The sequence below is a fragment of the Rousettus aegyptiacus genome, unplaced genomic scaffold (genome assembly GCF_014176215.1).
Source record: "Rousettus aegyptiacus isolate mRouAeg1 unplaced genomic scaffold, mRouAeg1.p scaffold_m13_p_10, whole genome shotgun sequence".
Lineage (NCBI taxonomy): Eukaryota > Metazoa > Chordata > Mammalia > Chiroptera > Pteropodidae > Rousettus > Rousettus aegyptiacus.
In genome coordinates this window covers 37,728,373-37,800,461 of record NW_023416285.1, presented here as the reverse complement: position 1 = coordinate 37,800,461, position 72,089 = coordinate 37,728,373, and the positions used below count along the sequence as shown (strand labels likewise).

The 72,089-nt window shown below is 32.3% G+C and overlaps 1 protein-coding gene and 2 pseudogenes across 5 annotated transcripts in view; 2 read left to right on the top strand and 1 right to left on the bottom strand.

The window, feature by feature from the left end:
• CCSER1 (coiled-coil serine rich protein 1) overlaps window positions 1–24,838 on the top strand; it is a 1,108,427-nt gene extending 1,083,589 nt beyond the window's left edge. For 3 of the 5 annotated variants that reach the window (XM_016161106.2, XM_036226729.1, XM_036226731.1), the window contains exon 11: window positions 23,541–24,838. In XM_016161106.2, the coding sequence (XP_016016592.2) occupies window positions 23,541–24,026 (486 nt within the window). In that variant the 3' untranslated portion in view covers window positions 24,027–24,838. Of the gene's footprint in view, window positions 1–18,330; window positions 18,541–23,540 lie in introns of those variants that run through there. The other 2 variants (XM_036226734.1, XM_036226735.1) reach the window with 2 other exon arrangements.
• On the top strand, window positions 721–8,274 carry LOC107518951 (annotated as a pseudogene).
• A 17,972-nt stretch (window positions 24,839–42,810) lies between the features above and the next one.
• On the bottom strand, window positions 42,811–42,929 carry LOC118609004 (annotated as a pseudogene).
• Window positions 42,930–72,089: the final 29,160 nt, after the last annotated feature.

Below are 72,089 nucleotides of genomic sequence, written 5' to 3'. Positions count from 1 at the left end.
ACTCTTGGGGATGTTTGAATATTGCATTTCATTCATAATGCCGAAAGAGTCCCTAAGCAATGAAGCAGCAGATACTGCTGTCTTTCATTTTAGGAATATATTGCTTTCAATCACTGTGCCATAAAAACAAAACTTTGCATGAATTAAATAATTATATTTTATTTCTTATCATGTGCACTCATTTTGCTCTTTTGATAAAAACATTTGTCTAAAGTAAAAATATGTATTAGTAACTATAGATGGTTCTTTAAAAAAAAACTGCTGGACTTCTGCATTAATGTTTAAAATGCCACTAATAATAAAAACTGCAAGTAGGGCAGGTTTAGTAATAGCCCCTTTTAAAATATCGGGCTTATTCAACTATGATCCAAATCTACTTTATGCAGTATCTACCTTGGCTGCTTTGCATGACCTGCCTGGGGACTAGGGTGCAAGGCGAACTAATGTGCATATCAAGCTTATGCTGCCTCTGTACCATAAGTAATCTTGACCCTTAATTCAGATGTTTCTGCCAGAATCCATGAAACTGTGGTAGATCAGCTTTGTAGCTTGTAAGCTGAGTAAAATCTCAAATCCTTACAGTTCTTGATGTGTGTTATTATTTTCAATATTATTTTTGAAAAACAAATCTAAAACAATTTTATTAAGTGTAACTACTCAGAAAATATTTACTTAATAAATATATCAGATTGCTGAAAGCTTTTTTAAAAGCAGCAGATTTAATAATTCACATTTTCCGAAAAGTGTCTAATTTTAACTAGTATCCCAAGTGATGTTTAGACTACACAGTAGTTTGAAAATCACTGATTATCAATAGATATAAATATAAATAGATGGCTAGCATACCTCTTAGGTTGTCATGTAAACTGAGGTATAATAGTTCTATGAGAAACACTTCATCCTGTTGGTTAAATTTTGGTTAATAAATTCTGGAATATTATCTCTCACAATTTGGGGGAATATTATTTTCTTCATGTTCTCTGTAAAATGTCTTTTATCCCTCATTATGTTAACAAAATAGATTATTCAGCATCTGGCAATACTTATGTAGGTTAGTAGAAACCTAAAGATAATATGAAAACGTATGTATGTTTTGTTATGTTTTTGATATGCTAATAAGTTATATATACAGAAATACCCACTAGTATTCGATATGTTAATAAGGTATATATACAGAAATTTCCACTGTGTATGCATGATTATATCTATCTATTTGTTCATCTGTGAGTATCTGTATCTATACAATTTAGTAATATACATTTGATAAATTATTAAATGCTTCATGTTTGGTTAATAACTAAATTATAAAGATCTGTCTAAGATATTTCCTACAACTCAGTTACCCACCTTAATATATGCTTTCTTTATTGCATCATCCTTTTCAGATTTTTTTCTTCCAAATACATAGAGAATGTCTAGCTCTCTACTAGTGGTTTGGAATACATATAAAAAATAAGGACTAACCCTTGCCCTCAGCTAACTCATGATATGAAATACTCACTATAGGATAAAAATATAATAAAGGCATATTTAACTCAGCATCATGAATAGATGTTAACTGGAAAAAGAGGGCATATTTCCTTGAAAAAGGGTTTCTCAAGGAATGTATTAGAATAGACTAAAGTGGCCCTGGAAAGAAGGCATTAGTAAATCATTTTGTGCAGTAAGGCTAATAATTGTATTAAGAGAACAAAATAGTTTCCACTTTCCTAAACACTTTCCTAAATGACAGAACAACTGTAATATCTTTTCTTCAATGGCTGATACTACAAACACAAAAGATGAAATGTATATACAGGCTTAACCATGACAAGGGAATATCATGTTCATGAAAAGCTGAATTTCAAAAGCTGTTTTTCTTTTCCTTTGTAAATTATAACACAATATAACTTGAATCTCAACCTATAATAAATGGAAAGAAAAAAATCAAAGTTCTTAAATTTTCTTATTTAATAGAGAAATGACACTTTACCTTTGCTTCGAAGTAATGTGATGAGTTCCAAGCTTCATAGTGACATAGTGCTGAGGGATAGAAGTAATAACTTGGGCCAAACTTGCTGGATATATTTGCACATTGGGAATAATAGAAAAAGCTTCTTATTATAGGAAGACTGTTATCAGCTTGAGGAAAGCAGTGATTTCCTACAAGTTACTGCAAGGCAAGGTGAAGAGAAATTCAGTGATTTCCTTTAAAATGTTGCATATTTAATCAATCATTCATATTTTTGACAGTTATTCTTTATTAGTAGTAAGATTAACACATTTATGAAATTTTTGTTCTGATGAAATATTACATATTTTTATTTGGGTTTCAAACATGTTCCTCTTTACAATACTGATATTCTTATATACAATCACCATCATCCTAATATTTACTATATGCCAAGCATTGTTCTAAGCACATTACATATAGTATCTGATTTGATTCTTTAATCTCCTCTAAGAGAAAGGTATTTTGTTGTACCACATTGTATTTGTTGAGATGGGCCTAACAAAAGCCTGATGTCTGAGTATGATGAGAGATGTTGTGGCTGGAAAAATTGACCTGTAATTCAAATAGTCGTATTGTGAAAAACCAGGAATAGCCTCAAGTGTCTTGCATCAATTATTTGTGTTTGATGAATAGACAGGCACAAACCCTGAATCATCGAAACAGTGAAGTAAGGGACTGCATGAAAATACACATGGGAATGGTAAAGTCAAGATTCTAGCACCTCATTTGAGAGTCATAGAGACTGGAAAGCCTGCATCCTGGGTGCGCTATGCTGTTGTTTCTCACTTTGAAAAATTGTCTACTGAACAACTGAGTTTCACATTCTTGTCATTACAGATGCTTTATTGTTTGTTCACATCTTTCATCAATGACATCATCATCCTTTTATGACACCATATACCCTCGCTTTAGAGATGAGGAAAATTTAGAGATGTGAAAGAATTTACCAATATTATACAGCCTTTAGGTGACTAAGATAGGATACAGTCTAAGAACTATGTTGGAGCTGATTCTTAACTAGTATGCTTTATCACTTAAAATTATTTTTTAGCCACAGAGAAACTTTACACATATAAGGACTTCACCAGCAGACCTCCTGGACAATTGTATGAAAGCTAATAGAACGTTGCTACTTAAACACATCTAGCCACATAATTATATTGACGTTAATAAGTGAGAAACAAAGGGAAATTTAGAATGTTAAGTTTTTCTAATTTGTTCCTTTTCAATCACTTTCATCTCTGGTGGCAAAGACCAGTCTCTGGCTCTTTCCCATAGCAGCGTTCTACTTTTACATGCACTCTTCCTTGCTTTGTGTCTTTGGTGTAGCATATTTTGCCAGAAAGGCAGCCTTAGTTGATCAATAGGAGCAGATTCAGGTTGTTCGAAAAAAAAATAGTAGTGATGCTTCAGGAGTAGCCAAAAATCAATAAGGAAGAGTGCTTCTTAACAGAGTGAAATGAAGAACAATTACTTACTGCAGCTAAATGACATCCTGTGTTGGATCAGTGTCTGTACTGGAGGCTGATGGGCACCAAACCAAGGCTGTGAGATAAGTTGACATGTTACAAATGGAATATATCAAAGAGGTGATTTAACCTGAATTGGTAAATCAGATCTATAGAATCAGGAAAATGTTTGTTTCATTCTTGAATTCTTGAGTATATTCAAGAAAATATTAGAAGGAAAAACAGTTTTAATTAATGACAAGGTTTCTCAGCCTTGGTAATATTGACTATTGACATTTTGGACTAGATAATTTTTGTGATGAGGGACTGATCTCCATCCTCTATACACTAATAGTGCCTCCACCCCTCATTGTGAACATAAAATATGTCCCTGACAAGCAAAATCGTCCCATTGGAGAATCACCGACATCAAATCAAAATTTTTACCTGACTCATAACATGTTCATATGTTATTTTTTCCTGGTATAATTTTTAGATACCCAAAGAAGCAAAGTAATATCTAATTTAGGAGTAAGTCTCAAAATACTTGGAATTCCTCTCTACTGTTGTCTTTCGAATAGACATGTTAGGTTCATTTGAGTATTACATGACAGTAATTAGCAGTCTTGTTCTTTTTGGAAAATGTTAGTGCATGCAGGAAAGAATATGTTTGTGCAGTAACCACCCTTTAAAAGGGAAAATAAAAAGATCACCATGTCTCTGGTCTACCATTCTGGGCTTTCAAATCTTGGCTGAATTGTTGTTGATATTCTTTGTTTATTTCCAATACACTGTACAAAATTGTTTGATTCTAAGTATGTATTATCTAGAAATCATTTCATTCCCCTTAAATGACACTATTTCTATTATGAGAACTCTTCTTGTCTAGTTTCTCTAAGCTGTATTTACTTCCCTGTGATTCTGCAAGAGTTACATCTGAGCTATTGCCATTGAAGGGGCGTTTCCTTCCACTTTTGGCAAGATAGTTCAAATTATTGATGTGATCTGAATTAAAACCAGGTATACCCTTGAGCTAATATATGGATGCCATGGAAAATACCTCTAATCGTTTTTGTTATTGGCAGTAATTTTTTGGATGAGATGAACAGAACTTACTGTTTAATCACATCACATCTATTAGCATATTCTATAGTATACTTTCTGGTCTGCAGTTATTTGGAACATCTGTCAGTCTACATTGTGTGAGGGCACAAAGAAGTTTTGCACAGAGTCCTTTGACTTTTGAAAGAAAAAACATCTTGAATGCCAAGTTAATTGTAATGTTCCACTTGCAAATACCTTGTTGAAAAATAGTTTTACTATTTCACAATTTTTTGTTTTCTAGGTTACACTAAGTAGTCCAAATATTATGCATGTTTTCATACCAGAATTTTACATAGCTTTAAAAATATATTATTGTGATAGACTGCAGTTATCCCTTATGAGATAGATAACAGAAATGTAATACGTATTGCTGCAATTTTATGCAGATCTTCAGCTCTCAGGTATGTACTTGAAAAGGACATGGCCTGGGCGACATGGTGAAAAGACTAAGGAATAATTTACATTAGGATGTTTTGAAACATTCTGGATACTGGAATGCTGTAGAATTTTGTTTGCTTACAAAATGTTCACAGCATGCTTTGTTAGCAATGTCACATTTTTTCAAAATTGAGCTATTGTGTGGTGAAATAAAATCCCTGCACAGCAACAGGAAAGGGAATCTGGTGACCTCTTTCTCCAGTCTTCACTCAATACCTACAAACTCAACAAATAAATGCTAAACACTAGAATCAGAGTTTCCATGATTCCCTTTCACCTATGGAGTTCCAGCTGAGGGGCTAAAGATATAATTCTCTACTACTTATCTCTATGCCCAGTTAATTTATTCTCATCTTTCAGAGAAAAAGATACATTTCAAGAGAAAAAAAATGTAAGGCTCTTTGGATTCTAGATGTATTAAATATGTCCAAGAGGCATGATATCTTAGATACACTTAGATGTGTACAGGAAAATGACCCTCACTAAGATAGCATAAATATTTTTTGGAGGAGTTTATTTTTATATTGACAAGACCTTGAGCAATGTTATCCAGTCAGAAATATGCTAATGTTGTGCAGAACACTACTCTTCTATCAGTAAACTTTCCTAGATAAAAATATCCTATGGAGTATTGTAGACCCAATATTTACTTCAAAATGTTTCATCATTTGCTCATACTACAGGAGAAACCAAGTAGACGTTGTGTTTTTACATAAATTTTGCAAATAAAATATTACCTTTGGTCCTGAAATAGGTAGGTTATAAATTCAGCATGTATAATTATCTCTTACCATGTGTAATCAAAATTCAATTGATGGCCATATATTTTTTTCTTCATGTTTTATCTGTACTTTAACTTTGTGTTTAACCACCAATCAAGTTAGTTATAAATCTTATGGCAAGATTTGCATTCTTTTCAGAGCTTTGAAATTTTTTATTCTTGCCTATTATATGAGACATTTGAAATTCTGATAATGTGTAACTTTAAGTATAACTACTATTTGTGACACATGCCTTCTTTCGTCCATAATGAGTACATGCATTCTGAGTTGCCTTATTTGAGACTGTTTTACAATGCACTGTTTAATTTTTAATTATCTAATTAACCTTCCTATAATACTGCTTTATTATATCATTTACCTCCTTATAAACGTTTAATACATCTTCATTTGAGTTAAAATTCTAAACTCCTTAAATTAGTCATGCAAAGATAGAACATAGACACCTTACATGTATACTGTTCTCTTAATCCATCTCTGTAAACATCCTGCTTCCCCTTAGCAAAAAACCATAATACTAATAGTTCTCAAAATAGACCCTGTAAATATATACTGACTCCCTATTTATAATGCCAGGGATGTCTTCCCGACTTTGCAGTAATTCAAATTATATTCATTCTGGAGGATTTAGTTGAGATCATTTCTCCATATTTGATCTTCTCTCTTTCTTCCATTTTCTCCAATCCTTTCTTCTTTCCATTTATCTTTAGTAAATGTTTATCAAACAGTTACTTTATATCAGGAAGCAAGGCTAGGTTCTAGTAAAAAAGCTATGAACATTTTGATCAATTCTTGCTCTCACAGAACTTAACGGTCTAAATGGGTGATAGGTATTAAATAAACGCACAATAGGATAACTGCTGTAAAGAAAAATATTGGGTGTGTTTGTGTTAACATTATAAAAATATTATAATGATTTAAATTGTGTGATGTGAGAAAGGCTTGTTTCAGAGATTAAACTACAGCCATCAGGCAAAAATGAAGGGAAGAACATTCCAGCAGAGGATACAAGATGAATTACCTAAAGGGCCTAAGGAAGGAGAGAGATTTTAATGTTTAAGAAACTCAAACATGAAAAAGAGGAATAATCCCTGGACCAATCAAAGTCCACGCGCCACTCCATTCCCATGTCCAGTGCCTACATCCCACTGCCATCATAATCATGCCCAAGAGAAAAGCTGAAGGGGTTGCTAAAGGAGATAAAGCCAAGGTGAAGGACAAGCCACAGAGAAGATCTGCAAGGTTATCTTCTAAAGGTTATCTCCTCCAAAGCCAGAGCCCAAGCCTAAAAAGGCCCCTGCAAAAGAGAGAGAGAGGTACCAAAAGGGAAAAAGGGGAAAGCTGATGTTGGCAAGGATGGAAATAATCTTGCAGAAAATGGAGATGCCAAAACAGACCAGCCACAGAAAGCTGAAGGTGCTGGAGATCTCCAGAGAACTGTATGCATTTTTTATAACTGTGTACTTCTGGTGACTGTACAATTTGAAATACTATTTTTTATAAAGTTTTATAAAAGTACAGAAGTTGTTTTTGCTTTTAAAAGAAACTCAGACATGACTATTGTTTCTGGAAACTCAATGATTGAGGGAAAAGTTGTCCAGGAAGAAATTGGAGAGGTAGTTATGGCCAGCTAATTCAGGGTCATGTGGACCATTACAAGATTTTGTATCTTCTTGCAATTCAGTAGGGAGACACTGAAAGAAAATAGGAGGTCAATGGAATGGATAGATTTGCATTTTTCAAAGGATTTCTATAACTCTTTTTCTGGTATGTGTGGGAAAGTATGAAAGAGAAGATGTAGTAACTGTGGTAAGGGGTAATGGTGACTTTATCTAGAGGGACAGAGGTAAAGAGAAGTAATAATGATTGTAGAATCTTTTAATCGTGATGGATTGAATGGTCAATAGTGAGAAAAAGGCAAGTCACAAGGACAATTCCAAATTTTCTGTATGGTCTCCATTTATTTGTTCAACAAATATTACTGAAATTTCTAAGAATAATTGAAAACCAGAATGATGCAATTATAATGAGTTCAGTTAGAAAAAAATATGACTGAAATACCTATAATATAGTTATGGAGATAGATATATGAATACTCTGAAAATAAGTTTAGATTGAAGTATAAGAGTTGTTCACATAAAAATGATATGTAAAGTCATGGAAATCTCCTATGAGATCTTAAATGGTATGTAAAGTCATGAGATCTCCCAGGGAGAGCGAAATGAATCTGGACCAGGCTAAGCAGACCTGAACATTTAGATAGAAAAGTGCCAGCAAAGGAGACTGAATTGTAGGGAACAGAGAAGCAGGAGATATCACAATTACTAAAAGATAATGGAGTTCAAGGTGGGAGTGGTTAACCTATTTAACATTTTTTAATAGTAAAGAATATGTGAACTGACAAGTGTCATTTGACTTAACAACTTAAAAGTCTTCAAGAGGAGCAACAGCTACACTAAGGGGGAAGTGAAAATTTGAAGCAATCAAAGAAAGAAATTCCTTGGAAAGGCCTGTTTTACTCTTAGGAATTATGTTGTTCTAACACTGATTTTTAATTAAATCTCTTCTTAACTTGAGTCACTTTCATATTATTATTTTAGCGATTTTACTTTTTAATTTTAACTACTAGTTTAGTTCTTAAGCAAAAGGAAGTACCTAAATATAGGATTGTATATTGGATTTCTTTGAATGTCCCATTTTATTTATATTAAGTGGGTTCTCCATAAGCGTGAATAGATGAATGAATGAAAGATTAAATAATGATGGTAGAAAGAACTAAAGAGAATGAGAAATATTAATAAAGCTGATATGGGAAATTTACTGTTTCTTTTGTTAGTACTAGCTTTCAATTTTAATATTTCTGAAGTCTCCCCACAGTGAATATAGGGAATTGCTCAGAATATTCAAAACAGCACACACACAATCTATTGAATAGGCTTCTTGGAAAACTTACTTGCTACTTACACAAGCATCTGTCAATCTCTCTTAATGTTAAAATAAGAACCATGATTTTTATGGCCAAGGTATGGACTCACCCCAGACTTATAATTCTAATATATGGACCTTCCAACATAGGCTCTATTGAAATGCAAGAGACATCACCTCTGTAGCCAAGAGTTATTCCTTCTTCCTAGAGATAACTTCAGTCTGAGGAATACAGATAGGTCTACCCTAAGCCAACATCTGATTGTCATGTTTTCTCATGTAACTACAGCCTTATTGTAGCACAACACGACTTGCAAAAATCACTGCATACCTATATAATCTCTATTATTGCATGCTTACCCTTGACCTTCATTTCTCATAATGCAGCACAAAATGCCTTTCTTGAACTACTCTAAGAATTTTTCTATTTATCCATCCTTTTTATCCCACAAACTTAACATATATAACTATATAACCACAGTTCATGAGTGTTGCTGAAATATATCATACTGGCTGGAACATATAATTAAATATTCTAGTACAAATCCTTTTAACCTTCTTTTACTTATGCCAAATGCATATCTTCTATCTATTCATTAAAATGAAAGGTAATGGGTTCTGCATAGAAACATTAAAAGATGCTTTGGGAAATCTGGAATTGGTTGTTGATTACCATTAACAATCTTTATAATTTGAAACAAGTAAGTCACTTATCAACTCTAACTATAGTTTTCTTATAAAATCAAGGGGGTTAAACTGCATTAACTTACAGTTTCTACTTCATTTTGGATTGTTTATTATTAAATCAAAATGAAAATATTAACATTTTCAATGGGTAAAAGGTTATATTAGAAATAAAATTATAAAAATGACATTAATAAATTAGAAATAATTGACCATAATTTATTTAGAACTTAGCAATTTATGTTTTGTCTCATTCTCATTATATTTTGTGTTTTGTTGATTTTTTTATTTAAAAATTAATTTTATAATTTTTAAGGATAGCTAACTTTAAAACTGGTAGCCCATCTGTTTTCTCTTTGTTTGCAGACTTTGAACTACTTTTAGTTTATAAAGAAAATGAATTGCTTTGATAAAACAGCTTTCAAAAGAAAAAAATATAGCCTTAGAATTTCTTTTTATACTTGATAGTAAGTGTTTTTAACACCCATAAACTCATCCTATGTAGGAAAAAAAAAATGACTGGTTATTTGAAAAATTGCTATTATTAAATAAACCTCTTATCCACAAGGTTCAACTTTTTACACAATGAAAGGATATATTTTTGAAATTCCATAGTTCTTTTAAAAATTAATTCTAACTTGTAGTTAATGATATCCTGGCCATAAATTTTCATACCAGAATTCATTATCTACTGTGTCTTATTCTATATTTATAATAATATGAAAGCATTTCAGAAAATCAGATAGATAAAAATGAACATTACTTCATCACAAATCTCAAACCACTCTGCATACTTTGTATTTCCATACACATGTTTATAATATTCTTTTGATGTTGTAAATTCTTTGAAGGACTTCTAAATAGCTTTATGTCACCAAACCATCAAGTATAAAGTATAAATTGTCATTTTTCATATTGCTATCTTGTTTATGTCCCCTGAATTTTCTTAAATAAAAATTGATCTACCTTAAAATGTGCATGTTACTAAAGGAAAATATAGCCAGGGCTAATACTAAATGGCTAGCAACCTAAAAATCACATTTGAAGTACAACTTGAATTTTTTTTTTTTCAATCTGGGTATAACTGAACCAAACTATTTAAATTCAAATAACAAATAGATCAGTGAATCTACGGAGACACTCAAGTGATATGGTGTTCTTGGGCTAGTAGTTCTTTCATGCTAACTACTTTGATAGTTACTCTGGTAGTGGAGAGGAGGGGAAGTGAAGTATACTATTTATCTAAACTTTGTCTACAATCTGCCTCCCTTTTCTTCAACATTATTCTTATCTACTTACATATTACTTCTATCATCTGGATACCTCTACTTCCCATGATTCCTTTCAAACACTTTTCAAACCAACATTTAAATGACTAATAACTTAAAATGTTATTTTGCAAGTTATCTGAAAGCAATCCCCTCATGGAACCTCAGAATATTTTGTGTTAAACTAAATCCGTAATTAATGACCCAATATTTAATACACTCACAGGAGCTGACACAAAAGTGAGATTTTAGTATCAACAAAATAATGTGGAGAAAAATATTTAATCTTTTGACAGACAAAGAGATAGCATCGTATTTACGATTTGGAATTCAAAGACCTTATATTACTACCTGAGTCATCTTGAGTAAGCCAATTATTATTAATAGCCTTAATTTTTCATCTGTAAAATGGAACTAAAGTATTTGGAGTGAATCTTACTGTATATTTACAAGAATAAATTAGGGTAGTTTATATAAAAATAATTTATTTAAAGTACATTTAAAGTACATGATAGATAACATTCGATAATTGTATTTCTTTACAGTTTCTCCCAAGTTATAACATGTATTTGATTATATATTGTCTTTATTCAGTGGGTCAAACATTTCTAGAAGTGGCTTGCCTTACATTATACTGACATAAAACAAGTAAGCACTAGAAAACCACTGTATTTTTATTTGACTTCTTTCTCAGGTTATTTTGTTAATTAGATAAATAATGTCTTACTTTTGAAGTCTCCCAGCAGAGGTAATAGGTTAAAACTAGTCAAAGATAGAAGCATTTAAGCAAAGAATTCAGGACTCGCATTATTTAATCATGTTACTAAGTACTAGAAAACAAGAGGAATAAACAATAGGCTTGATTCCTAATCAACTTTATATGTATTTTTTTCAAGTACTGGATACAACAAATATTTCTATCTTATAAAGCCAGAGCAATTGACTATAAAGACTAAATTATTCACATAGAAGACATTATGTGAATATGAGGATTTTTGTGATTATTTTTCATTCAAGAAACATTGCACCATCTAATATGTGCTAGGTAGATATTGGGAATCTGGGTGTCTAGACTAGAGACTCATTTTTCATGTTGCTGCTGTAGTAAACCACTGAAATTGTCCATTATTGTGCATTACTACATAAACACATAAGAATTATTACCTATTCATTTCCTTTAGGCATATAAATTTAGATTAATCCCTTACTTATCCTTTCCATTTAGAAATCACACTTTTCTGGAATATCAGTTGTACAGAATTATACTTAGGTTTCTTCTGAATTGAATCTTTAATTATATACCCTCATTGCTATTATAAGCAGTAATTGTCAGAAATTCTCATTTAAATCACCATTTAACTAAGGAGAATTATTCACACAGAGTGGGTAACCACACACACACAGTTTTAAAAACAACTATTATTGTTCTTCGCTATTAGTCCTGTCCAGAATTCATATACTCTAGTTATAATCTGAATAGGCAAGCATATGCCTAGTGGTTTATGGGAAAACTGTTATATATTCGACTTTTCTTGTGAGGTAGGAGGTGCATGGCTTTTCTCTTTTGGGAATTCTGACTTTTGCTGAACTTATTAACATTCACCTTGCTTATCTTGTGCAGGTCCTCTAACCCTGGTTGAATCCTAAGTGCTCACTAGGAGGATTTAGTATCCCCTAGAGAATTCAGGAGTGATGTTGAGCCAGAAGAAGTAATTTAACTCTAGACAATTTTCTCTTGGTAATACATGCAATATGAAAAAAATAGGTCTTGTCTGCCAGAACCTTTGAATGTTTCTTTTTGGTTATTACTTGAACTTATTATAAGGCTTCCTGCTTGCAAAGCAGTAATAACTTTTGTATACAATCTCTCTGTGGTAGAGTATTTCTTAACACCTTTAACAATATTCTTCTTTATCACTAAAAACAGATTCCACACCTAAGAATACAAACAGATGCAGCAATGTGCCAAATCTGCAAAGAAATGTCCAGATATTTATAACTTCTTTGGAAATCCTGTTCTTCAGTGATAATAGGAAAAGGACAGTCTGTAATATTTAATAAATGTGGTTTGAGTTTATACTGACATTTCAATGACTGTCTTTGAGAAAGAGGCACATTTTAGGTCTCCCAATTTACTTCACACCAATATATTAGGTAGCAAAATATCAAAAGAGGCATTTGTTTTTTAAGTAGTTCATGACACTCCATTAATATTCCTCCATTTCGTATACGTGCTGGGAATGATATTTTTTTAAGATCTCTGTTAGAGCACTGAGTGAAGTGCTATTTAATTAAATGTATCAGAACTCTGATGCTTCCTTGGTTAACCTGAATGAAGAAACCCTTACATTTTATGCACTATACTGTATATGATTTTTATTGCTGTTGTTGAGGAAGATTTGTTTATAAATGCTTCCAATATTAGTGCATTGCCTTGGTTCAGTAAATGAGCTAATATTTTAAAATTAATAATTGTAAGGGCTCAGAAGAATGTCTGGCCTACAGTAAGCATATATGTGTTTTTAAAATAAAATTTATAAAAGCTTAATTTTGCTCTCCTAATGGCTATAAATTTTTAAAAGGATAGAAGTTTATGTATATAGCCTCTTTTTGTTGTTTTTAAGGAGGTACTACATTGGTCTCTGTCTTATTTAGGTCACTGATGCTCAACTGGACAATTTTTCCCTCCAGGAGACATTTGGAAATATGTGAAGACACTTTTAGTTGTCATAACTAGGTTTAAGTGTTATTGGCACCATAAATAGAGGCAAGGGATGCTGCTAAGCATCCTGCAATGCACAAGTCAGCCCCCTACAGCAAGAAATTATATAATCTCAAATGAAAATAGGCTGAGGTTAAAAAACCCATGGCTTAGAGCTTGAGTTCTGAAATCCAAATGTTTGAGCTTCAGTTCGCATTCTGCTATCCACTGACCCTGGAATCCTAGTAAATACTTAAGTGTAAGGGTTTCTGTTCCATTATCATTGAAATGGGTATAATAAAATCATATCATAGGGATTAAAAGTAATGACACATAAAACATAGCACATATCTTGACACATTATATTCAGTAATTTTAGCTATTATTATAAATAAAATCAAACATTAAGTGAGTTGTCTGCTTTCTAATCATTTTTCTAAGGTTCTAAAATTACACATCATATGCTCTCTTGATTTTAGCATATTTAAGAATCCTTTCTCACTCTAGATCTTTTTGCCATTAGGTATCAGATAGACAATAGGTTTTGAAAGCACTCATCACCACTGTATTATTTTTTTTTATTCTTGTACATCAGTTTCTTTTGGTATTGTCCAATTCAAGCCTTGTTTGAAATTTTATAAAGGCAAAAAAACTTTCTCAAGAATATAAATCCTACTATTATCTTTTCCTTCACATAATTTTATATTACTTGATATAAAACTAAATTAGTTGATAGGTTTATGGTTAAATAAACTATGGACTGCCTTAAAATTAGATTAGAAACTAGTGTGATGGAGTTTTACAAGCAAAGATCTTTATGCCTCCTCCAATAGTAGATTAGTACAGCATTTGTTTGGAACGCTATAGAACCCATCCTCTAAAAGTAGGACAAGAGAGGTTCCTTTAAGGAGTGTGCTTGAATGGAAAAGGGACTATGTGCAGAAAACTTCTGTTTAATTCTTGTTTAAAATGTATCACAGTGCTAATTTAACCTTTAAGAGAATTTACAAAGGTCATTAGAGAAGGAATATTAAGAGAGACCCTTATAACATCTCCAGGGCTAACTGATAAAAATAAAATAGTAAATAAATGGAAAGATAGTCCATGTTCATAGATTGGAAGAATTAATATTGTTAAAATGTATATACTACCCAAAGCAATCTACAGATTCACAGCAATTCCTATCAAAATTCCAATGGCATTTTTCAAAGAAATAGAACAATTCTAAAATTTGTATGGAACCATAAAGATTTTGAACAGCCAAAGCAATTTTGAGAAAAAACAAAGCTAGAGATATCATGCTCCTGGATTTCAAACTGTGCTACAAAGCTACAGTAATTAAAACAGTATGATATTGGCATAAAAACAGACACAGAGATCAATTGAGAGCCCAGGATTCAGAGCCCCAAAATAAACCTACACATATATAGACAATTGATTTATGATAAAACAGCCAGGAACATACAATGGAGAACAGATAGTCTTTTCAATAAATGATATTGAGAAAACTGGAGAGCCACATGCAAAAAAAAAAAAAAAAAAAGAAGGTAGACCATTATTGTACACCATATACGAAAATTAACCCAATATGAACAAAAGACTTAAAGGTAAGACTTGAAACCATAAAATTCCTAGAAGAAAACATAGGCATTAATCTTCTTGACATGGATTTTAGCAATGTTTTTGTGGATCTTATTCCAAAGGCAAAGGAAACATAAGCAAAAATAAACAAATGGGATTACATCAAAACAAAAAGCTGCTGCACAGTTAAGGCAACCAACATCAAAATGGAAAGGCAACCCACTGAAAGGCAGAAGGTATTTTCAAATTGTATATTCAATAAGGGATTAATATCCAAAACATATAAAGAACTCATATAACTCAATAACCAATAAACAACCTTATTAAAAAATGAGAATATCTGAATAGACATTTTTCCAAAGAAGATGTATGAATGGCCAAAAGGCACATGAAAAGATGTTCAACGTCACTAGTTACTAGAGAAATGCAAATCAAAACTGCAATGAGATATCATCTCACACCTGTTAGAATTATCACAAAGACAAGAAATAACAAGTGTTAGAGAGGATGAAGAAAAACAGGAAATGCTGTGCACTGTTAGTGGGAATGTAAATTGGTGCAGCTACCATGGAAACAGTACGGATGTTCTTCAAAAAATTAAGAATAGAACTACCATATGATCCAGCTATTCCACTTCTGGGTATTTATCTGAAGAATACAGGAACAGTAATTTGAAAAGATATACGCTTAGTAGCATTATTTTAGAATAGTCAAGATATGGAAGCAACTTGACTCTCCATCAATGGATGAATAAATAAAGATGTGGTACACACATACGCACACAGTGGAACACTACTCAACTATAAGAAAAGAATGAAATCCTGCCATTTACAGCAACATGGTTGGACCTTGAGGATATTTTGCTAATTGAAATAAGTCAGATGGAAAAATATCAATACCATATGACTTCGCTCACATGTGGAATCTAAAAAAAAAAAAAAAAAAAAACAGACAAAAATAAACTCAGTTACAGAGAACAGATTGGTGGTTGCCAGAGGGGAAGGGGTTTAAGAAGTGGGTAAAATGAGTAAAGGAGATCAATTGTGTGGTGATGGATGGTAACTAAAGTTTTGGTGGTGATCATTTTATTGTGTATACAGATGGCTAATTATAATGTTGTACACCTGAAACTTATATTGTCCTATACCTCAATTAAAGAGAATATGGAAATAATTATTTTTAATATTTATTTACATATTTTAATATTTTTTTCAGTAAGATTATTTGTACATGACTTTATTCAGAGCGCTTTTCACATATTTACTAATATTTAACAGTTCATAGAGATGGCTTTGACATCACAGTATTGAAAGTTTTTATTATTCTGCCTTCAGATTTATGTATTGATGTATTTATAATAATTAATATATGTATTATAGAACTTGTTCTGTCATTTATTTATTGTACTGCCTCAACTGATACTTTCATCATTTATGTTCCGCACTAGTAAAGTGACCTACTCAATCTTCAGGATACTAGGCCAGTATCAAAGGGGTCGACATTATTTGAGTGTATATGTTAAGTAATATGTTGCTACTATTGCTAAACACTAAAAATTATTTTCTTATAGAGAAGATTCTGACCACTTTGTTTGCATTTATGAATCTAAAATGTTTATATAAGTAGAAGGTATAGGAGTTAACCACATTTTAATGGGAGTATTTTCATATTCCTGGTTTTGGCCAAAAAAGTGTATATCTATATCATGTTGACATAGAGGAAAAAGGAGATTAAGAACTGCTACTTAACCATAACTCCCTTTCAATTAATTTTTTCACAGTACTGATTAATGCATGTACAGAGATCTTTTTTTCAGTTGCTTTGATATCTAATGCTATAGATATAATGTCATATTGCTTTGGTGGTTTGAAAGGTTTGTTATTTCCTCCCAAGTATATACTGTAGTTACACAATAACTCTTGTTCCTTTATTGGGGAAAGTACAACTAAGGGGGAGTTGAGATACAAAAATATCCCTGAAAAGTTGACATATCTCTTGGAAAAAAGTCATTCTTATTGCTTTAAAGAAAAGAAGCAAAATATACATGTCCACTGTTTGCTAGTTTAAGATCTAGGTAACATATCGATCTATATAGATCAAAATAATCAACTCATCAATGAGAAAAATATCAAGGGAAATAACATATTAGATAAGCTATGTCAGTAAGGAAAGGGACCATAGTAGGAGATTCTTTTTGGAATGTATAAGCATTAAGGAGATTCTGGAATGTATAAGCATTACGGAGTTACTAGTAAATGCACCGTTAGAAGCAGTAGATTCAGCATTAAACAACACAGACCAAGTTTTTGCCCTTATGAACCTTATGTTTTAGTTTGCTTGGGTATGGAATGGGTGTCAATGAGGTCAAAGTGTCTACTCTTGAAAATATACAGTATTCAGAATTGTGTATCTTACTTATTTGATCTTGAGGACTTAGTAAAAAACCATGACCTTGTTCAGGAGGCTTGCTTCTCAGTGTGAAATATCATCCAAATGTTACTACATAGCTTCTCCTGCTATAAGAACCCTGACCAATGATGATACTGGTTCACTTTAACATAATTTCATATTTATCTCTTATTTGAATACAAATTATAATGTTATTTTCAATAATCTTTATGATTAAAAAAGTACTATTTAACATTAGCCATTTTCTAATGTAATATCATTTTTTTCTAGCTATTAGGAATTGTTTCAAGTGTTTTGATTCCATTAGGAACAATTCTAATTGTAATACAAGACTATTTTTTTTGTTAATTGAAGAACATTTGAAGATAAATGTATTTTAAAATCAAATAAAATGATCAATCATGTGCTAAATTCTAATCTATTCAAGAAACCATCACAGAAAGTTGTTGCCTGATAACATTTGGGCAACTGTCTATAGTTCATAAAAAAGAAAGACTTCAAGAAAAAAATATGAAACTCATTAATCAGTGTTTGAAATAACATTCCTGCCCCCCATTAATTCTATCACCATACTCTAATAAAAATTTGGCTATGCCCATTGGCATGATTACTGTACTTCTATTTTGCGTCAGTTATAAGACAACTTTTTAATAATAAAACCCATAAAATCAGAATGAATCTCACAATCGATGTTTTCAACCAAGGTTGTAGTTGTAACGAATTTACATTGCTGTATATGTAGATTTTATCATACCTTCATATTGTCCTTTTTTCAACTAATATGCAAAGTGGATACTGCATGTATTTGTAATCATTTAAGAACATTTTCAAAAGTTTTTACTATGATATGGAATTATAACAAGTTATTTTATATATGAAAAGCCAAAGAAAGTAAAAGGGTATAACTTCAATATTAGTGGAAAAAATTATTTGTAATTGGCTTGCCTTAATTCTATACTCTCTTCTAAAATGAAAAACAAATGCTTCATGAAATCTAAAGAGAGAATATACCCACATGTAAATGAAGTTGTATCATACAGACAAATGTGAAAGAACTACGAAACCTGGGAAAGGAAACTGAAGAAGGAAGAAAACTGCAATGAGAGGCTGGTGAGACTGATTACTGGATCATAGAGATTGTAATAAGGGAACAGAACATGATATTTCTTTTAATAAGAATTATAGTTGCTGTATTTGTTTTTATTTTCTTAGTGGCACATAAAATATGTTTAAAATCAACTATCTTAGATAAAGAATTTACTATAATCTTCACACTTGATTGATAAATTACTAATTTGCCATGCTTTTTTTCATCCTCTAATATAAACTCTAAGAACATGTAGTAAAATAGCTGTTTGACAATTAAACGATCTAAAACTAATACAATTATATCTTTGGGGAAATTTAATTCCAGTTTTGAGAAAGATGTAGCTAGGTATATGTCCTGAAAATTCCATTTGGAGATTAGATCCCAAGAGCTTCTGAAGGAATTAATATCAATTAGCAGCATTACGAGGAAATGCTGCTAATTGATATTTATTTCCCTCTAGGCCGGGACAATCAAATACAAATATATATGCATCCAAATATATTTTTATACTTTGAATCAAGAGAATCTTTTCTATACTTGTCTAAATATGTTCCAAAACATGTAGAATAAAATATGTATTATAAATTTAGAATTTTATAACTTAAAGGCAAATGAATGAGTATTAGAGTTTCTCCCAGATCTAATTTTTATCTTCTATTTTCATCATCTGTCAATTGGCTCAGAAAATGAAGCCCAGAAAAATTAATTTATTTATCGTAGATGATGCTGTTTGATAGCAGCACAGTCAAGATTAGAATTTTTGGCTCAAGGTTCTCTGTTCTTTCCATTATACCAAATTGTCCTATAATATATTAAATATCTATATAGGATAATGAGTAGAGGATGCCATGGTGTTCTTCCCAATTCTTTCTCCTTCCTCCCCAAACACACACACACACACACACACACACACACACACACACACACACTTTCACAACTAGGGCCTCCAGTTGCTGAAAATGTTGGCAGCTAACTGCATTCAAGTAAGTGCCTCTTTGAGAATTTCACTCTACCCCTCCCCCCCTCCAATAAAAAGCCTACTCACTAAAGGTTACACCTCCTTCTCAGAGCCTGCCAATGCCTAATACCGCCTTGATGCAATAGTATAAGGCCTCCGACCACTTGCCTAAATCGGAGACAACTCTGAAGAGTCATTCCAGCTTTATATCTTCCTGTGTGATCATCTGAGACAGTTTAATTGCACAGAGTTTGAGTTTAAATTCTTCCTTTGCCAGACCCTGTGTTCTTCATTCCCCCATTGACATTAGCTTGAGAATACTCTCCAATAAACTTTTTCTTTATTGTCTCAAACATATTTATCTCAGAGTCTGTTCTGGGAGATCAAAGTACAAAAACAAATACAAAATTACTTGAATATTCTGGAGTAAATTACTTTGCTTTTTTAAATCTCTATTGAAGTTTTCAAAGTGGTTTAGCTTCTAAAGGATGAATTGTGCATCAAAGTAATTTCTAGGTATATTGGTCACTTTATTACTGTAATTATTTTTATTGTTGCTGTCATCAAGATAACTATGTTCCAGATATAATTTTAGGCATTTTATATACAGCAGTTTATCAAATCTTAACAATAATCCTGTATGTAGATACAGGTATGATTATAAATCTTCCTTTCACAGTTGAGGAAATTGGTGACTTAGCACAGGTAAATAACTTGCCAAGCTCACCTAGCTAGAAAGTGTCTGATTCTAGTTGATTCCTTCATTAGACTTTAAGCTGCCTGAAGGCATGAGCCAGTTCTTTTATGAACAGTACTGTTTTCCATCATATAATATAGCGCTTTGACCTCTAGTGGTCAGTAAATATGTATTAAATGAAGAAATCAATCCACATATGTCTGACCCGAAACCATGTGCCCTGTACTATACAATCTCACATATATATGATGAGCTCTGGGACTTAATGCTGAACATCACAAAGAACTAAGAAAAAAAAAAAGTCTAAGATGTCAAAAGCAGTCTATGCCAAATAAACAGGAATGGGTAATATAGGCATTTTTCTTTAAAAAATTGAGAGTGAGATTCTTCATTTTTCTTCTTTTTATGGTAGATTCACATGTACCCTATAGGTATCAGATACTATACAAGAGAAGGAGCATTGAGGCTGCCTGTGAATTGAATTATTTGATTCCTTTAATATACCTATATTAAGTGAACGCAGGCATATTCCTTTAATATGCTTATATTAAAACTGTATATTCAATTTAATGTAATATTCCAGGAGGGTTAAAATGATCACATAAAGAAAATAATGACTATTTCCCCAAAAGAAATGTAATGGAAATGAATCTCCACCCACCTCCTCTACTTTCCTAGGCAGCCTCTATAGAAATAGAAATGAAAAAGAAACTTTACCACTGGTAATTATGGTGATGAATTTACTAATGTATCTTTTGTCCTGAAATAACTTTTTTTTTCAGAATTCTTTACAAATAGCACCCATTATGTGTATAACATTTACATGCAGATATTAAGCACAGTGTTGATCTGTAGTCTATCAGTAAATGATTCAATAATTAAGTAAGCATTTTACAGAAGTGAAGTCACAAAGATGAAGAGAAAATAAAAGCTCACATTTCTAAGTAGGGCCAAATACCTAGAGTATTGGAAAATAATTAAGAAGGAATAAGCTAGAAAAGTTCCTAAACAATGAAAATTGAATCAAAATAATTTATTCTTTTTACTTCCAAGGAAGTCCCTGAAACATCTGTAAGTCATGGGAATCCTTCCTTTATAAACTAGCTAGCCAGCCTGACTACCTCTACTCCAAATCTAATTTTTCATTCTAAGTCTTCCAGAGAAGTAGTAGAGTATCTTCTATAAGCACATAGAAACTAGAATGACCATTTCAAAATTAAGACAATTAAAAAAAAAAAAAAGAAAGTAAAGGCATGACTAGTAAAATAACTCAATCTGAAATCACTGAGTATATGGACATCCCAAAGAAACCCCCAATAGACCTTAGTTTTGCAGGAAATCAGAGGGAGTCATCTTACTAACGATAATCTTGAAGCATACATTTAAATTACAATATTATCCTGCATATAATTTATTTTTTAAAAAATTGTGATACATTTCAGAAATATTCCCATGGGTATATTGAGAGGCAGAATTAACTGATGGTTAATCAAGCAGACTGCCTACCCTATATTAGCTATAGGGTACAAGTGAACTCACCATTTTACAGTTTTCTAGTCTGTTTAATAAGGATAATAGAAACTACTTCGAAAGACTCTTGTAAGGATTAAATATATTAAGGCATTAGAAGAATTCTTGGCATATAATACATACTCAATAAATAGTATATATTATTATCTCTAACATAAACTTTATTCAGCAAATATTTATTAAATGCTTAATATGTGCCCGAGAATTGGGTCAGGAGGATAAACTGGATATAAGAGAAGTGGACAGTCAACTTGAGATTGCATTTTTGTAGTATATCAGCAAGGACTTGATTTAAAGGGGTGAAAGGAAAAGAGAGGAAGAAAGGATAATTTTCCTTGTTGGCCTTATAGTGCTGCCATCTGAGAAGGAGGCTCTCTGGGGAGAAGAGGTTTGAGTCAAAATCAAAGTTTGATTTTGTTGTTTTATTTTATGTCAGATTAGTGATATTAATTAAAGTAATGATGACTGGATAGGCAAATTGTGGTTTGAAATAGATATCAGGTTTGGAGAAAGGATTTTCTAGAGAACAATGAAAAGATAGGCATTTAATACTATATCATTTATATAACAAGTATGCAGAAATTTTCATTGGCTTCTTCCACATGTTTGCACTAGCTGACTATCATATACTCTACTCTCTCCTTTCTTTTTTTCCTCCTCCTTCTTAGTATTAATAATAAATCCTCCACTTTTGCCACCAGAACAATAAGTCAGCTAGTCCGTTTCTAGATCAATGTGTTTTTCTAAACCCAGAGAGAGCTCTCTTCAAGAGGAATTCTGGTGCCAGCTTATAATCTTTGCTACCCTCACAGCATGATTTAATGAGCTCTGTCTTGTTACTATCATTACAGTATAAACTTCTTGTGAGAAAGAGGGTGGCATATGTTTGTGGATCAAATTTGGATTAATGAAGTGCATCCAAAAGACTAAATGAAATACATGTTGAAATTTCTCAAGTGCTCTACTATTCTTAGTTATTGTTGTGATTTTGTTTTAGTTCCTTAAATTTCTAGGTTACCACTTTGCTGATATGAATAATGGTATTGGTAATTCTAAAACTCTCAGTATATACTTAAGTAAATAATAGCATATTAAGTCCAACAAAAAAAAATTAATAACCTCATACATTAGCTATTAAGATAATCTGTATTCTCAGATAAAGGTATAGATTTCAAATTTACAAAATTAGATAAATTTCAAATGCCTTTTATTTCAATGATAAAAAGAAATAAGCTATCGATCCATAAAAAGACATAAAGGAAACGAAAGCACATTACTAAGTGAAAGAAGCCAATCTGAAAAGTATGATTCCAACTATACAACATTCTGAAAAAGATATAATTATAGAGACATAAAAAGATCAGTGGGTGCCAGGGGTAGAAGGAGTAGGGAAGAGATAAATAAGCAGAGCACAGGGAACATTTTTAGGGCACTGAAAATATGATATTATAATAATGAATAAATGCCATTATAATTTTGTCTAAACTTATGGAATGTACAGCTCAAACAGTGAACCCTGATGTAAAATATGGATTTGGGTGATTATGATGTCTCAATGTAGGTTCATCCTTGGTAAAAAAAAAAAAAAAAAAAAGAAAAAAAGAAAAGTACCACTCTGGGGCATGATGTTAATAAAGGGGGAGATTACATGTGTGTGGGGTCAAGTGGTATGTGGGAAATTTCTACCTTCCTCTTGATTTCATTGTAAACCTAAAACTGCTCTTAAAAAATGTAGTTAAAAATAATGCCTTTTGGAGTCACTTAACTGTTAAACCACTATTGGTAGTAGTGAAAAATTTACTCTCATGGAAAATTGATTTAAGCCTTGTTGAAAATGGAGGAATTTGCACAGAAATTGGGAAAATATAACTGTATTCTATGTGTGCTATGATTATATTTTTTGAAGACATCATTTTCTTTCTGTCTTTACCATAGGCTACATATCGAAATCGAATTGTGAGCCAAAGTCTCAGCACAAGGGACAGAAAAGCAATGCATACTCCCACCGAGGACCGTTTTAGATACTCATTGGCTGACCAGACGAGCCCCTACAAAAGCAAGACCTGTCAACTGTCAAGTCTATGTTTAAGTAATTTCTTGAAGGACAAAGAACTAGTAGAAGTTATTAAACATTCAAGAGGCACTTATGAAACCCTCACTTCAGAGGTCACCCAGAACCTGCGGGCCACTGTTGGGCAGAACTCTCTAAAGCCAACAGCTAAGACCGAAGGGCTCCCTGCATTCTCAGAGAAACCAAAGGATCAGGCTGCTGTAGCCAGACAGCATTCAACCTTCACAGGCAGATTCGGACAGCCACCAAGAGGGCCAATCTCTTTACACATGTACAGCAGAAAGAATGTTTTTCTCCACCATAATTTACACACCACTGAGCTGCAGACTCTTGGCCAGCAGGATGGATAATTAAGACACCCAATTCTTGTCTCTGGGTTGGATAAAGATGGTTAGCGTTTCTCGTACATAGCTCATATTTAAATTGTCATGTACTTATTACTTTTCATTTTTAGTTATAAACAAAGAACTGTGCACTTTTTTTTTAGAATGAGGATTCAAGCATGTTAAATGAATTAGGTTTGATAGCCTTGAAGATTTTATTCTATATATGTATAATAAATGGGACCATCTTGCTGGTTTATATAGTCCATAATATATTTATCTTTTATCTATATCAGTCACTGATATACATTGAAGTTCCAGAAAGTAATATCAAATAGCACTCTGTTCACTTAATGGTGTTACTGTGAAGATAGATGTGAGGAATAGGTAGATAAAGAGATTGTAAAGAATTTTAAATTACATAGTTAATAGAAGGAAAAAAGAAGAGGGATTTTAAAGTCTTATATTTGATGGTGTACTTATTGAAGAATGAAGTTTGCTTGCATGTAACCTAGAGATACATGTGTCTCTATTACATACATGCAAGCTTATCTTGCCATACTGTTAAGGAGGGAAAGGCTATTTCTTTTATCCTCTAAATGTTTAATTCACACTAGTTCACAAAGGATTTCAGACTGAGTAATTGCTAGCCAAATAGAGAATGACAGCTCTGATCTTCAAAAAATTTTTCTTTTAGTTTTTGCTACTGATGTTGAAGTACTATGACATGACACAGTGAGGTGGTTAAGTTGGCTTAATTTTGTCAAATGATGTATAAATCATGACTTGCTTGCTCTGAGTCATGGTAGTATCAGCATATATATATTTTTTTAATTCAAAGGATGAAACATGAAAATTATTTTACTTCACTTTCTTTGTATTTTTTAAATTGTTGTTTTTTTTATGTATGTTCAATTTTACCCTATATACATCAACCCATACATGATAAATTGAGGAACAGAAAGTCATTTTCTTGGTAGCCCAGTATAAACTATTCTGACTCTTCAGCCATCTATATTTGAGGGAAAATTAAAATACATGTGAACTTTGGCAATTTGATCTTAGAAATAAATCCCTAACAGAAGTACTTAAAACTCATTTGATGGCAAATATTTTTCTTTAACAAATAAGGACTATTATGTTTTATATTTAAGTGCACATGAGAATGGTCAATAAATCTAAATAAAATAATTTCTTCGTTTAATGACAGAACTATATGCAGCTGTAGAAATAAATAAATAAATAATAATTTAAAACAAATAGTAGGAATCAGGGCTGCAGTTTTCTTACACAAAGATAAAAGCTAGTAACTATACACATTAGGCAAAATCCATGAAAAATGAAATCGTCATACCTACTGCATGTTCTATTTCCCTTGCATTCTCTAACAGATAGAATCCATCAGTGTGTGCAAATGAAATGAATAAAGGGAAATTGAGATAGCATTTTTTAGCATGGCATCTGACTAACCTGCTTAAATTAAAGCTATGTGTGAAATGCAACCTCTAAGACAAAAATGTATTTGAGCTCTATGCTTTGGGGAAAAGCCATTAGATTTCCTCCTGTAGCTTTAACCATTAAACTTTGGTCAAATTTTCAAACCTTGATTAGAATTAGTAAGAGTAAAGAATCTAGTGGATATGTTATGCTTGTAATTTTGGTTTTCTAAAGGAGGACACATGTGCATCAAGACAAATGGTTGCCAAATGTTTTCTTTCTTTGATGTGCTTGTAATTTTGCTAGAAGAGAACAATACACACTGCAATTTGCTCAGCTTAATGAGACTGCTATCTAAAATCCCCTCTATACTTTAGAAGCTATAATACATTTTAGGCTGGGCAATATTTAAGACATGATAGAAAAATAGAAAAATTATGATTATTGTGGAAGTTGCTTCATTTGTCCTGAAAGTTGGTGTGTGTTGCTAGAGTATTTGAATTCTGTAAATAAATTAGCATGGTAAAATGGTCAAGGATTTTTTTCCCAGGATATGGAAGAACTATGTATCACAAATAATGTTTTTGATTTGGACTTTTGGAGTTTATAGTTTTGTTTTCCTGGAAGACAAACTTTTGAATTATACTTTGTAAAAAAAAATCTATTTAAGAATATCTGTCATTTAATAGACATTTTAAGAGACATTTTAAACACTAGTATTTTCTTGGAAAACCTTTTTTAAAGCTGAAACATTCTAAAAGAAAACCTGAATTAAACAGTTCAATTTTAAATGGAAGGATATTTTTTGGAAATATCATCTTAAAGCTGTTTTGTATCAGTATTTTCAGCATTGTTATAATATTATTTGTAATACTAAGTGTAACTCAGGCCTGGAGAAGGTGTAAGCCCCCTGTGCTAATGCACATCGGTAACTGTGAAACAGGGGTCCTTTGTAAGTTCCTCTTGTGTATATACAGTAACTCATAACAATGGCATGTGGGCATTCTTTCAGCAAATCGATTTCTTTGTACTAAAATCTCTAGTTTTCTAAGACAGTTCCATGTATAAAAATGATTTATACATTTCTCCAAGGCAGTACATATCCAAAGACAGGACACCAGGGGGAAAAAGTGCTTGTTTTTCTGATGGAAGCAGTTGTCATCTTTTCTTTCTCTTTATTTCTTCTGTGCATGTATGTGTGTAGTTAAGCCTAAGTAACCCTGTAAAATTTTTGCTGCAAATCATCTCTTCTGAATTTAGAATGTGTTTTAAAGGAAACTTAAGAAGAGAGATTCCTTGAGGAAAAGCTGTTTCCACCTGAAATAAACTGTTCTCATTTTTGTAATTGTTGAAACATGAAACTGTATTTCTATGAACTCAGTGATTTTTTCAATTAATTAATTTTATATGCTAACAGAGTCACAGTGAAATTATGAATTATCTCGCAAAGTATTTTTGCTTCTTTGGAGCACCACAGTTTGTGCAAATCATACCATGAAACTAGCTGCGATACTAAAGTTGTAAATCTACAAGTATCAATAAGCTCAGGGTAAGAACCTAGGGCCACACGTTATTCAAGTAGTTTCTGTTATTTATTGATATAAATAGCAAGGCACCAGTCAATATTGATATTTGTGGGCATGCCCATATTTATCAAACTTAAAATGTTTACAGAGATTTTCATGATTAATCTGGATTTATGACCTGTGTTTTACCTCTTATATTTCCCAAGATTTAATCCCAGCCCATTGTTACTATTTTCTATGTTAAAGAATTCAAAGAAATTCATTGAATTCAAAGGAAATTTCACATTTCGTTTTACCTTGTGTGTGTTTAATAGAGACAATACCTCCCCCAAAAAGAGTTAAGATTTTTTTAAATTATCATGTATTTAAGGACCACATTCCCAAGATAAATGATCACACTCCACTAGTCCTCCCAAGGACTTTTTTAGTAACTTAGTTGTCAGTGGAACAATAGGAGCAGTTTATTGAACTGCAAGTACATTATGCACACTCATTATCCACATTCATTATCACCTTTCTCAAGAGTAAGTGGGTAACTTGATGTGAGTAAGTTACCCATTACAGTGGGTAACTTGAAATACTGGATATAATTTTATAATTTAAATTTTATAATCTAAATTTTGTCCCACTTTTTCACTTTCAGAATTTTAAATTCCAAATACCTATAGAAGTAGAGAGTGCTTCTAAACAGCCCTTACAACTCCATTAAGCCATGTGTAGATCAAAATGGAAAAAGAAAGGGAGATGACTGTAAAGGTGCTGTTTTTGATTTGCCATCCATATGACTGAAGCACACTCTCCATGGCCAGAGGCTTTTGCTGTGGCGACACATCTGTTTAAATGCAACATTTGATTCATTCATACCGGGATGTTTATTGCATTCTTGACTCTAGGCATTATTATTAGGTCTTTTATGCATTTTCATTTTCTTTTTGTGCAATAAGTAGTTTAATCATATATAATATTTGGGAGGAATTTACTCCTCTTGGAATTTAAACATTTTTCTTGTTCTTTTCTTATGTGCTTAATTTGTCATGCCAACTCTAGGCTATAAATAAACACATGGAAGGAATGATAGAAAATATAAGCTAGTTTGCGTTCTTATAAAAAGCTGAATTGTACCATAGTGTGAGAGCAAATAAATAGCCAACTACCAACCAACCAAACAAAGATGCCCACTTTTCTAACAAAATACATTATCATTGCCAAATTTTTATTTTTTTTTCAAATCTTAATCTGTGCCAAGTTCTCTCACCAATAGTTGGGACCACAAACCTATCTATAAACTATTTACAATAAATCTGATCATGCTCAAAACCAAGTTATATTTCTAAGTGGTATAACCCAAGAACAAAAGTCAAAGATATCACTTTCTGGGAGTGGAAAAGATTAAAGGCAATTCACCCTATTTTAGACCTGGAGTTCCCACAAAAATTATGACACAATAAAAATTCTTCATTAAATCAGAGTGGCTTTCTTCCACCTGAATAACTGATCCAGGATGTGAGATAGTGTGGTTCTTTCTAGAAATTCTCCATTGTAGCCTCATTAAATTCATCACTTTAACAGTTTTTCCTCTTGAACATACAATTCAAAAAAAGGAGACTTCTACATCTTATCATTTTTCTAAGCATTATTTCCTTGCTTTAGTAAGTTCAGGTTGCTATAACAAAATGCCATAGATTGCATGGTTTAAACAATAGATTTTTATTTCCCATGGTTCGGAAAGGTGAGACTCTAAGGCCACATACAGTTGTGTCCTTTTCACTGTGTTCTTACATGGCAGAGATTGAACCAGCTGTGGTTTATTACTCTTCTTATAAAGTCACTAATCGCATCACCTCATGACCTCCTCTAAACCTCATTTACTTCCTAAAGGCTCCACCTCCTAATACCATCATACTGGAGTTCAGGCATCAGCATATTAATTTTGGAGAAACACAAACATCCAGTCCGTAGCATTAATTTTTAGCTTACAACAACTTAGTAAGTTTGCGATTGTTTTACTCACATCATAAATGAGATAAGAAAGATTAGGTAATTTGCCGAGGGCAACACAACATGCATGTTTAATTAAACTGGATTCCATAACCCTTGCTCTTTCCATTTATTCTATGTTAACCTCCAAAGTAGGCTCCCTCCTAAGGCGGCAGTGATTCAAGCAAATATGTGCTGCCTGAATCTTCTTTATTCTTAAAATTCCATTGATATTGCTAGGGGAAAAATCTGAGCAATGATCTATTTTAGCAAACCAAAATACTATTCATTCAAAAGCATCTTTAGAGCAATTATTGATGTTTAGATCAACAGTTATAGAATCCTGAGAGGAAAGCAGTTATTCTATTTGAAATTCACCTCCAAAAAGAATCTGACATCCTAATTTTCTTTCATTAAAAACAATTGGGAAAAATATTGAGAAATAATTATTATATTTTTTTAAACAAAAGAGCCAATAAACTGTATAGCATAAGGAAAACATGCAACAGATGAAAAATAACCTAGTTATCAGATTATCTTATTATTTCTTTTATTTTCTGAAGATATTGATATAGACATCATTGAATTTGATATGCTTGGGTTGCCTTAAATACGTTTGAAAAACAAGATCTTTACAAAATTTGCTTAAATATTTCTATCTAGGGACAAAAATTACAGCTGACTTAAGTTTCTTAAATATTCAGGAGTTGAAATTAAAAGACCAATATGTTATTTGTCTTAAATTTTTAAATAAAATGTATTTTATTTTGTAGTTAATCACTCCTAAATAATGTCTGAATAAGATGTAATCCCATAAATCGTCTCTTCCAAAATCTTTTTTCAGGAATGCTAGAGATTTGAATATTAACTTAGCTATACCCTATTTTTAGGGGGAAAAAAAACTCTGATTTATTCTAATACTACGGATTTGAGGTTATTAAAGCATAACAATATTTTCTCTAAAAATTTAGTGAGAAAGATAATAAATAGCAAATAATTCTGGAATTATAATTTAAGTAATATTGAATGCCATAGTATAATTTCTTTTGTGGCTCTTGATTTCTCAATAAGAACAATGATTTTATTCAATGGAAATTTCACCTTTTGACTAATTCTGAAAAAAAATTGATACACTTAAGCATGACAATTAGAAAAAATATGCATAATTCCTCTGCAAAATAAATTTTAAAACAAATACTTTGTGTGGTACCTGACTATTTTCATTACATTAATTTGTTCTGAATCTGTCTTGGCAATAGATTGGTTCATGCATGTATTCAAACTGGACATAAAGAAATGTAATTTATTTCTAGGTTCTTAAAAGTTGTGATGATCGAGAAGGATACCAGCTACTTATTTCTGTCAGCCAATTGACATGACTTCTAATTCCACTTCCATTGCTGCCGGGCTTTTCTTAATTTCTGATATGCAGTAATAAAGTGCAATATCTCAGGAACCATTAGGGGAACATGATACTATCATTTCAATATATGTGTGAAATTTTATTCTCGGCTACACTCTAACTCCATTTTTTTACAACTGCTCATAATTTAAAGTATATCTTACAATGTTTTGACTTTATAGTTTATGAAACTTTTTTTTACAAATTCTATGTTTTGGACTAGCACAAAATATACAAAATTTTTCTAAATTCTCTCTCTTTCTCTCTCTCTCTCTCTCTCTCTCTCTCTCTCTCTCTCTCTCTCTCTCTCACACACACACACACACACACACACACACACACACAGAGTTTTCTAAGATGGCTGGAAGATAGATGATTCAAAACAGCTAGTAAAGTGTTTGAAATGGTGCATGAATATGTATCCATTTGGCATCCATACCAGCCAATGTGAAAGACGATACACTTAAAATGCTGTGGCAATACCTTGAAAGCATACTCCAACATTACATATTTAAATTCATTAGGTGTTCCCTACAGCCTCACAACTTCAGAGTAAATGGTGCTCCTCTGTTCTTTACTTTTATACATGATTTCAAAAAACTGAAATGAACCAATGATACATTTTATAATTAATATGTAATATGCTATGATTTAAGATTTAATTCGTTTTTCTGACCACAGTGTTCTCTTTGATTCTGAACTCTATTTTCTGTAAAGAAGGTCAAGAAGCACTGTTGAGTTTTTAATTAATTAAGGTTTTAAATTTTAGAGATTATTTTGGAGACTTTGAGACTTTATAAACTCTACTTCTAAATTCTACTGGTAATAATTTACAAACTTTTGATTATAATTATAATCAATCAACACTTTCTGTGGATGGATTATATAAATATTTCTCATTTAAATTTTAATTGTAAAATAACCATTTAAAAATATTTAAATGAAATATTGATGTATATAGTGCTTATTATTTATACAGTCAAATATTTTTATTTTTAATATTATTTTAAGTAGATCTTATATATCTCATTTTATTTTATCGTTCTTATTTCTCTAATATAATAAATGCTTTGACATTTGTAGAGATATTGGTAGAATAAGCATCACAGCATTAAATGTACAGAGTGACAACGAATGAACGCCATGGTTTAGGGGAGATTCAAAAATCTAATCACATTTCAGAAGATGACTGTGAAAAGTAGAACCAAATTTTACACAGATAGTTATTTTGAAATAATAATTTAGTCAAGTACTAAGATTAGTCTCATTTGTAGGTCTGCACTCAGAATTTCACAATAGGAAAGAGCATTGGTTCATTTAAAAGCGTTATTTATAATACACTGGTAATCATATGACAAAAGCAAAAAAACAAAAACAAAACAACATTAGAAGATGCTTTGGATGCTGTGATTTACTAGTAGGGTTTGGGTTAATTTCATTTGTTTTTTCCTTCCTGGGTTCTTATACATGAAAAAAGGAAATTTTTGAATAAAAGTTACCTTTTAACTAGAAATCATATTGAAGGTATTTTTTTTTTAATCTTTCATACAAAAGTTTGGGCTCTACATTATATATTTCCTATTAAAGGAGAGTTAGAAGAAAGACTATACATATAAACCCAGCATTTAATTTTAGTAAACAATGAAATATAATCACATCCCAGATATTTGAGCTGGGGCCATGTTTCAACTAAATAGCTGATTTTAAAGAGTCTATACTAGATATATTAGGTCAGAGACTGATAAAAGTTTCATCTTCAAACAGGATACCTGGCTAAAGAGTATGCCCTGACAGCCTTTATACTCAAATATCACTTAAGATAAATTTAATAAAATTGTAGCACTCTTTTGTATTTAAGTTCTAAAATGAGGATATTTATTGGTAAAGAAAATATGGCTAAGCTGCAAGGACTTGCATGTTGCTAACAACTGCAAATTTAAAGATTTTATACAATATATTGAAGGATTACCTTGAGTATGGAAACTAAAATAAAGGCTTGAGACAAACCAACATCTGATTATTCAATGAGAGTTACATCAATCCCTACTTTCAGAAACAAAGGTGTCCAGAAGACCAAGGTGCCTGAATACAGAGGTGTCCAGAAGAATCTTTCATATTGAAGCCTAGGAAACAATACAGCCATTCACATCAATCTATTCACATGATAGGTAAGCCCATTACATAAATTTGCATAATCATAATATTGCCTTAAACACAAAATTAAAATCATTGGAAATATGCAATGCTTACACTTATCTTTCAAATGAGATTGTACAAATACTTAGAACAGAATTATTCACATTATTAGGAATAAAGGTTCAAATGTTTATACTCTTAACTGCTCAACTGTAGGAGGTGATCAAACACTTTCCCAATAATTTGATGAAGTATAACACACTTGGAAAAATGGTCAAAAGATAAGTGTTTCATATCATTGTACTTAAAAGCAAAGAAATAAATTGAAGAATATCTAGTCAAAAATGTGCCCTTAAACCAGTAATATATCCATCTCTGCTAGTTTTAAAACATGTTGGACAAATGATACTGAACCTGTGAATAGAGCAGGAAAAGACCACTTAATGCCTGAGTGTAATACCCAGGCCTGACGGCTTTTTGCTTTGTGCCCTTGGGGCAATTTATACTTCAGTTTTTCTATCTGTAGAATGAGATAATAATAGGACTCATCTCATGTGGTTTTTAGGAGGATGAGATAAGTTAATATTTATAGAGCACTAGAAAATAGTGCTTGGCACAGAAAAAGAGCTGCATAGGTATTTTATCAAGTAATCAATTAATCCTTCGTCCTTCTTATTAGATGAGAATACCTTGTAGTATTTGGCTTATACAAGTCTATCAACCCATGAGCACTACTGATGATAATGATGATGATAATAATGATGATCATGACAGAGCAATAACATCTGTTCCTCTTTGAGAGAAGTTCCTAGCAAAGTATCATCAGAAATTTTATAATCTCTGGAATTTTCATATTCTTTATTGAAGTTTTGTATTTTTTTAAGATTCCATGATCTAAACATTGTTTTGATAATGGAGGAATTTATACAATAACTTTGAAATTCCTGGATTCTTAAAAAAAATTCAAAGGAAATTTTATCTTCAGTGTCACATTCTTAGGCTACTATATAAAGTTTTACCTATTCTTATCTTGCTAAAGATTTTATCCAAACATGTTGAGTTAACCTCATGTTTAAAAACAAATTTTTCAACCTTTCAATTTCAGAGCTACTAATTTTTTACTGTATTTTGGTTCACATACGCACAAACACATGCCTTCTGTGTTGTGCTACTTCATTATCTAATAAAAACAAAATTTATTGAAATAGTTGCTGGAAGTTCAAAAATGTATTGACTTTCAATACTAGTATTTAAGATAAACAGAAACTACTGCCTCTTACCAGTATTTGTAACAGAGTATCGATGCTATACTTAGCTGACATGTTTAACATTTGAGAAGTATATAAAGGAGAGGGATATAGGAAAGAACCTATCACAAAAACTCACATATATCATTTAAAATCCTTCTAATTCATTTTGTCTTCTGTATTTGTCCTACAAAATCTACATGGATTCTTGGGAAATTAGAAAAACACTGGGTTTCTTTATATATTTGGAATATCACCACTAGAAATAAATGTGCAAGCTTTTCATGGTATTCTCAAACCAACTCCTGGAAGTAATTAAGTTATTTCTTAGGATATTTACTTAAGATATAATTCACAAAAGTGATAGGAGGGAGGGAATTAGGCTATAGTCACTGGACCAATTCACTTACAATCAAAATTTACAGACTAGGATTAAAAGAGTGCAAATTCCTACCAAACTTGGAAGGAACAGTTAATTCTCAAATTATATGATTATTCTACAAATTTTAAAAAATGCAACACTACCAAGCACCATTTATAAGATTATAATAAGCCTGTTTCAAAATTAGGTATGAACAATACAGACCAATTTTACTTATAAACAAAAATAAAATTATAAACACATTTTATTTACATAGAAAAATTCCAAATAAAATATTAGACAACTGAACACTTTACTAGAAATATATTCTATCTGTGGGAAAGGTGTTTCTCCCACTCCAGTTTCCTCTAGGCTTTATGACTTGCTTAATAGGTAGGGAAAAGCTAAGAAACTCTTGTGAAGATCACAGTCCAGAGACAAATGTCTGAGATTTCATCATAAGATTAGAGAAGACTTCCCTTCTCCCATGATTTCCCACTACATCAACAGGGCTCTAATATAAGAATGGATTATGAAAATTCTGCAAGATGAGGACTCTCTGAAGAAAAAATATATATATTTACAGGAATCAAAGTCAAAAAATGAGACAAAAATAAGAACACTAGAGAAATTTGAAGCCTTTGACACCTACAGCTATAGAAAACAATAGATACAGGCTAAACTTAAATCAGGTTAACATAAAACCTCACACTATCTTAATTTTTATTATCCAATACATTATATTTGGTGTCTTAGTGTGAACTGCTATAACAGAACACCACAATTTAGTTGGCTTATTGATGACAGAAATTAATTTTTCAAAGTTCTGGAGTCTGGAAGTCTGAGATCATCATGTCAGCATGGTAAGGTTATGGTGAGAACTCTCTTCTTACTTGCACATGGCTGACTTCTACAGCAGAAAGAGCAGGAGAGCTCTCTGATGTTTCTTTATAAAGACACTAATCCTATTCATGAGGGCTCCACCTTTATGACCTAATCACTTCCCACCCACACCTCTCCAAATACCACTATACTGGGGATTAGGATTTCAACATATGAATTGAGAGGGAGCACAAATATTCCGGCTATAATGTTTGGCTTTCAACAAAAATAAATTACAAGGAATTCTAACAAGCAAGAAAAAATGTCTGGAGAGACAAAGAAAGACTAGATATATAACAGGGTTTGGAATGATCAGACAAGAACTTTAAAGTAACTATGATTAATACCTTATGTACTACAATGGCATAAGTAGGTAACCTTCAAGAACAGATAGATAATGCAAGCTGAGATATGGAAGCTCCAAAAATATTCAAAAGGAAATGCTAAAAATAAAAACTGATGGAGTTTTTATTTTTGACAACACTGGTCATTCCTGACTTTGCTGCCCTCACAAGAACTAACAACTATTCTTGTATACCACTGACAGATTCTTAGATCTTGGAAAAGAAGTTGAGGCACTTCTCTGCATCCAGAAACCTAGACGGACAGTGTTAGAAGGGTCAGAGAAAGGGCTACACACTGACCATATTGCCTCTCGCCTAGTATAGCACCACATAGAGAGGTTTCCCCTGAGCTTATGATCCATCTAGTGGTAAGAGAGAATCTAGGGGTAACATTCAGCCCTCTCAGTGTTATGAGTCATTTTATGGGAGCCCCTATCCTAGTTTTTCCACACTGGGATCACAGGGGAATCTGCAACGCTCATTCACTGTGAGTCTAATTGAGATATAGAAGAGGGGAAGGGTTTCGAATGACCATCACTTGGGTCTTGGCGAACCAGGTTCCTACCTGTAGAGCCCAAGTGGTAGTCCCAATTAGTGGTTTTATCCCTCTGTAAGACTAAGTCAGTGGCACAGTCTGACCTGTGAATTTGGCAGGATGTCAGCCTAATTCAGGTCTGCCAGTGAGGAGCTCTGCTGGCCTTGGAGTCTGTTCTGCCCATGCCCAGGCAGAAAAGCTAAGCCATAGTCCCACCCACTGCAGACCATGGCTTCTGACCCCTCCAGACCAGAAATCCTGCTCCGGAAAATTTGGCAAGTTGCCTGAAATGGGCCCTTCCATTTCCACTCAGACAAGAGCCTGAATCATAGACTCAACTATGAGGGAGGCTGGACCCCAGCTCCCACTGACAGGGAGGGCTGTCAAGAACTCCTGGAAGCTGCATAACCCAGCAACTCATGGACTGAGAGGTGGGTGGGTAGAACTGATCGCCCAGAGCAAAGCTGGTGGTCCTGTTTGTCCGTGAAACATGGGGCACATGTTGGCTTGAGTCAAGACCGCAAAGGCTATGAGTAGCCTTGGAGCTACTTCTCCCACCAAGCCTGGGCTGGGAAACTAATTCACAGCCCCACCTGTTTCTGAATACAGTCTGCTGTGCTGCCTGACCTGAGGAGGGAGTGATTGACTTATAATACACCAGGTTGGCCTGGTGCCCTGTCACAGGTCACTCAGTGGACCTGCTATAGCCTGAAGAGCCATGGTCAGCCTGCCTGTCTGCACACTACTAAGAAAATGTGTCTTGCTCCTCATATCTCTTCTCCAACCTTCAGTGGCTGCTTGATGCCATTTGTGACAAATCAACACCACCAGTGTTAAATGATTCTGAATTCAAGGTGTGGCATCTTTGTTATCTGAAGCATGAGTGAGAAGTTGGCAATGATGTGGTGGCAGTTTAAATGCAGTATTGGCCAAGTCCAAGTTGTCAACTTCAAGAGTCTATTTACTAAAGACAGGGAACAGAGGCCCAAGCATGTTTGATCATCTTCTTCCTTCTGCTGTGACCTTTGGGGCCAGTCTAGGGTACCATTTGAAACTTGTCCAGTCTGTGGGGCTGCACAGGGAAAGCACTGGTTTTGTATGTCTCTTGTGGTATTAGAAAAATAAACCTGTACAACCTGCAAAAAAAAAAAAAAAAAAAAAAAAAAAGGCAACCTTACCAGAGCACACAGGAAGCTGCATAGCTCATCCCATAGCCCTATTTACAGTACCACTTGAACAGAAAGCACAACTCATAATTTTCTCTACCTACAAAGCAAACCTTGTGGTTTTCACTGACTAGAATATTCAGTGCATACTTCTACGTGATTCAGGTCCCCAGTCAACAATCCATGTAAACCATAGGTCCCAACTTGCTACTCCACAAGAACAAGAAAACTAATTTATAGCCTCACCTACTGATGAGTATGGTACCCATTCCTGACAACCGATTAAGCCTGACTAGAGAGTCCTGGCAACCACAAAACCCACTCTACAGCCTCACTTGTACAGGAAGCCAAGCCAACACTCCTATTCAGCTATTTTCAGCCAGAGGTAAACTCTCCTTACCTGACCTCACAGTTTAAACAGTTGCCTTGCCTAGACCCTAGTATGAGCTCCACCTGCCCAAGGAAGTTCCCAGCATACATGTCCAGAAACTCAAACTGAGCTGACTGGTGAAGAACTGTTTCTGCCAAAGTGAACCTGCAAAGTCTGGAGGAGAAAGTCACTTACTCAGATGCACCAATACCCATGTAAGAAATCAAGAATCATAAAAAAATCATGTAAATATGACATTGCCGAAGGAAACTAATATAGTTCTAGTAACTGGCTGTAAAGAAATGGAGACTGTCAGACGATTAATATAAAATAATTTTCTTTAAAGAAGTTTAGTAAACTATAAGAACACAGGGACAACTAAATGAAAATAAAAAAACAATGAATGAACAAAATGAAAAGTTTGTTCAGAAAAAGAATCAGAAACCCCCCAAAACTCTCAAAATTCTCGAGCTGAAAAATACAATAACTGAATTGAAGAATTGTGCTCCAAAAGAAGACTCAACCATACAGATGAAAGAATCAGTGACCTGTTATATAGGACATTAAAATCATCTTAAGCCAGTGGAGCAAATATAAACAAACAAACAAATACTTATGAGAGTAATGGGACACAATGAAAAGAGATATTTGTATTATGGGAATTATAGAAGTAGAAGAGAAAGAAAGGGCTTAAACATATATTTAACGCAATAATGGCTGAAAACTTCCCAATCCTAGGGAGAGAAATAAACATCCAGATTTAGGAGGCCAGAGACTTCTAGACAGGTTGAATCTCACTAGTGCTAAACTGAGACACATTGTAATTAAATTGTCAAAAGTCAAAGACAAAGAATTTTAAAGCAGGAAGAGAAAGAGAGAAGTTAACCACAAGGGAATCACCGTAAAACTAGGAGATTTCTCAACAGAAACTTTTCAGGCCAGAAGAGATTGGTATTCAAAATATCAAAGTAGAAAACCATCAACCAGAATTAAAGGAGGGATAGAGACTTCCCCAAACAAACAAAAGCTGAGGGAATTCATTATCACTAGACCTGCCTTATATGACATGCTAACCAGAGGTCTTAGAGTGAAAATAAAAGGAAACTAATTAACATCATATATGCATAAGAAGGCAGTGTAAAAATCACTGATAACAGTAAATATGTAGTCAAAATTGTATTCTAAAATAGGGTAACTATGGTATATAATTCATTTACAACTCTAGTATAAAAGTTAAAAATATAGTAAAAGTAAGCATGTTTATCATAATCTGTTATTAACTACACAATATGACAAAAAAAACATATGAATTGTAACCTCAATAGCCTAAAATGTGAGTGGGAAGAGAAACAAAAATATAAATTTGAGAAATTCTAATGAATTGAAGTTGTTAGTTTAAAATGTTATAATTTTAAGATATTTTATATAAGCATCATGGTAATCACAAGAGAAAGGCCTGTAGTAATTATACAAATGAATGTGACAAAGAAGTTAAAACATACTGATAACATAAGACATCAAAACACAAAAAAGATAGCAGGGTAAGAAATAAATAATGAGGATCTGCAAGACGACCAGAAAACAAAAGAATGGCAATAACAAGTCCTTGTTTATCAATGATTATTTTAAACATAAACAAATTAAGTTCTCCTATCAAAAACATAAAATGGCTGGATTGATAAAAAAAGAATGATTCAATGCACGTAAGAGACTCACTTTAGTGTTTAAGACACACATATAATAAGAATGAAGAGATAGAAAAATGATCATTATATGAGAGAGAAAGGTCATTATATAATGATAGAAAGGACAATATATCAAGGAGATATGTGTCCAAATTCAGACACTGAAATACATAAAGTAAACAGAGCTAAAAGAAATAAACGGCAGTACAATAATAGTTGAGGATTTTAATAATTCACTCTCAATATTAGATAGATCATTGAGACAGAGAGACACAGCAAGGTAACAACAGATATTAACACTATAGATTAAATACACCTTAAAGACTTGTAAGGAACATTCTATCTGCCTACAGCAGAATACACATTCTTCTCAAACACATATAGAAATTTTTTTAGGATAGGCCATATAAAGACCACAAAACAAGTGTTAGCAAATTCAAGAGTGAAATTATATCAAGTATCTTATCTGACCACAATAATATGAAACTGGAAATAAATAATAAGTGGAAAACTTGAAAATGCATGAATATATGAAAATTAAATATTACTTTTCTGAATAACCAGTGGATCAAAGAAGAAATTAAGGGGAAAATTAAAAAGTATCTTGAGAAAAACTAATATGGGAACACAACATACCAAAATTTATGGGATGTATCAAAAGCAGCTCTAAGAAGTAAGTTTATAGCAATAAATGTCTACATTAAGAAGAAAGATACCAAATAAACCACCTAATCCTGTGCCTTAAGAAACCAGAAAAAGAAGAACAAACTGAATCCAAAGTTAGCAGAAAGGAAAAAATAGAGATTAGAGCAGAAACAAATAAAATGGAGAACAGAGAAACAATAGAAAAATTTAACCAAACTAAGAATTAGATCTTTGGACAAAATTGACAAACTGTTAGATAAAATAAGGAATAAAAGAGAATTCAAATCAACAAAATTATAAATTAAAATTACAACTGATACCAAAAAATATAAAGAATCATAAGAGGCTACTATAAACGACTATATGGCAACAAACTAGATAATTTAGAAAAATGGAAAAATTCTTAAAAACATATAAATTGCCAGGACTGAATTAAAAAAATAAAAAGTTCTGAATAGACTAATGACTAGAAAGAGAAATAATTATTAATGAAAATCTTTGGATAAAGACTAGGATTAGATGGCTTCAGTAATGAAGTTACCAAACATTCAAAAAAGAATTAACATAAATCTTTCTCAAATATTCCAAAATATTGAAGAATAGGCAACACTCCCTAACTCATTTTATGAAGCCAAAAAAGATACTACCAGAAAACTATAGATTAATATCCCTGATAAATGTAAATGCAAATTGTTAAAATAAAATACTAGCAAATAAAATTCAGCAACATATTAAAAGGATTTGTCACCATGATCAAATAGGATTTATACCTGCTGTTAAGGATGGCTCAACATACGCAAATCAGTTAACATGATATAACACATTAACGGAATGAAAGAAAAAATCATAGGAGCATCTCAATAGATAAGGGAAAAACATTTGACAAAATTTAACATCTGTTCATTATAAAAAGTCGTACTAAATTAGGTATAGAAGGAATGCACCTTAATATAATAATGGTCATATAAGATAAACCCACAGCTAATATTATACTCAATGGTGAAAAATTAAAAGATCTTCCTCTATGACCAGGAACAAGACAAGGACATCCACTGTCACCGCTTCTGTTCAACATAGTTCTGAAAATCCTTACCAGAGCAATCAGGCAAAACAAACAACGACAACAACAAAAAACTATATATGTATATTTCCAATTAGTGTCTCTTGAAGAACCCCTACTGACACATCACAGAACTCTACAGTTCAACAAAACCCTGGTTGAGTGGCAGAGAAATGTAGTAGATTGATGTTCTTTGCCAGGATCTCTTTACATATGTAGAAGATGTTCTTTGCTGTCCTCTTTTTGTGACTGATTTTCTAAGCTCGCTTTCCCATTGCTGTCACTGTCAATTTTCTGGACAATTTACTCCTCTGTCCTCCAGTTCTGTAAAAAATGTCTAAAATGATTGCTTCAACAGTTGAGATGAGGAACATAATCTGGACTTGGTGCCACTTTAGAAATTCTTGATAATTAGTAACATTAAGAGAATTGTAAATGCTTAAAGATATTCTGTGGCAATGGGAGAATGCGATGCACAATTATCATAACAGTTCTTTAATCACTTGTCATATTAGAATGTATCCATGTTCAACAATGACATTATGATTAGATTGAGAGACTGTAAGTATTAGAAATTCACTCATTCACCTAATAGATATTTATGGAGTACCTACTTTGTGGCAGACAGTATTTTAAGCCTTGGGATTTATACATAATAAATGGAAGCCTACTCTCAAATTCCCTTCTCCCAAATAGTTTTCATCCCAAAATTGCAGAGTACTTTCCTTTATAGAGAAGGCCCTTTCTTAGGCCCCAAATCATGTTTTCCTTTCTTTCTTAGAGAAGCCTACATGGTCTTATTGTTTTCCTCCCTCTTATTAGTTATAACAACCCTTCTACCTCATTCTAGTCAATCTAGTTGCAAAACAAATAAAACAAATTAAAAAAAAAACGTTATATATCCAGTATTACTTTTCTTGTGTCCTGAATTTAAATATTCTATACTCTTTTAAGTTTTGGAATTTTGATTATATTTCATATGGAGGCAGTAATCATGGTTAATTACTAATTAGTAACCCCAGTCTGACAAAAAAGGAAAGAATATGGAGCATCCCTTATAGGAGGTTTTCATGGCTCAATTTCGAGAGTTCAGCACATAAATATGTGCTCATATCCCATTATCTAGAACTTAGTGTGTGGCCATGCCTGCTTGCAAGAGTCTGGGAAATATAATTTACATATATGTCCATGAAAAAGAGAAAAACGCATTATCTAACGAGATAGCATAGCCATTCTCTGCTGTAAATGATGAGGATTCTAGGATTCTGGAACTTTTCTAAGACTACTTATAGTAGTTGGTTGATTATAACGGCTTTTAAATCTCTATAGCTATGAATTTACTTAAAATATCCATGAGGTCAGTGATTTTGTCTGTCTTCTTATACAACATAAAGGTACTCCGTGAATGAATGAATAAGTATATAAAGAATGAATAAAATTATCTTCGACTTCAAGTAAACAATTGGCTCTTCTGATATTTGACACTCAATTCAATAGGACTCTGAATCATACTATAGTTAGTTGTCTATTCTCCCACTTATTCTGAGAATAAAACAATTGGGAAAATAATAAAGTGAAAAAATAAACCTTATATATAGATCTACTTACCAGAGTATATTACACCTTGTTCTTTTCTTAACCTGCTCTACTTAAGTGACAAAGGAGCAAGAGTAACTCCAATGCAATTATACAATCATTACACAGCATTTGAACATATCCCTTGTTTCAAGAGAACCAAAATATGGTCTCCAACAGCTAGGAGAAGCTCCTATAGTTAGTTGTTGCAGTTATTTATACCAAGTTTGGTCCAGCATAGCTGTGACTCTTACAAAAGGCTATAGATGTAGATCTAGTTATCATGTGCTATTTTCTATCACCCCAAAACTGTGGACCCATTTTGGATCTTAATGTCTTTCTTTCTTCTTTTTTTTTTTTTTTTTATTAATATTTTTAGGTGAGGCAACCCTTGGTTGCCTTGGTTGACCTCACAGATTGCAAGAACCTTGTCAACTTACAATTCTTTATTTTTTATTTCTTAGGCCTACAGCTCCTGGTCTTTGTAGGTGGTCTCCCATCCAAGTACTAACCAAGCCCAGCCCTGCTTAGCTTCCGAGATCAAACAGGATTGGGCTTGTTCAGGGTGGCATGGCCACAGACTGGATCTTAATTTCTAATCAGTGCATTACAATGTAATTCACAGTCACATATTCTCGACACTGTCAAATATCTAGCTCACCAGGGACATAGCTCTTAGCAACGTGTACATAACTAGAAGATAAACACATATATCAAGGATTATAACATGATATGATGAGTGCTGTAGTGGAGGCATATACAAACTTTACTGGTTCAGCAGGGGAGAGAATAACAAACTTTGTTGGGAATTGAGAAAGCCTTTTCAGAGAAACTGCCCTTTGAGCTGAAATTTGCCTATGAACCAAAAGCAGGAGGCAAATGGTTATCAAGACTGCTTACGAAGGTTTAAAAGATGAAAGGAAACAGTATATGTAGTCGGAGTATGGAGTAAGAGTTTGTAGGAGAAAAAAAAATAGGAAGAAGTTTGAGTAAAATGCTGGAGGGTCTTTCATATAATGTTAAAATTGTTATACATTTTGTTTATTAGCAGGGATAAAAGATGATAATTTGGAAGGGCCAAACTAATTACAGATGTTTTGACACAAAAGATGTTTTTATATGTCAAATTTAAAAGATTTTTTAACTTTTACAATCAAATAATAGGAGCAACAGACATTGCTGGCTTTTACTATCTCTCTGATTTCTATCACCAGGGTATACTGGAAATATAGTAAGCCTTAGAGATGGGATAAGGAGTTAAAGTTTAAGAGTAATGATAAAGAGTATTTAACTCCGGGATGGTGTAGGATGTCTGCTCTGCACATTTCCTGTTTAAAAACAAAGACATCTAAGAAGGCAAAACAACTTGAACTCTAATGGTACAGGTTTTTTAGGGGGTCATGTCAAATGTCCCTGAGTAAAAATGTCAAGGGCCCTGTGTTAAAATAGCTTTAACCATTTTGTGCCTTAAAGGCAATATGAATTTTTTTAAAATGTTTTCTTAAGCAAAGAACAGAATGTATTTAATAAATAACTGAAAATAGAAAATAATTTTCTAATAGCTTAGACTACTTTTAAAGATAGTGGGTCTGAAAAATGAAGTTATTTAAACAGAAGCTTAGATGATGCTGTAAAAAAGAATTCTAGTAACATATGAGATGTGAATTATTTATGGCTTCAAAACCCTAGATTGAAAAATTATAATAAAATAACTTCAACTCAAATTCGTAACAAGTATTTCATGACATTTTATACTAAGGCAGAGCCCTTTGTAGAACACAGATTTTTAAATAATGCCAAGATCTCCTACCCACAGTTTGACATTTATTCAAAAATACTTTTTGGGTACCTATTATGTGCCAGTCATTGATTATCAACAGTGATGATATTTTTTGGACTAAGATCAATAAAATTCCACAAAGGAATTGTGTTTTATTGAAAGATATAAACAATGAACAAATAAACAAATACATATAAATATGCCAGGTTACAATGAGTTCTATTTTTCAAAAAGCAGAGAGAGAGGTACAAAGTGGTGAAATATAATGACTTTTGAAAGAGTGAAAGAATTCTTTGAGGAAATCTGAGCAAAGATCTGAATGAAGCAATGGCACAAACCAAGAAGCGATGTAAAGGGAAAGTGTTTCAAGCAGAAGGTAGAGATAATACACAGGCCTGAAAGAAATAAAGAACTTTATGTGTTTGAAAAGCAGCAATAATACCAGTGAGGGATTTGCAAAATGATTTAGAGGAATAGTTATAGAAGAGAAATTCAAAGAGGAGGTAGGGAAAGATTATGTAGAGCCTTGAGGAACATGGTAAGGAGTTTAGATTTTAATTTATTTGCATAGGGAAGTCTTTGGAGAGTTTGGGCAGAGATATAATATAATCTTATGTGCATATTTTAAAAATAATGTGGCTGATATATAAGCAATAGACTCTAGGAAAAAAGTAAGCAAGTGAGGAAACAGAAGTCTTCAGTATTCCTTACATGATGGTTATCGCTTAAACCAGGGTGGTAGCAGTGTTTAATATTTGGTTTATATTGTGAAGGTAGCTCTTTCAGAATTTTTTTAAGGGGTGGGGGTATGGATGGGCTATGGAGATGTAGGAGAGAGAAAGAATCATAAACAAATCCTGTATTTTTTTTTTTTTTCTGTAAAATCTGGTTAAGGGTGGCAACGTTTACTGAATGAGAAGACCACATGAAGAAGGTTTTTATTTGGCAAGTGTAGCATTATTGAGACTTATTTTTCATATCTGTTAATTTTGAGAAGCTTATTAGACATCCCATTGGAAATGGTGAGAAGGTAGTTGGTTTTATTACTCTGGATCTCAGGAGGATAGTTAGGGCTGTAATCATTAATTTTGGAATCGTTACCATGTCAATTCCATTTAAACCATGCAACTTGATGATATTATCTAGAGTGGCAATTTGGGAAAATACTAAATGCCATGGGAAGAAACACTCATGAAGAAGCCAATAATCAGGAGAAAAAAATGGGAAGTGTATGGCATTTTGAAAGCCAACTGAGGAAATGGTAGAGTACTCACTTTGTTCAATCATACAGAAATATCAAAAAATACGATTAACTTATTTGGCTAGACTGCTCCTAACGTGTGGTCAGAAAATATCTATGCACAATTCAACATGTTCACATTGTTTAACATTACCGAGGACTCTATCATCACTACAACTGTAAAATCTCATAGTGCCCATTTACTCAAAGCTTTGGGTGTTATTAAATATTCAATTATTCAGACTCCCTGATTTCATCTACCTCCTAGTTTCAAAATTCTTAAAATTCATAAGTTTTTATTATAAACATCTATAAAACTCTTATTATAGTTGGCCCTGCCCCAAAACACATTTATGTTTAAAAAATTCCATATTCCTAAATAACAGAATAAAACTGAATCATAACAGATGTGATTCTATAATGAAACATTTAAAAATTGGTTTGGGCCATATTACAAAGGGCTTTGAATTTCAGAATGAGGTTTTAGAATGTTTGTTTTCTATGCAATATTAGCTTCAGATAAATTAATCTGGCAGTAAAGTAAGAGTGAATTTGAAATAAGAGACATTAGAGACTAGACAATAGGTAATTTGGTTCTTCTAGATTTTAAAAACTGAAAAATGTGATTTGGAGTTGAAGAGCAAGCCTAATAGATAGAGGAAGATATACAGGAGGAGTTAAGATTGTAGGACTGTGATTCAGTAGGCTGTTTGAAAATGTAGAAATATATTGGCAACTCCTAGGCAGAAATTGTGGTTGGAATATGAAAGAAAGTAAAAAGAAAGAAGAGAGGAAAAGTAAAGAAATGTGAGTATCAAACTTGATAATGTCTATATTTAGAGGTTAGAGAAGGAAGAGGTGTTATTTAAAAGACTGAGAAGAATGGGAACAATAATCATGAGAGGGAGATCAGGTATTAGCGACAAAGAAAAGAAATCTTTACATTTGATTGTTTGGGGGACAAAAGAAGGCATTATGTGTTTGTAGCCCACGACAGGATGACCCTATCACTTATTGTCTAAACTGGGACACTAATGAAAGGAGATACCAAACAATAGCCATGCTAATTTATCTATAACAGCTATAAAGTAGGATTGTTCCTGGAATGCTAGACATACAGTCTCTACAGATAAGTGGAGTGAGTTGGGGTACAATTATAGACTATATATTGCAAACAAGAGGGTAAACACTTAGTAAATTCAGACAAAAGAAGAGAATAAAATCAAGAGCACAGCAGAATAGTTAGCTATGATAAGAAATGGAGTGTTCTTCCTAAATGGCAATAGTAAAGTCAGTGTAGGCATTTATAAATGGAAAATAGAGCATTGAAGGACTTCCCTTTAGAAAGTCTTAATTACTCATTTCAATTAAGTAGGCCAGAAGGTCAACTAATGAATGCGAAAGGTGGAGTTGGAGATCTGAAGATGGTAGAAAGCTTTTCAAAGGGCCACTCTTGGAAATGGTGCAGGAAGTCATTATACAGTTAATGCAAAAGTCACCAAGCATAATCAAGGTCCCACTAAGATTTTTGATTTGACAGAAAGATAAATTTCTTAATTATAGCTGCCATCTACTGAATACTCCTCTAAATAACTTCATTTTAATCTCATAACAACCCTAGTGAAATAGATTCTATCATTATCCCCATTTTATGAATGAGGATATTGAGGCACAGAGTGTTTACATGAAAACCCACAAAAGATCACACAGCTAAGATTTAAAGAGTCTTGATTCAAATCGAGCCAATCTGACTTCAGAGCCCAGGAACTTGACCACTGAGCACTCTGCCTCAGTGGTCATAAAACAGATTTCAGAGTGATATTGATACATAGAAGTAAAAGGATTCTACAAGATTATGCACATATCTAAGGAAAGCCAAATAGAAAGAATTGCTCAAGGTGATTCTCACTGGTTGCATTTGTTGAAGCTTCCACCATGATCTCAAATGATGCTGTCATTGAAGCCAAGTAGAATGTAGTCAGTCTGTCACAAGAAGGTTTATACTATGTTGCCCTTTAGTTCTACAGATGAAAAGATGATTTTAGTCTGTAGAGTATCATTTACTAGCATGGTATTTTCAGAACTTCAAAGAATATCAATCAGGAATTCCTGAAAGTGGAAATGTGCTTTCATGAAGTGAGCAAGCTGGTATAATAATTCTTAAATCCTTTGTTGTTGTGGAGGAAATTTCTATGAGTTTCATCATAAAAAAAATATTTTATACTACAGCCAGCAAAAAACCATATCAATCTAAGATCTAACATTAGTTTTTTATGGTTTGGTTGCTTGGCAATAAACACTGAAAATGTAGTTTGAGGGGGAAAAATGCCTCAATAAAGAGAATATCCCTCAGGGTGGTATGACAATCTCCACTAATATTTTATATTTAAAAAAAATCAGACATAAGAGTTGCTAAGAAAATTACAAAGTTTACCACAGCTTTCCAGAAAGGTAATTTTTAATATTTTTACATTTCTTTATTCCAGTATTTTGCACAGTGGTTGACCTATAATTTCAATAGATAATTATTGAATAAGTTATATCTGTTTCAATTTTGTAAATTCTAAACTATGTGCACTACCAAATGAAGATGGTATTTGTTATGATGGTATTTTCTTTTAAAAGACCTTCTTTTTCCATTAAAATTGATAAATTTATGTACAGCTGATACAATTATATGTATTTGACTTTTAAATCTGAAAGTATATTTCCATATATAAATACCATTAATTCAGTCGTAAAATGGTCAGGCTGACTTTGATACTTATTAAGTACTTTCTAGAAAAGTAATACCTCAAGGCCAATTTTCAAATAAAAAAAAAAACCTATCATTTATAGAATTCAAGAGAACATTATTAAAATGTAGTTTAAAGAACAGAAGTTTTAAAATCGTTTCTACAGGTGCTTGGGGATGACAAATGTGTGAAAGAATGGGTGAGGAATGGGGTAGGTAGCAATGAAGTTTCAAAGGCAAATTTTAGGACAGCCTGTCTTGAGAGAGTGCCTATTACTTGTGTCACTGAATTTTGTCATGAGTGACTATTTTAAGAGGGATTCTAGAAGAGTTGACTTTAATGTGAAATCTTTTGTTGTTTTTTTTTAATGTTTCAACACATTCGGTAACATTTGAAACATTGTACAGCAACAAAAATCTGTGGAGGATCCACAGCCTGGACTGACAGTTACTTCTAAGCAGAGCTCAGAGTCCCTCTATGCTGGGATCACAGCCTTGGCAGGTAAAGGTGTTGAAACTTCCTCCTCAATTTGTCATGCCTTCTTTATACTGGTTGAATACCTTTTTTCATAAAATATTTTTTAAGTTTCCTTATTTGGTTATTACTGTACTTAAGCTATAGTCTGAAAGCTTCTGAAGAGCACAAATAAAGATTGAAGCAGAGTTAAAGGATGAGTTACTATGGTTTTTCTTCTCAAAAAACATGATTAATGCTGTTACACTTCAGAGTTAAAGCTCCTTTCTGGTAGGTGTCCCTGCTATTGGAATATTTTGGGTTAATTAGTATAGTCCCTAATTAGTATAAAAAATAAAGGCCATAAATACCCTGAATGACAATCTTATGGGATTACTATTTACTTTCACTTTTGCAGATAGCCAGATTTCCAACTATTATAATTGCCGGCATATTGATGTTAATAACTCATTTACCTAAAGCCCATGCTCTCTTACTTAAGGCATTGTTAATTGGGGGAAGATCTAATGTAAATGTTCTCAAGTTAATAAAATGAATGGTGCTAAACTTAGTTGTTACACAAACTGACAATGTTAAAAACTAATTCCGCAAACAGTAGAGAAAATATTAAAAGATTACTATTAGAAGTATTAGTTTCTTAAGAAAATGAAAAGACAAGCCAGAATTAGGGAGAAAATCTTTCTAAAACATGTCACATAAAGAGCTTGTAGCCAAAATATTCAAAGAACTCTAAAACTCAAATAAAAGAAAGCAAATAACCCTATGAAAAATGTGGACAAAAGACCTGAAACAGAGACATCACCAAAGAATTCAAATGACAAAATAAATACTTGTTAAGATGTTTACCATCATCTGTCATTAGGAAAATTAAAATTAAAATGAGATACCACTACACACCTGTGAGAATGACAAATATTCAAAACACTGATAACACCATATTGCTAGTGATGATGTAGAGCAGCAAGAACTCTCATCCATTGCTGGCAGGAATGCAAAATGGCACACCCTCTTTGGAAGACAGTTTGGCAGCTTCTTACAACATAAAAAATATTCATACCAAATGATCCAACAATTAAGCTCCTTGGTATTCACACAACTAACTTGAAAACTTTCATCCACTCAAAAACCTGCACATGAATGTTTACAGCAGCTTTGTTCATAATGACCAAAACTTGGAAGCAAAGATATCTTTCAACAGGTGAATAGCTAAACAAAATATGATATATTCAAACACTAGACTATTATTCAGTAATAAGAAGAATGATCTATTAAGTTACAAAAGACATTTTGAGGAAACTTACATATATATATTGCTAAATGAAAGAAGCTAATCTCAAAAAACTAAAGACTATTTGATTCAAACTATATGACATTCTGGAAAAGACAAAACTAGAAGACAGTAAAAAGATCAATGGTGTGGAAGGAGAGAAAGAGAAAAATAGGTGGAGCACGGGGAATTTATAAGGCAGTAAAGTTATTCTCCATGGTACTGTAATGCTGGATGTATTTGTCAAAATCCATAGAACGTGCAACACAAAAATGAACTCCAATGCAAACCATAAATTTAGTTAATAATAATAATAATAATATATAAATATTGACTCATCGATTGTAATAAATATGCCACATTGATAAGGATGTTATTAATTGGGGAAATTGAGAGGAGTATAAAAGGTATAAGGGGATTCTTTGTACTTTTGCCTCAATTTTTCTATAAATCTACAACTGTTTTAAAAAAAATAGACAAAGAAAATGGCTTTCAAGTGAAAACTTTGATCAATTTAGGGAGGAAGTCCTGAAACTGTATATATTTCCATTATATATAAAAGACAATTTTTTTCAGATAAATTTTTTCTTAAATCAAGATTTCATATTTAACAAAATTTTTATTGTTTTTTCGTATAATATTGGATAAATCACACTGTTTGTGGATTTACTTTTAAATTAGAATTAATGAAGACAAAACATACATTCTGAATTCATAAATTTATAGTACACATAACATGATGGATAATATATAGTTATATACTCAGCTGAGACATCTGTATACATATATAAGAAAATAGATGTGCAGGACATGGTGTACTAATATACAGAAACACAGCTAATTGGATTTTTCAATTCTAAGACACACTATTTTCACATTTTAATTTCTCTAAAATTGGAATGTGCCTTAAAATTAACATCAGCTTAAATTAGATGAATTTCAATGACCACTCCGTGAAAAGATTGTGTGTGTGTGATATTTCAGGCTTGAACTCAGTTTAATTGGAACACTTTTGATAATGTAAGTTTCTAATTCTACTTTTAAAAATGTAAGATCAAGAATACAAAGGATATTGTATTTTTCATATGAATGTTAGTGTTTGTACTGAATGAGAGAATGGAGATAGGAAGTACATGTAAGGAAATGAAGAGTGTTTCCCCAATTTTTAGCTAATCATCTGGAACTATCTTTTTTCCTTTCATATATAATTGCTGTATATAAATTGTTACGACCAGGTCTTGGGTTAATTGTTAAACAGGAGTCTGGATTCATATTTTAAAGAAGTCTAGAGTCTACTGACAAAGATAGACCATAGGACATGTTATATAACGTTTGACGACTTCAACAAAATCTCACGTCTTTCCATTTTTTATACAAATGACTGCTAATGTTTGTATTTATTTTGATTGTAGCTTGGTAATATTAACCTCGGGGTCTATATTAGAGGAACGTAGATATGAAACAAAAATTTAAAAATTAAACAGACTGAATTTTGACATTGAGGAAGGCAAACATTTTTCCAGATTGAACAAATGGCTTGTATACTAGAGATACAGTAAACAGATTGTCTTTAAAAATATTTTAAAAATCCAGTCCTCAACTGAGACATTTTATTAACCTATTTACTAAATGCCAAAAAAAAAAAAAAAAATCAACAACCAAAAAGGTATGTCTGTATAAGTCATAGGTTAAATATTTGAGCTATAATTGCATCTCTTATTAGGAAACCAATGATTTATTTTCCCAATACTACCATAGTTCTCAAATAAGCTTACTTATTCACAATGAAATATCTTAAATATTAGAAGCATGATGTTTATGTCTTTCCTCTAGTACCAGCCATTCAAAGTATATCATAAGACTGTTAATTATATTATTGTTGTTATTCATTTTAACACTTTGCTGATTTGCATGTAGCATTTTAAGCAAAAATCCTAATCATATTTTCAAAAAAATAGTTTTTTTTTTTCAAAAGAAACTTCTTTTGAAGTGTGTGAGGTATACCCATATTCAAAGCAATGCAATATTTTAACTTGTAATGCATCTGGAAAAGATTATTTTGTTACAAACTCTTGAACCAAATTGTTTGGTTCAAATTCTGACTCTATCACCTAGTAGCTTAGGCAAAAACACAGCCTCTCTCTGTCTCAGTTTATTCTTTGTCAAATGGCAATTGTAACAGTGTTAATGAGAAAATCTTTGTGAGTTGTGTTGGTCAGGCTATGTGGCAGAAACAAATGAAATTTTTAAGCAAAACTAAAAAATCAATATTAATATACACAGATACCTGAATGGAAAAAATGTTACAATGGTATGTAAATGCAATAAAATTAAATTGTAAGACTTCGATATTGATATACAATTGTTTTTAATAAAAAATTTACCTATAATAGGTAAAATAATTATGTATATAAACTATTAGAAAAATAATGAGAAGGGTTATAGAAAATTAGGATTAGTCAAGAAAGTATTGAGTAGTGAAAAGCTTTAAAATTTAAGATTAGATGTTTCCTTTGATTTGTAAAGTCTGTGTGGGCCTGATGCTATCAACTGATGCAGCTTGGGAGGGCACTGGGAGAGTCAAAAAGATACTAAAGGTTTTTACAGTTTCAAGTACCATTAACATACACAGATGAGATTATATTATAATGTAGGCTTTATCTTGATAACGTAAACTATAAGGGTAAGATATCTAGGTTTTCTAGGTCATACAATAGTGCTTATGACCATGTGCTCAGGCACTCTATATTAAGTAAAGAACATAGCATCTGAAAACTTTCAAATGTCGATGAGATATAAGATGATCAGTACACAGGTTTGAAACCCCATGTGTTTTAACAAATAAACCAACTCTACTTATATGCATTTGATTATACTGTTGGTGAGAAAAATTTGCATATATCTATTTCCAAATAGTATAATTGACAGTTATTTTCCTATTTCAGAAATATAGATCCTTTTCATCAAGCTAATTTGAAAAGATTGACAGCCTTTGGTTAGACTTTGAAATAATCAGGGTTTTTTTTTCTTTGAATTACATAAGAGGGAGACATGGTTTTAATAAAATCATGTGTCCCTTAATTATCAGGGAACCTCTACAAGTAAATTCCTATTCCCAGGATAGGATTTCCCTAGAGGACAGAGGTGATATATCTTCACAGAATAAACCCCATAGCTTAGTTTGCTCTTCCAATACCTACTCAAGTGGGCTGCCTAGCATGTGGGAGCAAGTAGGTTCTATTTAGATTTACTTGGCATCATGTGTATTATGTGGAGCAGTCATCTATTTTACAGCTGCATAAAACATTACATGGATTTTATGATGCAGAAAAGCAGTAGTTTATTCCTCATTTTCCATCATGTAAATTTTTACTGAATAGATTTGCATGAAGAGTCACCTTCCTTAAAAATACAAATGAAAAATGCCATCATATATACTTTCCTCTTCCTAACAATTTCTTTTCCAGGGGCATACACTTTAAGAAGAAGAAAAGACAAAAGGACATTTTTAGAGTGAAACTTCAGGCAAAATTGAAGGTAATGTTAAGTGTTGTAGCAGGATTTAGAGCAGGAATAGAGGAAGATGGTATAGTTTGAAAACAGACTCCATATTCTTTTTAAAAAATGGAGAATATTTCTCTTTCCTTCAAAGAATTATGTATAAATGGTTGGAAAAGCCTCGACTCAAAGAGCTTATACATCCAAATCGAAGGAAACTTCATGACAGAATCAGGAAAAATTTTTCCTCAGAAGCAATACATGGAAGTAATCTGCATTATATCAAAAATATGAGAGGGCAATTTTCATATATAGTAACTAAAATATATAGAAATAATATATAATATATAAATATATATATAATATATAAATGTATTTTTACATTTATTGTCAACTCTAATTATTATTTCAATTCATTTCTGTAATTAGTGTTATTAATAGTAGTATGAGGATAAATCTGGTTTTTAGAAGTATGTTAGACTTTTACACTTTTATTTCCTAGAAGGATGAAATTATAGAATACCTGTAACTAAATAAAACATGTTTTTTTAACCTGTGACTTTGCTTAAAGTTTTGGAAATATATTTTTAAAATAGATATCACACATAAAAGTTTGAATTTTATATACCAACATAGTATGTGATCAGTGCCAAATGATCAAACAAAAAAAAAATGTGTGATTACAGCATGTAGAAGGTAAAATGATCTCAATGGGCTGATGTCTTCAAAGACGACCTCATAAAAAAACTTGTGTTAGACCTTGAATAGATAAGAACGGAAAGATAAGAGACATTCAAAGAAGAGAGCATGCTAAGACTTAAGGTATGAGAGATTCTCAGCCTAGACACTATTAACAGTTTGGACTTAATAATTCTTAAATATGGTGGCTGTCTAATCCTTTATAGGATGTTTAGCTGCATTCCTGTGTTATAACTACTAGATGCCAGTAGCATACTCTGTTCCCTGCAGTGACAACCAAAATTGTCTCCAGATGTTGCTAAATGACTCTGGGGGAGGGAAGAATCACCCCTGGTCGAGAAACCTTGAGTTATGGAAATAGAGTCACATAATGGGGTAAAGGATAAGGAAACCAATATTGATGCACCAAGGTTAAGATAGATAAGATTATTGGAGGGCCTAGACTATCAAGCTATGGAGTTTGCAAATCTTATAAACACTGGGAAACTCTGAAGGTTTCTAATTAATGAACTAACATAATGAACACTAAGCTTTAAGAATATGAAATGTGTACCTGTGTGCATATGGCACATTAGAGAGATAATAGAACAGGCAAATAAAACAGAGTGCAGGTCAGACAGTTCCTAATTAAGAATAGGACCTAAGATAGCAATGAAAATAAAAAAAAAAAAGTGGAGGATAGGGAAGCATTCCAATAAACATATAGATATGTACTACTGTAGAAGTGGAGGAAAATCAAAATGGTATATTACAGAAAAGCCTGGAATTCTATTCTAGATATGTTTGCACTACCTAGGCCATGTGAAATGTTCACTACCTATGCCACTCAAGGATTTTACCTCTCATATATAAAGTTATGAGATCTATTGAAAAATATTTTAAGATTTTTCCAACTTCAAAATCAGGTGACACACCAGTAGTTCCAGATTTGGGGTTTTGTGTAGTACATCTAATTCACTAATTTCAAAAATCAAGGTCAATTATCACTTCATGAGTAAAAAATTACTTTTCATTTCCCTAAGCCTTGAGATCACACACGGAAGTCTCATAATCTGATGGAGAATCCACTGAGCAGAATTAGTCATGCTGGCAGTAACATAGTACAATGTATATACAATTGTGTAATTGTGTCTGCTCAGCCTGCTATAATAAAATACCACAGGCCGGGTGGCTTAGTAATTGGAATTTATTTTCTCACAGTTTTAGAGGCTAGAAGTCCAAGATCAAAGTTCAGGCCCATTTAGTTTCTTGAGAAGCCTCTTTCCTGGCTTGCCACCTTCTGTGTCCTCACTTGGCTTTTACTCAGCAATATGCTAGGAGAGAGTGAGCTCTCTCCTGTCTCTCTTATAAGGACACTAATCCTATTGAGTCAAGGTCCCACCCTATTACCTCATTTAAAGACCCAATCTCTAAATAAAACCACATTGGGAATTAGGGATCTTAATGACATTAAGTCATTGACAGTTTCTATTATTAGATCAAGGACTTAAGATTCTCTATGATATTACTGAACAAGAAAATTAGGATCTCTATAGATAATATAAAGAGTATTAAAAGCGTAAAATTCAAACCACATAAAAAACGAACTCAAAATAGTTCAAATACTTAAATGTAAGAGCTAAAACTACAAAATACTTAAAAAGAATATGTAGACTTACAATCTCTATTATGTTGAAATAGGCAACTTTTTCTTTTTTTAGTCATGTGTTGCTTAATGATGTGGAATATGTTCTGAGAAATACGTCATTAGGCCATTTTGTTGTGCGAACCTAGGTGCTACAGCCTACTTACTACACACCTAAGCCGTATGGAATAGCCTATTGCTCCTAGGCTACAAACATGTACTCATGTAACTGTACTGAATACTATAGGCAACTGTAACCCAATGAAAGTATTTTTGTATCTAAATACAATATAGAAAATGTACAGTAAAAATATAGTATAAAAGATTAAAAATAATATACCTATAGGGCACTTGCCATGAACTGATCTTGCAGGACTGACTAGCAGTTGCTTTAGGTGAGTCAGTGAGTGGTAAGTGAATGTCAAGGTCTAGGACATCACTGTACACTGCTGTAGACTATAAACATTGTACACTTAGGCTACCTAAATTTATTTTAAAAATATGGGGTTTTTTTCTTTAATAACAAATTAACCTTAGCTTATGGTAAAAATTTTGCTTTATAAACTTTTTTAAATTGACTTTCTTGTAATAACACTTAACTTCAAACACAAAAGAACTATATCGCTACACAAAAATATTTTCTTTATATCCTTATTCTGTAAGTTTTCTATTTTTTTAAAATTTTTGTTTTTTTACTTTTTAAACATTTTTGTTAAAAAGAAACAAACACACACGTTAGCCTAGGCCTACACAAATTCAAATCATCAAGTCACTGTCTTCCACTTCAACATCTTGTGTCATTGAAAAGTCTTTAGAGGTATTAACATGCATGAAGCTCTTATCTCCTATGATAATATCCTTCTGGAATACCTCCGGAAGGACCTGCATGGGCTCTTCTTGAGGAGGTGTTAGTCTTTTCAGAATATGTCCATAGTGGTTTGCTTGGTTTGTCTCTTTTTTCCATCACAGATTTTCTTGTAAGCATATAACGCACCATGAACATTCCTTCTATTAGTGAAAAGCTTGCAGTGTTGGGAGTCCATATTTTCAAACTTTTAAAAGACCTCGTTGACATGTACAAAATTTCTGCTAAACCTTGCAATGTGAATTTTCCTGGGATTCTTCTTTTTCTTCTGCAGTTTTCTTTTCTCTGGCCTCTTCTTTCAGCTATAAGTTCCTGCTCCATTTCCAACACTTTTTCATTAGTCAATTTCTTAGGAACCAGCTCATATATTAAATAAGGAAAACAAATCAGCATTCGAATGCAGATGCTGAATAATTAAATGAAGTCTCACTGACTGCTGGAGTAAGCACACTAGTGTAATTTTCATTTGTAAATAACTTTATGGTGTAGATGTTCAGAATCACTCAAAGCGTAAACTTTACATGCTGAAAACACACTCATGCACAGTTTCTACTAAATATGTACCATGATAAAATTTTTGAATAGGTATTAATGACCCCATTTTCTGGTAATAGAATACTTAAAATGGTATTAAGTGTGGTTAATAACTACTCTGGAAAGAGAAAAAATTATTCCCAAGGCTACATCTGTTCCAGAGTCCCGTGGGTGTCCCATATGTATCTCCCACTGGGAATAATTTCCTAACATGATTCCTATTCCTTCTTCAACACTCTGGTTTATCAATAAGATAAGTATTGAACTAGGAAGAGAAAGTATTATGCACTCAAATTAAATATATTAAATTCTGGTTTGGGGTCCAACAGATAGAATTGATATATTTAATATATCTTTTGCAGATTAAGTGTATCCAAGGTCACATTTGATTTCTTTTTTAAGTAGGACAAATAAATTCAGAACTAAATATAAGATTTTGTCAAATACAAACCAATTTTTTCATCATATTGTACTTATAGTTTATTAAATGCTAAAAAACCACCTGCCAAGTCTCATTATATAATCCTATATAAATGAGAAATGAAAGGCAGCTCTTTATATAAAAATAAACAAAAATTTTTAATATAATTTTAAAATGACTAAAGCTCTATTATCCTATTCCAAAGACAAGTTCAGCATGCCATTTGCTTTTTGTTTCACATACCATAAACATGGAGATATATGCACTTCAAAGCAAATACTGTTTTGATTTTATAAATGTGTTACTTCAACACATATTTTATAATTTTGTGCTCCTTCAAAGAACTAGAGATAAATGTCTGGCATTACAAACATAAATATGTAGTATAAATATAGGTAAATCTACATTTTTGAATCCAAGCAAAATTTTGCAATGGTACTTTTCTCTGGCCTTGGATGCAAACAGTACTTAAGTGTTATCCTAAGAAATACTTTTTTGGTTCTTTGCAGTTCCTTACACAAGTCTAGCAGTTATACATTTTCTCTAAATTCATATTATCTTTTAACAAAGCTCACATTTAATAAATGACCTGAATCTATACATATTTGGAGCTAGTAAGCACTAATAATTGTAAATTTGTTCAGCACACCAACACACATTGTAATTAAAATGGTAAAAATTAAAGAGAGAATCTTGAAGGCAGCAGTGGGGGCGGGGGGAATCAATTATGTACAAGGGAAATATCGATAAGGTTATCAGCTGATTTCTTAGCAGAAAGTTTATTGGCCATAGAGAGTGGCAGGACATCTTCAAAATGTTGAAAGGAACCTGCAACCTAGAATAATTTATCTCGCAAGGTTATCATTCAGAAATGAGGGAGAGATTTTCCCAGACAAGCAACAACTCGAGTTCAATGAGCACTAAACTTGCTATACAAGAAATGTTAAAGGATCTTCTTTAAGCAGGAAAGGTCATAACTAGAAATAAGAAAATATGAGAAAGAAAAAAGACCTTGCAGGTAAAGGCAAATATTTAATAACACAGTGAATCAGCTATTTAAAAAGCTATTACTGAAGGTAACTAGCAAACTACGAGATCAAAAAAAGAACTACAAAAGCAACCAAAAAAATAATTAATAAGCAATATGTATATATTTGTCAATAATTCCTTTAAATGTGAATGGGTTATACTCCAATAAAAAGACATAGGGTAGCTGAATGGATTTAAAAACATGATCCATCTATATGCTGTTTACATAATGCTACTGTAAACATAGGAATGCAGATATCTTTTCAAGTCAGTGTTTTTGTTTTACTTGGGTAGATTCCCAGAAGAGAAATTGCTGGATCATATGGTAGCTCTTTTAATTTTTTGAGCAATTACCGCACTGTTATGTGAATTAAAGGACGGGGCACAGTCAATCCACAGTAGATTACTTTGGTTTCTCTATTAAGAGTACATAGGGGTGGCAAGTATAGAACTATGAAGATAAATAATAAGGCTGTTATAGTATTATTATTTTTTTTTTTATGGTATGAGATTATGTTGTTTCCACCAAGTTAATGAAGGTAAGAGGTGTACGAACTGCTCTGAATCTGAATGCATTTCAGTGAAGAAACCAGTAGAAGTTCTTGGCAGTTATTGATTGATAAAGTATGATTTCAAGGGAATAAATTAGAGCAACTAAAAGAACGGAGTTAAAATTTATGAAAGAGAGTGTGCTGTAGGACAAACAGATTTGAAAAGGGAAGTGAAACAGGTAAAGTTGTAGTTTGCTTTTAATATTGAGGTTCCATTAAATACATAACTGAAAATGTCACATAGGCAGCTGAGTATATGAGTTTGAATATCACAAGAGAGGTCAGGGGTATGGATATGAATTTAGAATTTAATGTATAAGATGATTTAGAGAGACACAAAACTAGATGAGATCAACAAGTGGATGAGTATAGAGAAAAATAGTAGAGGGCCATGGATTGACATCTGAAGAATTAATGTTCTACATTAGAATATTATGAACAAGAGAAAGAACAAAGAAGATTGAGAAGAACCAATGAGGTAAGAGAAAAATTAATAAATATGACATTTGAAGCTGAGTAAAGTCTATCAAAAAAGAGGGAGAAACAACTATATTGAGGTAAATGAGGACTCTGATGAAGACATTATACAGCCTCTCAGAAAATGTCTAAAGTGAGCTGAGAGACCAGTACATATAAAGTAAAATGACATGAACTTAAATCAATTGTTTAAAAAGGAAAGAATAGAAAATACACTTTTATTTAAATGTTGCTGGAATATCCTGTCTACAGTGGCACTGTATTAGAGTAGCTTTTACATAGTATTAGATTGAAATAATGAAAAGAAGACATATTCCCGTTAAGGGGAAGAAAACTCTATTTACAACTTTAAAAGTTAAAATAAAAAGCAAAAATTAAACAAAAAACAAAAGAAAATAACTGTGAACCTCTTCCTGCTTTTTTTACCTTCTACCTATCCATCTTCCATTCTATCTTCTTCCAATTATGATTACCAGTTATTAATTTTTCCTGTTTCAATTTACAAAAGAAGTACATGCTAGTTGAATCAGTAAAACAATAATTTCAACACCATTCCACACAATTTACATAAAAAAATATAAATTATATTAAAGTCAGTTTTATAAAAAATATTGACAAAAAAATTGTCCTAATTACTGTGATAGAGAAATATAGATTTGATTCATTCTTTTTAATAGTTTCATTTACAATGACTAATAGGCCTGAAACATAATTGAATCAATCTTTTCTAAACAAATATTTAGTTATGTTCATTTTTTGTCTCTATATATGATATTACAACAACATTCTTGTTCAGATATCTCAATACACAATTGTTTTTGTTTCAGTTGGACAGTTTCTCAAAAGTAGCATTCAGAGTCAAAAAATATGTGTATTTTAAAATTTAATGAATATTGTTACACTCCCACTAGCAATCAATAAAACTTTACCTTGTATTTATTTACATTGGGTAGTGTGAGTTTTTTGTTTTGCTTTTTTAGTGTTTTCTAATCTGAAAGATATATTAATTGTTGCTGAAATTTAAATTTCCTTGAAGAACAATCAGGGCAAGCACCATATAAGTTAATAGTCTTTTGGTTTTGCTCCTCTGTGAATTACCTGTTCCTTCCCTTTGTTTATTTAATTATTTTATCCAGGAAATTATTTTTTCTATATTTTAAAATAATTCCTTTTGTTGCTTCCATATATATAGTTATATCTTCTTAGTCCTAGAACTGTATAATTTTGCTTCTTTTTTCCTTAATCAGGCTTTCCTGGTATTGATCTACTACTAGGTTAGTTGTTTCTAAGAAAGAGCTCTTTCTTTAATTTAGGATGTGTTTGGTTGTCACAATGGGATGGTGCTATGCTTGGCAGTAAAACAGATGTAGTTAAGGAAGTAATGTTTCTTTAATGGCAAAAGAAATGGAAACTTAGAAAGATAATTACTTAAATAGGAGACAACAGAGCATGATCACACACATAGGTACAAGGTTACCAATATTTTCAAAGTTCCCCCATAGAGACATACGACTGCTCATGAGGAAGGAAATATCCTGAAAAAGAGGTTTCTGTTGCCACACTGAAGGAAGTTTTCCTATCTTAGCTTTCTGACCTTCAACTCAGCATACCAAACTCTTTTGGAGAGAAGAGCCTTACTACATGATTTCTTGATAATCAGGTACAACTCGGGTGTCAACACATTTCTGAGTTGTCTTGATTATATAACTAAGCCAAGAATTTCTGTTTTCACAGGCCCCTATATTGTTTATTTCATTTTTTTTCCCTCTTTTTCAACCCTGATTTCTACTTCTCTTCCCTTTCTCTGTTTGGGCAACCAAAAAAAAAAATATTGAATGTTTGCTAACTTTTTTTCTATTAAATAATCAATAAAACAATGCTTCCAAAGGTTTAACATGGTCAAGTACTTACCAGCATTTTCTGCAGGTAGGTATGGCCTTGTGGCTAAGTCCTTGTCAACGAAATGTGAGTAACGTGTGCACCTTTCACAGAATTTACTTAAAAGCATGCTTACCCTTTGTTCTTCTCTACCTTTGTCCCTTTCTACCTTCCTGTGCACTGAAATGTATGTGGTGCTGGTCAGCCAGCTTTGACCATGATGCTAAAGATGACTTAGTCTACGTTACAGAATAGCAAAGCATAAATATAGAAATCTTGGCGGCTCCAACAGAAATGTATTTTTGACTCCTTACTGCCCCTATACCTCCACACAATAAAATAAAGTCTTTTCAAAATATCATAATAATCTAGCCAAAGGACTGGCAAATTTTCTATATAAAGCCAGATAGTACATATTTTCAACTTTGTATGCTATATAGTCTCTGTTGTAACTACACTCTCCACCCCAATTCAGCCTTGTTAGTGTGAGAGTAGATAGATAATATATAAATAGATGTGCATATCTATATTCCAGTAAAACTTTATTTTTAAAATAAGTGGCTGGTCATATTTGGCTCAGGGGTATAGATGGATGTCTCCTGATTCAGACTATAACATAACTAATACAGTCTCTTAGTTATACATAAATAGTTGAAAAAATATTTTTGTATGTGAACGCATATTTGTTTTCAATTTCATAAACTGTATTGTGATAAAGATATCATTTAAACATTGTTTAATAGTACATGTTTAAGATCGATAATATAACATATATGCTATTAACTACTTCTGATTGCTACCTGAATTTTCACTGCAGTAATCAATTAAGAGACAATATGCTAATATATTCAGCTTCCTGATATATGAAAATATGTCTCTATTTGCTTAAGTTCTATTTAGTTTATCTCAGAAATGTCTTATAGTTTTTGATGACTCGAAGTTGCATATATGTTGAATTTGTGTCCTAGTAACTTGTATGTGCTGATGCTATTATAAGTGGCATTTTTTAATTTAAATTTCTTTGTTATAGTTATAGAAAGCACTAGAATTCACATATTAAGCATATATAATGCAACCTCACTAAATTCACTTAGTTGTGATAGCTTTTTTGTGGGTTCCTCAGTATTTTCTATAGAGATAATCATATTGACAGAAAAAAATTTTACTCCTTTATTTAGAGTCTATATGCATTTCTTTTTACTTACCATTATTTCTCATTTAAGAACTTTCAGTACAGTTATGAGCACAAATGGTGAGCATGGACATTCCTATTTTGTCCCTGATGAAAGTGAAAAAGCATTCAGTCTTTCATCATTAACTATGATGTTAGTTGAAAGTGTAATTGAAGATTATTTAAATCAGATTGAGGAAATTACCTCCTAGTCCAGTTGTGCTCAAAGTTTTTATTTTAAATGAGTATTGGATTTTGTCAAATACTTTTTCTGTAACCATTGTGATAAGTACATGGTTTTTCTGTGCTATGTTGCTAATATGGTGAATTACACTGATTTCTAAAATAATGTTTTTATTGAGATATAACTAAAAAAACACAACTCATCATTTAAAAGTGTATAATTCAGTGGTTTTTTGTATATTCTCAAAGTTGTGTAATTACCGCGACTATTGAATTCCAGAACATTTAATGATCCAGTAAAGAAACTGTACCAATTAGCAGCCACTCCTCATTTTCTACTCCCACCAGCACCTGGCAACAAGGAATCTACTTTCTGACTCTATAGATTTGCTTATTTTTTAGATTTCATATAAATAGAATCTTATAATGTATGGTATTTTGTGTCTGGCTTAAAGTACTGAGCATAATATTTAAAAATTTGTCCTCTGTATAGTACACTTCAGTACTTTATTCCTTTTTGTGGGTGAATAAAACTCTATTGTTATGTTTATACCATTTTTGTTCATTTGTGTGTCAGTTGATGGACAAGTGAGTTCATTTCATTTTTTGGTCATCATACTACTACCATAAACACATTCAAGTTTTTTGTAAGAACATATGCTTTCATTTCTCCTCCTCTCTCGTCTGCCGCATCACTTAATGCTTTCACCAGTTAATTACATCTCATCAACAGTCAGTTGTGACTCTCCAAAAATCAGTTTTTGCCAGTTATACAACAATCACTCAATTTAATTAAATGTTAGGTCAACAAATATAAATGAATGCAAACAAAGAATTTGTTTTCTTGACATCTAAGCTGAATAATTCAGAAGAGCTTGATGAAACTGGTTAATGAAAGAATGCAATCAAATTAGGTGTAGACTAGACAATGTAAAAGATTAAAAGGAGCTACACAAAATTCAAGAGGATTCCAAACTCAATTTACTTTGGAAGTTTCTAAACATTCCCCTACCACTTTAAAGTAGAAATCATTGTTATTTTATTGGTATACTTACAAAAGCAAAACAAATCAACTCCCAAAAATCAAAACAGAATTCTACTCAGTGAACTCATTTATTTAAAAAACCAAAAGGCTTCAAGACTATATAAAGATTGATAAACGAATAAACATATATGTTTAAATTAACACAAAATGTTAAGAGCTATCTTTTTAAAGATCATCAATATTTAATTAATTATTTAAATTAGTCCATGAACTTACATATATAAGAGAACTATCAAGCAGTTTATACCATTACACTGCTTTCGTTCTTAGAGAAGGCACGTATTTTGTAATTTTCCTTTTTTATTTTCTAGATGGCAATCTCCCATGAAAATGGTGTAACTGGAATAATGTAAGAATAGAAAATGGAATAATAGAAAAATGACTTGAACAAAAATGAGGTTGGGTATATTCAAGTCATAAGTTGCTAAATTTTTAAGCCATAATGAATGGAGCAATACATAGCAGTATTATTAAAATCTATAGTTAAATCAGATTTCCTTAGCTTTTGCTTAATGACCTTTTTCTGTTCTAGGATCCAATCCAGGATACATAATATTTAGCTGTTATGTCTCATTAGGTCATGACAGTTTCTCAAATCTCATTGTTTTTGATAACTTTAATAGTTTTGAGAATTATTGGTCAGATTTTTTTTAGATTGATTCTCAAATGGGATTTGTCTGACACTTTTTCTCATAATTAGATTGGGGCTACCAGCTTTGGTGAGGACAACAGAGCTAAGTACCATTTTCATCACATCATATCAAAGACTTTTCACTTCTGATGTTACTCTGTATCACTTGTTGGTTATGTTTGTCTGGTTTCTCCATGGTACAATTGTTCTTTTTTGCCCCATTATGTACAGTGCACTTTGAAAATTATTCCGTGTAGCCAAGCTTAAAATGCATAATCTTCACTTCAAGGAAGAGTATCTTCATAAAATTACTTGGAATTCTTCTGCATAAGAGATTTGTCTCTTCTCCCTCTATGTACATATTATTTATGTCAGTATAGATATTTTATATATTGTTATAATCCAATACTACTTTATTTTACTTTTTTTTTCCTGAAATTATTTAGCTTTGGATATTGGTGCCCTTTCATTTGGCTTTTGTATATCTTTGGCATACCCCAATCACTGTGGTTTCCTTTGCTCCCCCAACCTTGCCTTTTAAAAAAAGTGCTTCCTTACTTTCTGGCACTACAAAATGTTCCAGACTCATTTTGTATACTTCTTACCCCAGTTCTAAAACCAGTCATTCCGCCCCCCCACCCGCTCCACCGCCCAATAGAGCCCTAGTTTCTTTTACTGGAGAATAGTGTGTTAGAAACTAAGATCCTGGCTCTAGGCATGTTCATTGCTCCTGGAGTGTCATTGTTTCTAGGTCCTCTTAGCTGATAGAGCGAGGAAATATATATGTATATAGTTATTCCTGCATATACATATGTCTACAGATATTTCCATATGTATCCATACATATCTATAATGATAAACATAAGTTCATACTAATGCCACACCTCTAAGCCATTACCACATAAATCATTCTCTTTTTTCCCCTTGCTTATCTGTAGCCTCCCACTTCAACAGGGAGAAACTAACATTCATTTACTTAATCAATTCCAGTATACATGTATAGTGTTTTCAGAATTGTTAACCTGCATCATGAAAAATAACTTTATCAATTAGAGTACAGTGCATATGTACAGTTTATTTTGCCTATAGTCTTATAGTCTTCGTTCATCTCCAAAGTCATCACCTTTCCCACATCCCATTCAGAAAGGTTGTTACATAAATTTCTATTATAGTTAGGTCATTTTTTATAATCTGCATTCCATTCTGGGATTCCCCTCCATCCCCCTCCCCCCAAAAAAAACCTTCTGGTAAACATTGGTCTGTTTATAATTTTGCCTTTTCAAATACATCATATAATTATACATTATATAGTCATTTCAGAGTGCTTGCTTTTACTTTGCAATATATATTCAAGGTGCATCACATCTTTGTGTCAATTTCACACAAATTTTTATATAAATAGCACAATAGATGTTTTCTCCAGTAAAAAATTTATATTAAAGAGAATTCCTTGTCAGTAGAAACAACTTCATTTTTTAAACTATGATATAGTATACCAGAAAATGGACAATCTACTTTATTTAAACATCCAAATGTTGATGGATATTAATTTTCTAATTTTCTGCTATTACGAATAGGACTTCATGAAATTGCTGTATAACTTTGAATTGATATATTTATTTAATTATTCCATAGATAACATGAAGCATCACTTGGTTAGAGGTATTGTGATTTCTTAACTTTATTTAAATTTTTTTTTCAAATAATTATGGTTACAGAGGGCTGCAATGATGATACAGAGCTCCTATGTACCTTACTCTAGCTTTTTTAATGTTAACATCTTCCATCAACTATGGTTATATAGCTAATATTTTACTTATATATTGCCTTTCCATGGAAGCTGTACCATTTATACTATTTCCAATACTATACAAGCAAAACTCTTTCCTACATATTAAGAGTGGATATCACTCTTAAAATATGTCAACCTGATATGTACATGTTTCTTGTTACTTAAATAACATTTTACTGATTTTAGTAAAGATGAGTATTTTTTCATAATTGTTGCCAATTTTTATAATGCTTCAATGATTCTTTTGTTCATCTTCTTTGACCATTTGTGTCATATATTTCTCATTAGGTTTTCTCAGCCTCACTCACCTCCAACATGCTCAATTGTCAACCACTTCAACAAACAAATCTGTGCATCCTTCCCTGGCTCTGTTGCCCAAGGCTCACTTGCAACTCACCCAGAGTTTCTGGTTCCTCCTATCATATTTAGACTTGGCTAAGGCACCACGCACAGAGACAAGGACTGACTTTTCAAAGAGGTCAACACTTGCCTAGAAGGGTAAGAAGCTAACACTTGCCTAGAAGGGTAAGAAGCCTTGAAAAATGGGAGAAAAGCACCAAAATGGAATAGGTAGATACATTCCCTTTCCATTCCTTAGTCAGATGGGCATGGTTTTTTAATTGCCTGTTCTTGATATTTTCTCTCTCCCCTATGCCTCATTTCTTCCCCCTCCCCGACAATCTTTCTGCCCTGAGATTGCATCTTACAATAAAGCATTGATGGCAAAGCCTGACTGACCGCAGGCTCTGTTTTCTAGTGGAGTCTGGGTTAAGAGATCATTTTCTTCTTGGGCTGTGTTTTTCTTCATCAATTTGTAAAATACCATCATATATTATAGTAATTAGTTTCTTTCTGTTATGTGCCAAATATATCTTCAGTGTGTACTTGTCTATGAAGTTTACTGTATAGTACCTCTCATTGTATAAAAGATAATATTTTATGTATTTCGTCCCATCATTATTTCTCTTTCTGACTTCTGGAGATTCCTATGTTGCTAGGAAAGCAACATAGGAATTGATTTCCCATCTCAAGTTTAGAATTTCTACTCAAGTGTAATATTTAACTTTTTTTCTTAATTAAATTGAAACATATTTTTATGATGGGAGGCAGAAAGATTTTGACTTCAAAGGTGAACTTCTAATTTACTTTATATTCAATGCTTTTTGCTTAGCACTATAAAGTCTCTGGAACACATTTGGGAAAAAATTGCGAAAGAATCTATACTCAAATTATCAAAAAATAATTACTTTTCCTTTAATTCCAACATGACAGACCTGAGAGCTTAACCCAGACACATGCAATACTAAGAACCACCTATAAATCTTACTGTTTTTCTTACTTTTGTATTCAACATGTTTTTGAGCTCAATTAATGTATGTGTAAACCTAATTCATTACTTTTAAATGATCCAGAGACAATATGTATTTTTTAACTTATATAAATTATATATTTAATATGTATAAATTATGTATAATGTTTTTACATTTCTATTCTTCTGGTATTAGATTTTTTGTGTTACTACCCTGCGGACTTCACTAATTCCCTGTGGTTTTCATCTCATTATAATCCTCTCCTGGGATGGCATTCTTAGCATGGTTAGTTTTCTTTCTCTAGAGATGTAACTTCACAAACTGAGAATCACATCTAAACAGACGTACCTTGAGGGATGTGCGCGTGAGAAAGATAGAAAGCGTGCACAATCCGCAATAACCATTCCCACCAAAGACCTCTGTTCTCCGGAATCATTTTTGAATGAACTTTTAATTTTTTTATAACTGGGCACTGAATTTTCAATATATGTCCTTAAATCCTTTGTCCTAGTATTGTCCATTTCTAGTACTTTCAATTATACTACCAGAATAAGCCTTAACCCACCAAATTAACTGCATTTTATCATATGTTTTTTGTTAGGAGACTAATTACCCTTTTGTTTTATGTCCATCACCCTTCCCGATATTCCATTGTTGCATTTCAGCAGCTTACCACTGCAAATAAGTAATAGTGATTTTTAAAAAAATTTGTCAATGACAGCCACCTAGGCTTAAAAAACAAAACAAACAAAACATATTTTCTTTAGTTTATTGTGCTTAAGATAAGGCAGTGGGAGTCATTACTGGCTGCTATCCCACATTCGCCTATTGTAGGCATCTAGTTTTAAATGCAGGTACACTGCAATTGTATTACCAGCAGCTGGCACGTTTTGGAGACTATGAGGCACTCAGCTATACTCGGTGCTCCCCCAAATCTGACAATTGTGTGATAAAAATGAAATCATGGACTCAGATCATTGAAAAGAATGTGTTCTAATACAAAATGCATTTTAAAATAAAGAAATGTGCACTTCTAACTTTAGAATCTACAAGGCAATATTCTCCATTTAAAGGGAGATGAAGATATAAAAATCTTATTTTTTCAGTTTCTCACTTAAGCATCAGTATAGGAGAACAGAAGATTAGGCATATACATAATCAACAAGTAATTCAGTTCCTTAACCAGTTTCCATAGAAACCTTACTGCATAAAACTAAGAAAAAATGTATTCTAAAAATTCAGGATTTGCCTTGGTCTTGGCATTGACACTTTCAGTAAAGTTCCTTCAACACACTGTGTAAAGCAACCGAATATATATACTAGGCAGAATTTTAACATTACATGCAAAGGCTTTTATATTGTTTAATGCAAGACAGTACAAAGAAAATTCTTTTAAAATATTGGCTTAAAAAATTATAAACTCTTGATTATTGACTGAAATGAACTAGTCCATAAATTACCAGTATAAAGGGGATTTACTTAGGCTGGGTCTGTCCTATCTAGTCCTCAGATAAAACGTCTTTGATGAGATTCCCCTGAAATTTCTTTGCTGACTCTGAGTCACTGAAGATAAATGATTTGTCCAGGTTGTCCCAATAGAGTCAATAGCAGCCTTAAAAGCCTTCAGAATGGATCCTCTGGGACTCTAATCCTTGAAAATAAAGATGCACTTTGCATTGTTGAGTCCTTGTGGTTCTAAAAGAGGGAAGGTAATGCTGTGACACTTGGCATTTGATTCTCAGATTTCAGAGCTCTGATGTGCACACAAATAAATCTGATTCCTCTGTGATAGCAATGGCTATAGTTCCACAGCATGATTCTTTCTGGGGTAAGTTTCTTCACATGATGTTTTCCTACTATGTGTGTTCTAGCAGAAGATATTCTTAAACGATTTCTGGCCTCAGTTCAGACTCCAGAAAACATCAGAATGTTTTTAATTGGCATTATCTTTATAGAATCACATGATTTTTTATTAAAAATAATTGAGGTGACATTGATTAATAAAATCAAATAAGTTTCAGGTATATAATTCAAAGGTATGTCATATATATTGCACTATGTGTTCACCACCCAAGGTTAGATTTCCTTCTGTTACCAAATATTTGATCCCTTTTATCCCAATCTAGTTTCTCTCTACCCTCTCTGGTGATTTGATTTTTTAAAAAATTTCCAACAGGTTCTCATTACTAATTATAGATTTGCTATTATATTCCTAGTTGAATTTATTCTTAATATTTATTTGATCTTTCTAAATAAAACTTGATTGAACACATTTATTACCAGGCTCTGGGGAGGGAGTTGCAGGTAAGGTAGGATCTTGGACATTCATAGATTCATGTGTATAGCTCCAGACAGAGAAAAAAAACATAATTTATACAAGGAATGTCAAGAAATACTTCTAGCAGCTTATTTTGAAGTACAAATATTTCTGGGGGAAGAGGAATTATCTACTTTAAAAATTGAGGAGCAAATATTTTTGGCAGAAGGAATCTCAGGTGTTAGAGAATAAAGGTGTTAAAAAGATTGGCAGATGGAAGGAACCAGAACAATTATCAATTGAATATGCTATACATATGAGAGTACAAGGAAATGAAGGTAAAAATATGGTAGGTAATAAAAACTGTGGGACATTGTTGTAAATGTTTTTAAATTATCTTTGCATATAAGAAAGTTTATATTAAGGGTATGTAATAGAAAGTATGGAAACACAAGGTAAGAGACATGGAGGCCATTTGAGTCTATTTTAATAATTTATATAAGAATTGATAATGACCTCAGTAAATATAACAGAAGCAGGAAGAAGAGAACAGGGTATCTCTTAGGTGCATTAAGTAGACTGTAGATTGTTTCAATAGGATATTTGTAACTTTTTGTTTTGAAACAATTTTAGACTTCCACCAGAGTTGCAAAGATAGAACATGAAGTTCTCAAATATCTTTCAACTAACTTATATATGTTAATGTTTTGTGCAATGCCTTATATAATTGATACCTTTTCTTTTTTAATCTGGAATACCTATTTAGTTGTCATATCTCCTTACTCACTTCCATTCTGTGACAGTTCCCCAGTTTTCTTTATCTTGAATGATAATAACACTTCTGAAGACTATTGATCATATATTTCGAAAAACATCACTTAATATAAGTTTGTTTGACGTCTTCTCATGATTAGACTCATGCTGTGGATTTGCCAGAAGACTACTGCAGAGATGAAATGTCTTTTCATAGAATCATATCAGGTATACTCGATGTCAATACATCTTATTATTGATCACTTGGTTAAGATGGTGTTTGCAAGATTTCTCCAATGGAAAATTACGTTTTTTTCCCTTTTAATTCTATTCCTTTGAAATGAGTCACAAGGCCCAACCCTTATTCATGAGAAAGGATTAAGCCTCAGGATATGTGAACATGTTAAAAACACCACAGTATAAATAAATTGGTGATAATTTGAGGCTTTGCAAGTTTTACCTACTAATTATATTAGAAGTACTATTTGTCTAACCAGTAATAATTATTATTGTCACTGTTCTAAAAATGATTTTCTATTTCTCTAGTCCTTCTACATTTATTAAATGGAATATTTTATAAGAAAAAGCTATCCTGCCTTCTGTTTCATTTAATCACTTATTTATACCAAAAACAGCTCAGTTGTATTTTATTATTGAGGTTATAATCACATACTATGTTATTTATATGTTTCACCAATCATTACAGCTTTGGCTATTGAAGCTCTTTCAAGTTGACTACTGTGTCCTTTTGGCAAGCCCCCAATCCCTATTTCATTTTTTAAGTACTATCGTATCATCAAAAGTTGTTCAATGCTCATTCTTTATTTTACCTGCTCTTGTTTTATAATTGGCTAAGGAGCTCTGGCTACTTTTATTTCAAAAAGGTATTTAGAAACCAATATGAGTGCTAGGTGTGCTTGTTGCTATTGTAATATTCCTTCAAGGACAGAGTTGGTAAATGTATGTTTGTATGCTAACACATACATACATACATATATATTTATACCTATCTGGCTATCAGTATCTATTTGTGTCTCTAATATATATATTCATATTGATGTCTTAAGACTCAAATTCAGTACCAAAAAGCTCATTCTTTTATCCTTTATTTGAAGCTTTCTCTGAAAGTGAAAAACCTGACTCTCATGATCTATAATATATTTACTTATATGTCTAAATCCATAGAAACCAGTTACATAGAAACCAGTTTCACAATTGCTAATGTGTACCCTTGTCAGAAACAAATTTACTGATTAGAATACAAGATTTATACACTATAGGATTTAGATTCTATGTGAGGGATGAGTAAAAAACATATCCTAAGGTCCTGATTTAAATGTGTGGGTACATGGTAATGCCATTGACTGAATGGGGAATTCATTAGAGGAAAAACGAATAAGATAAAATTGAGATAAATTGAGTTGAAATGGTTTCAGCTCACCAAACAGATAAGTTCCAAAGGGCATTTGAGAGCATGAGTCTGAAGTCCAGATAACAGTCTCATTTGGAAATAAATATCTGTTAGTCC